Source organism: Balaenoptera acutorostrata, chromosome 18, assembly GCF_949987535.1.
Source record: "Balaenoptera acutorostrata chromosome 18, mBalAcu1.1, whole genome shotgun sequence".
NCBI classification, from domain to species: domain Eukaryota; kingdom Metazoa; phylum Chordata; class Mammalia; order Artiodactyla; family Balaenopteridae; genus Balaenoptera; species Balaenoptera acutorostrata.
The window spans coordinates 61,416,494-61,488,582 of NC_080081.1; the positions used below are offsets into that span (position 1 = coordinate 61,416,494).

Sequence of the window (72,089 nt, forward strand, 5' to 3'; positions counted from 1 at the left end):
TCCCACACGGAGGATCAGTGCCGACCAGCACTCACCAGCCCGAGAGGCTTGTCTGCTCACCCGCCAGGGCAGGCGGGGGCTGGGAGCTGAGGCTCGGGCTTCGGGTCGGATTGCAGGGAGAGGACTGGGGTTGGCGTCGTGAACACAGCCTGAAGGGGGCTAGTGCGCCACAGCTAGCCAGGAGGGAGTCCGGGAAAAGGTCTGGAGCTGCCTAAGAGGCAAGAGACTTTTTCTTCCCTCTTTGTTTCCTGGTGTGCGAGGAGAGGGGATTCAGAGCGCCCTTTAAGGGGGCTCCAGAGACGGGCGCGAGCCGCGGCTATCAGCGCGGACCCCAGAGATGGGCATGAGACGCTAAGGCTGCTGCTGCCGCCACCAAGAAGCCTGTGTGCAAGCACAGGTCACTCTCCACACCGCCCCTCCCGGGAGCCTGTGCAGCCCGCCACTGCCATGCTCCCGTGATCCAGGGACAACTTTCCCGGGAGAACGCACGGCACGCCTCAGGCTGGTGCAACGTCACGCCAGCCTCTGCCGCCGCAGGCTCGCCCCGCATCCGTACCCCTCCCTCCCGCCAGCCTGAGTGAGCCAGCGCCCCCTAATCAGCTGCCCCTTTAACCCCATCCTGTCTGAGGGAAGAACAGATGCCCTCAGGCGACCTACACACAGAGGCGGGTCCAAATCCAAAGCTGAACCCCGGGAGCTGTGCGAACAAAGAAGAGAAAGGGAAACCTCTCCCAGCAGCCTCAGGAGCAGCAGATTAAATCTCCACAATCAACTTGATGTACCCTGCATCTGTGGAATACCCGAATAGACAACAAATCATCCCAAATTGAGGAGGTGGACTTTGGGAGCAACGATATATATATTTTTTACCCTTTTTCTCTTTTTGTGAGTGTGTATGTGTATGCTTCTGTGTGTGATTTGTCTGCATAGCTTTGCTTATACCATTTTTCCTAGGGTTCTATTATTTTCTTTCTTTTAGTATACTTTTTAGCACTTGTTATCATTGGTGGATTTGTTTTTAGGTGTGGTTGCTCTCTTCTTTCTTTCTTTTTTTATTACTTTTTAAATTTTTTTTATTCTTAGTAATTATTTTTTATTTTATTTTATTTTTTCTGCCTTTTATTTTGAGCCGTGTGGAAGACAGCGTCTTGGTGCTCTGGCCAGGCATCAGGCCTGTGCCTCTGAGGTGGGAGAGCTGAGTTCAGGACACTGGTCCACCAGAGAGCTCGCAGCTCCACGTGATATCAAATGGCAAAAATCTCCCAGAGATCTCCATCTCAACGCCAAGACCCAGCTTCACTCAACGATCAGCAAGCTACAGTGCTGGACACCCTATGCCAAACAACTAGCAAGACAGGAACACAACCCCACCCATTGGCAGAGAGGCTGCCTAATGTCATAGTAAGGTCACAGACACCCCAAAACACACCACCAGATGTGGTCCTGCCCACCAGAAAGACAAGATCCAGCTTCATCCACCAGAACAAAGGCACTAGTCCCCTCCACCAGGAAGCCTACACAACCCACTGAACCAATCTTAGCCATTGGGGGCAGACATCAAAAACAACAGGAACTACGAACCTGCAGCCTGCGCAGAGCAGACACCCAACACAGTAAGTTAAGCAAAATGAGAAGACAGAGAAACACACAGCAGATGAAGGAGCAAGGTAAACACCCACCAGACCAAACAAATGAAGAGGAAATAGGCAGTCTCCCTGAAAAAGAATTTAGAATAATGATAGTAAAGATGATCCAAAATCTTGGAAATAGAATGGAGAAAATACAAGAAACGTTTAACAAGGACTTAGAAGAACTAAAGAGCAAACAAACAATGATGAACAACACAATAAATGAAATTAAAAATTCTCTAGAAGGAATCAAGAGCAGAATAACTGAGGCAGAAGAATGGAGAAGTGACCTGGAAGATAAAATAGTGGAAATAACTACCACAGAGCAGAATAAAGAAAAAAGAATGAAAAGAATCGAGGACAGTCTCAGAGACCTCTGGGACAGCATAAAACACACCAACATTTGAATTATAGGGGTCCCAGAAGAAGAAGAGACAAAGAAAGGGACTGAGAAAATATTTGAAGAGATTATAGTTGAAAACTTCCCTAATATGGGAAAAGAAATAGTCAATCAAGTCCAGGAAGCGCAGAGAGTCCCATACAGGATAAATCCAAGGAGAAACACGCCAAGACACATATTAATCAAACTATCAAAAATTAAATACAAAGAAAAAATATTAAAAGCAGCAAGGAAAAAACAAATAACATACAAGGGAATCCCCATAAGGTTACCAGCTGATCTTTCAGCAGAAACTCTGCAAGCCAGAAGGGAGTGGCATGACATATTTAAAGTGATGAAACGGAAAAACCTACAACCAAGATTACTCTACCCAGCAAGATCTCATTCAGATTCGATGGAGAAATTAAAACCTTTACAGACAAGCAAAAGCTAAGGGAATTCAGCAACACCAAACCAGCTTTACAACAAATGTTAAAGGAACTTCTCTAGGCAGGAAACACAAGAGAAGGAAAACACCTACAATAACAAACCCAAAACAATTAAGAAAATGGTAACAGGAACATACATTACCTTAAATGTAAATGTATTAAATACTCCAACCAAAAGACACAGACTGGCTGAATGGATACAAAAACATGACCTGTATATATGGTATCTACAAGAGACCCACTTCAGACCTAGGGACACATACAGACTGAAAGTGAGGGGATGGAAAAAGATATTCCATGCAAATGGAAATCAAAAGAAAGCTGGAGTAGCAATTCTCATATCAGACAAAACAGACTTTAAAACAAAGACTATTACAAGAGACAAAGAAGGACACTACATAATGATCAAGGGATCAATCCAAGAAGAAGATATAACAATTGGAAATATTTATGCACCCAACATAGGAGCACCTCAATACATAAGGCAAATGCTAACAGCCAGAAAATGGGAAATCGGCAGTACAAAATCACAGTAGGGGACTTTAACACCCCACTTTCACCAATGGACAGATCATCCAAAATGATAATAAATAAGGAAACACAAGCTTTAAATGATACATTAAACAAGATGGACTTAATTGATATTTATAGGACATTCCATCCAAAAACAGCAGAATACACTTTCTTCTCAAGTGCTCATGGAACATTCTCCAGGATAGATCATACCTTGGGTCACAAATCAAGCCTTGGTAAATTTAAGAAAAGTGAAATCGTATCAAGTATCTTTTCCGACCACAGCGCTATGAGACTAGACATCAATTACAGGAAGAACTATGTAAAAAATACAAACACATGGAAGCTAAACAATACACTACTTAATAACCAAGAGATCACTGAAGAAATCAAAGAGGAAATCAAAAAATACCTAGAAACAACAGCGAAAACACGATGACCCAAAACCTATGGGATGCAGCAAAAGCAGTTCTAAGAGGGAAGTTTACAGCAATACAATCCTACCTTAAGAAACAAGAAACATCTCAAATAAACAATCTAACCTTACACCTAAAGCAATCAGAGAAAGAAGAACAAAAAAACCCCAAAGTTAGTAGAAGGAAAGAAATAAAGATCAGAGCAGAAATAAATGAAATAGAAACAAAGAAAACAAGAGCAAAGATCAATAAAACTAAAAGCTGGTTTTTTGAGAAGATAAACCAAATTGATAAACCATTGGTCAGACTCATCTAGAAAAAGAGGGAGAGGACTCAAATCAATAGAATTAGAAATGAAAAAGGAGAAGTAACAATTGACACTGCAAGGAATACAAAGGATCATGAGAGATGACTACAAGCAACTATATGCCAATAAAATGGACAACCTGGAAGAAATGGACACATTCTTAGAAAAGTACAACCTTCCAAAACTGAACCAGGAAGAAACAGAAAATATAAACAGACCAATCACAAGCACTGAAATTGAAAAACTGTGATTAAAAATCTTCCAACAAACAAAAGCCCAGGACCAGATGGCTTCACAGGAGAATTCTATCAAACATTTAGAGAAGAGCTAACACCTATTCTTCTCAAACTCTTCCAAAATATAGCAGAGGGAGGAACACTCCCAAACCCATTCGATGAGGCCACCATCACCCTGATACCAAAACCAGACAAAGATGTCACAAAGAAAGAAAACTACAGGCCAATAGCACTGATGAACATAGATGTAAAAATCCTCAACAAAATACTAGCAAACAGAATCGAACAGCACATTAAAAGGATCATACACCATGATCAAGTGGGGTTTATCCCAGGAATGCAAGGATTCTTCAATATACGCAAATCAATCAATGTGATACACCATAATAACAAACTGAAGAATAAAAACCATACGATCATCTCAATTGATGCAGAAAAAGCTTTCGACAAAATTCAACACCCATTTATGATAAAAACCCTCCAGAAAGTAGGCATAGAGCGAACTTATCTCAACATAATAAAGGCCATATATGACAAACCCACAGCCAACATCATTCTCAATGGTGAAAAACTGAAATCATTTCCACTAAGATCAGGAACAAGACAAGGTTGTTCACTCTCACCACTATTATTCAACATTATTTTCGAAGTTTTAGCCACAGTAATCGAGAAGAAAAAGAAATAAAAGGATTCCAAATCGGAAAAGAAGAAGTAAAGCTGTCACTGTTCACAGATGACATGATACTATATATAGAGAATCCTAAAGATGCTACCAGAAAACTACTAGAGCTAATCAATGAATTTGGTAAAGTAGCAGAATACAAAATTAATGCCCAGAAATCTCTTGCATTCCTATACACTAAGGATGAAAAATCTGAAAGTGAAATTAAGGAAACACTCCCATTTACCATTGCAACAAAAAGAATAAAATACCTAGGAATAAACCTACCTAAGGAGACAAAAGACCTGTATGCAGAGAACTGTAAGACACTGATGAAACAAATTAAAGGTGATACAAATAGATGGAGAGATATACCATGTTCTTGGATTAGAAGAATCAACATTGTGAAAATGACTATAGTACCCAAAGCAATCTACAGATTCAATGCAATCTCTATCAAATTACCAATGGCATTTTTCACAGAACTAGAACAAAAAATTTCACAATTTGTATGGAAACACAAAAGACCCCGAATAGCCAAAGCAATCTTGAGAAAGAACAACGGAGCTGGAGGAATCAGGCTCCCTGACTTCAGACTATACTACAAAGCTGCAGTAATCAAGACAGTATGGTACTGGCACAAAAACAGAAATATAGATCAATGGAACAGGATAGAAAGCCCAGAGATAAACCCATGCACATATGGTCACCTTATCTTTGAAAAAGGAGGCAAGAATATACAATGGAGAAAAGACAGCCTCTTCAATAAATGTTGCTGGGAAGACTGGACAGCTGCATGTAAAAGAATGAAATTAGAACATTCCCTAACACCATACACAAAAATAAACTCAAAATGGATTAAAGACCTAAATGTAAGGCCAGACACTATAAAACGCTTAGAGGAAAACATAGGCAGAACACTCCATGACATAAATCACAGCAAGATCCTTTTTGACCCACCTCTTAGAGAAATGGAAATAAAAACAAAAATAAACAAATGGGACCTAATGAAACTTAAAAGCTTTTGCACAGCAAAGGAAGCCATAAACAAGACCAAAAGACAACCCTCAGAATGGGAGAAAATATTTGCAAATGAAGCAACTGACAAAGGATTAATCTCCAAAATTTACAAGCAGCTCATGCAGCTCAATATCAAAAAAACAAACAACCCAATCCAAAAACGGGCAGAAGACCTAAATAGACATTTCTCCAAAGAAGATTTACAGATTGCCAACACACACAAGAAAGGATGCTCAACATCACTATCATTAGAGAAATGCAAATCAAATCTACAATATCACCTCACACTAGTCAGAATGGCCATCATCAAAAAATCTACAAATAATAAATGCTGGAGAGGGTGTAAAGAAAAGAGAACCCTCTTGCGCTGTTGGTGGGAATGTAAATTGATACAGCCACTATGGAGAACAGTATGGAGGTTCCTGAAAAAAGTAAAAATAAAACTACCATACAACCCAGCAATCCCACTACTGGGCACATACCCTGAGAAAACCATAATTCAGAAAGAGTCATGTACCACAATGTTCACTGCAGCTCTATTTACAACAGCCAGGACATGGAAGCAACCTAAGTGTCCATCGACAGATGAATGGATAAAGAAGATGTGGCCCATACATACAATGGAATATTACTCAGCCATAAAAAGAAACGAAATTGAGTTATTTATAGTGAGTTGGATGGACCTAGAGTCTGTCATACAGAGTGAAATAAGTCAGAAAGAGAAAAACAAATACCGTATGCTAACACATATATATGGAATCTAAAAGAAAAAAAAATGGCCATGAAGAACCTAGGGACAGGATGGGAAGAAAGACACAGACCTACTAGAGAATGGACTTGAGGACACGGGGAGGGGGAAGGGTAAGCTGGGATGAAGTGAGAGAGTGGCATGGACATATATACACTACCCAATGTAAAATCGATAGCTAGTGGGAAGCAGCCACATAGCACAGGGAGATCAGCTCAGTGCCTTGTAACCACCTAGAGGGGTGGGATAAGGAGGGTTGGAGGGAGACCCAAGAGGGAAAACATATGGGGATATATGTATATGTATAGCTGATTCACCCTGTTATAAAGCAGAAACTAACACACCATTGTAAAGCAATTATATTCCAATAACGATATTGTAAAAATAAAAGAATGGAGCTGAATTCCCCTCTTCTTGAGGCCTGGACTTAGTGATTCATTTCTAATAGAGTGTGGCAGAAATGACAACAAGAGGAGAACATAAGTATCTGAGATTAGAACACAGAAGGAATTGTAGCTTCCTTCTTGTTCCCTTGGATCACTTGCTCTGGAGGGAGCCAACTGCCCTATCACAAGGACACTCAATCAGCCCCGAGGATAGGCGGACACAGGGAGAGACTGAGGTCAACAGCCATGTGTGGGGGCCATCTTGGGAGTAGTACTCAAACTTGCAAATAACTGCATCACCAGAACTACCATCCAGCTGAAATGCTTCCAATCTTCTGACACATAGAAATGATGAGATTAAAATTTTGTTGTTTGAAAATCACTAAATTTGGGGATAATGTATTATGCAAGAATAGATAAGTAGAACACTAGCATTACATCCTCTCTGAAATACCAAGCATTGTCTTTAATTCCTGACTAGACCCAACCAATACAAATGCCAATATCTTCTGAGCTAATCACTGGCTGGCATTCTTTGGAATGGTTTTTTTAAAAATAAAAGCTAAAGACTTGGACTTTTAATTATAACTTTATCACAATTTTAAATGGTTTAATGGCTCTGATTTAGTGTTTTAATGTATAGGCAGGGAAGACAGACCAATATATAATCATATGATATACATATAGTTGGTTTCAATATATATTTCATGTGTTCTCTATATAATTTCCCTCCCTCTCTCTCTTTGCCTCTGTCTCCCTCTCCCCTCTAAATAATTCTAGTGAAGATGAGAAAGGAGCTTGAGGAAACTGAGGTACACTGAAATTTAGAAATTTGCCCAACTTATATAGCTAGTAAGTAGTGGAGGCAAGATTCAAACCAGATTCAATTTCAAATTCTGCGCTCATAATCAATTATGCTATGCTGCCTCTCGTGTGTGTGTGTGCGTGTGTGCGCGTGTGTGTGTGTGAGAGAGAGAGAGAGAGAGAGATCATGTTTTAAGAAATAGGTAGAAGTTCTCAAATTCACCAGCATGTTTACATACATAGTCTAATGCTTGGCTGGTATTTCCTTCCATGGTACTTACACTGTTATTATCACATGGTTTTCGAACATTGTTAATAGTTAAATATCAACTGTTCTATGCAATGAAGAAAAGATGGACATGTACATACACACACACACACACACATACACAAATTGGGACACAAAGGACAATGTGGGCTTTTTGGAGAAGGTACGAGATGGCACACATGTAAACAGTAGACTTCAACTGAAATATCTGTAGATCACTTTATAATATGTAATATCATGCCCCAGTACATGATCTACAAATCAGTTATTGAGAGGTGTTTAGTGCAATGATAAACACATCACCTTCACTGTGTTTACTTAAAAAAGAAAAAAAAAACATTAATGCAAATCACATTGGGAGATTTTTTATTAATTTAAATTGACATTGTTAATTTTGTCTGCCAAGTCCTTAGTAAATATATCCTTACATGATACAAACCTACAGGTTCTTCTCAATACCACAAGATCATGAGGACTTGCAGATATCAGTGTTCTGTAATGATTAAAACAATGCTCAAATATTCACAAGTTACTTTACTGAAATACTTAAAAGAATATTCTGGGGAGTGTTTGAAAGGTCTGTTTATAAATAGTGACTTGATATATTTAGTTAGGTATTCGGTGTTGAACATAGACACTTCTTATATAAACATTGTTTTAATACACTGCTCTACTAATGAAATTAGTTATTAGATATAATACATTTCTAACACTAAAGAATAAAGCTTTGTCTTCATATTTATTTCATTCATAAGACTCTTATCAATGAAGAATGCTGTACCCAACAATAATAAACTAGCATATTGCAAGTGACATTCTGTAAAACTGAAAAAGAAAGCTGCAACAAAACAAACTAAATAACTGCATTACACATTCTTTATACAAACAGCCCATTCTGAACAGAATTAAATGCAGACCAAATGCTTTTAAAAGTTTTTGTGCCTAGACGGTAATTACAATCTTCACACACTAAAGAGAAAAGGAACAATAATAATACAGAACTCAGTATTTTTAACAATTATAACACATTTAACTTCTTCAGTCAACCACTGGGTTCTCAAATCAGATTGGCAACTGAAATTTCACATCCACCTGGGCTTGCTTGGCTAAGGTCACTATCTCAGACAGCTTTACAACCTGAAAGGAAAAAAACAAGCTTTGTCTCTATTTTCATAAAAACATAGACTCAGAATGATTGGTCAATGTAAAATTAATTGCATGTTCAGTCTTTTTCATTTAAAATATCTGGGCTATTCTGACATTGTTATAAATCACTTCACAGTCTTATAAGCATTTGCCACTCTTGAAGGATAGTCAAATCTAACACTGTTCACAACCCACACCATAACCCACACTGGATTTTATTCATATATATAATATCAGAAGGTATTAAATAGATACATATCTGATATATGTATATATCTCTGTCATGGCCTAAATTTTATCTATATTTTTTTCCTTTTTTAAAAATTATATTTCATTTACAATGTTGTGTTAGTTTCAGGTGTACAGAAAAGTGATTCTGTATTATATATATATATATATATATATATATATATATATATTCAGTTTTACATATAGCTTCTTTTCCCTTATAGATACTGAATACTGCTCCCTGTGCTATACAGTAGGTCCTTGTTGGTTATTTTTTTATATATAGTAGTTTGTATCTGTTAGTCCCAAACTCCTAATTTATCCCTCCCCATCTCCCTTTCCCCTTTGGTAACCCTAAGCTTGTTTTCTATGTCTGTGAGTCTGTTTCTGTCTTGTAAATAAGTTCATTTGTGTCATATTTTAGATTCCACATATAAGTGATATCATATGGTATTTGTCTTTCTCTTTCTGACTTACTTCACTTAGAAAGATGATCTCTAGGTCCATCCATGTTGCTGCAAATGGCATTATTTCATTCTTTTTTATGGCTGAGTAGTATTCAATTGCATATTTATACTACATCTTCTTTATCCACTCATCTGTTGATGGACATTTAGGCTGCTTCCATGTCTTGGCTATTGTAAATAGTGCTGCTATGACCATAGGGGTGCATGTATCTTTTCCAATTATGGTTTTCTCCGGATATATGCCCAGGAGTGGGATTGCTGGATCAGATGGTAGTTCTGTTTTTAGTTTTTTGAGGAACCTCCATACTGTTCTCCATAGTGGCTGCACCAATTTACATTCCCACCAACAGTGTAGGAGGGTCCCCTTCTCTCCACACCCTCTCCAGCATTTGTTATTTGTAGACTAAAATACAGACTGGCCATTCTGACCAGTGTGAGGTGATACATCACTGTAGTTTTTATTTGCATTTCTCTAATAATTAGTGATGTTGAGCATTTTTTCATGTGCCTGTTGGCCATCTGTATGTCTTCTTTGGAGAAATGTCTATTTAGATCTTCTGCCTTTATCTTTAAAGACAGAAACAGTGACTGTCTTAGCTGGATACTACAGAACACAAAGCACATCTAAATAAAAGCAATTCCCTAGTTGTCCAGTGGTTAGGACTCGGCGCTTTCACTGAAGGACCCCAGTTTAATCCCTAGTCGGGGAACTAAGATCCCGCAAGCCTCTCAGTGCAGCCATAAATAAATAAATAAATAAATAAATAAATAAATAAATAAATAAATAAATAAATCTTTTTTAAAATGTAAATAATCTTAACTTACAATGTTGGGATAGGAGCTTGGGTTTAGGAGTTAGTATTTTACTTTCTGTCAGTAAGTTAACAATTATCAAGCTGAATTCCAATGTTCTCTCTATAATCTGTCTGAGAATATCCAGCTGGTACCATACAACATATACAAATTAAACATATCTAAAACCAAACAACAGATTTAGCTTCTCTCCTCCCCAGCAGAGTAGTTAAGAGAAGGTTTTAAAGTTAGACACCTTGAGTTCAGATCCCACTCTGATGCTTATGATACATGATCCTGAATAAGTTAACTTATCTAGCCTCTGTTTCTTTATCTATAAAAATGGAGATTATTTCACCAAACTTGTATTAAATAAGATAATACTTGAAGAAAAAAAAAGGCTTAGCATTGCATGCACAATAAATTATAAATGGTAGCAGTTGCTAATATTATCATATTATTAATATTGTCATGACTTCCATAACCTCCTACTCAGTAGAAAAACACTACAGACACAACGAAAATCAACTGTTCACTTTTATCTTTCATGGTCTATTTGATCAAGCTCCTATTGATTCTTCTCCTTTCTCTCCATGTCCACAAAGCTTTTCTTAATTCAGGCTCTCATTGCAAACAAGCATATTTTCAGAGAACAGTTCTAACCTATCCATTCCCTTCACTTCACAGCTAATTATTACACTAGCCAGACTCCTACTGTCTCTCACTCTTCCCTTCAACAATTGACTCCACATCTCAAAGTCAAAACAGGCTTTCTGAAACACTTTCTCCCTACCATTCCCTTGCTCAAAATCTTAATTTAAACTCAGAACTGAGCGTAAATTCCTCTGTCTCTAAACTGCAGTTGAATTTTATTTACTAGCTAAGTTTTTTCCCAAATTATGTCCTAAAGAAGGAAATAAGACCTTTATTATTCTTATGAAAAGATATCACATTAAAAGCAAATCTCAAAAGCCTAGTTACTGATTAAACCATATAGCACCAAAGAGTATTCTGTGAAACGTCTATAAACATAGGTGGGAAAGAATCAGAAGTTCTCATTTAAAAACATCTCTGTATCTACTAGGGAGTGTGCACCAAGATATAGTGTTAAGTAAAAGAAATGAGGTAAAATACATGTTACCATCATATAATGTGGGAAAGTGGAGAGATATATGTATACGTACATCTATATGTATACACATAACATTATTTGCTTGTGTTTTTAAAAAAGTGAAAAGACGAGCAAAAAAATGCTAAGAAAACGAAAAAACTGGTTACCTATGGGGAAGGAACAAACAGGAATAGGTATAAAGGCTAGATTCTCTAAGTATACCTTGTTTTACAGTTTGCTTTGGAAATATTATAACAAAAAAATTTTTAAGCAATTCCTTTAAAATAAGTAAATGAAGCTAACCGTGCATCAAAGGTGGGATAAAACAGAGAACTGTTTCATGTGAATTTTAAAATCCAGCAAATTATGGGAAATACTTCAAAGGACAAAAAGAACTGTGCATACAAGTCTTGAACTACTTTCAGTAGTCATATTGTTGGTATTATTATTCTAAAACTGTCATGTCTGTATCGAGGGACAAAGCAAAGGAATATTTATATTAGTACAGAATGGGAAAAAAGAGAAACAGATACCAGATAAGAAAAAAAACAGTACCTTGGATTTGCATTGGAAATATTGGAAGTATGTACTCATATATTTATCTCTTTAAAAAATACATATTTTCCTAGATTTGTCTCTTAAAAGTATCTAGAAACAATGAGCAACCCAATAGTTGTAAGTACCCTTAAAGCTTAAATTGTGCTGTCTATAAACACCATCTGGCTGATTCTAGGTCTGCAGCAAGAAATGTAAAGATGAGCCTGAAAAATCTCATCATATCAGAAAGCATATCACAGGGCATGTAGGAAGGACTCAGGAGTCAACTTGAAGAGGTTCCCACTGACCAAAGGTGAGATAATCTAAGCATCAATAAAAATAACTAAAATGGACTGAACCACATCAAATATATTTAAATCCATGAGTTCAAAATAGCATGTGCATACATGCATGCATGCAACACACAACACACACACCTAAAAGCAAAAACTAAGAAACAAAAAAGCCTGGGTCACTTTAGTAGGCCATAATGGAACAAACCCATTATTTTGAAAACTGATCAATAAAACCAAAGAATTAAGTAAGTATCCTGCTTTTTCTATGAAAAATGTACTTCATGCCAACAAATAGTTGATACAAGAAAGTTTCGCTTTTTATAAGTATTCCATATAATAAATAATCACAGAGTTAGAAAATCACCACTTTGCATAAAACAAAATATTGGATCTAAGTTATGAATGTCAATGACTGCTAGTATTACAAAAAGAGAAATTATCTGACATTTATATACCTCCTTATGGAATTACACAAAATCAACCATAAAATATTCTTGCTCCCAGCTCCTCAAAATCAAATACATATATGATCAAACCTATAGATTGAACTACCAGTTTACAGGAGCAGAGGAACATGTTAAATGACACCCCATGAATACAAACATTAAAATCCAGACTATAGGAATCACTACAAGACCATCAGCCTGGTTTTTTCAACAAATAAAGTTAAGAATAAAAAAAGAGGCAAGGGAGAATCTATAAAAAGAAATTTAGTGATATATTAACCAACTGCAAGCATAGACTTATTTTGATCCTAATTCTAACAAAGAACCTAGGCAAAAAATATTTAAGAGAATCAGGGAAATTTCAACACTGACTCGATTCTTTTTTTATTAAACATAAACATAACACCACTATCCCATCTGAAACAAGTAATAATAATTCCTTTATACCATCAATACCTGTATCTTTTACAGATACATGATGATAAGTATGAAATAATATAATGTCTGGGATTTGCTTCAAAATAATCATGGGCAAGTAAGGAAGTCGGTAAGAATAAGATGAGACAAGATTGAGCATGAGCTGGTAATTGTTTAAGATGGGTGATAGGTATATGGGGTTCAATACTCCTAGTGTTTAGCTGAAACACTAAGTATTAGCAATATTAGCTGGTTCATTTTAGAATCTAAATGTTTATAAATCTTTCATACACTGCAAATTTATCCTCAGATCAACATAACCTGTTTACCATTTTAGCAGCTTCATCCAAGTCATCACAAGCAAGAATTTTAAGTCCACTGTCCGCTATCAGTGCCTTAGCATCATCCACTCGTGTACCTGGAAATGATTTATGCAAATACAGACATTTTAAATATCTACACAAAATCATTTAAAATGTTTGTCACAATATACATTTACAAATATGAAATTTCAACTAACTTCCGTCATTTAATACAAATGCTTCTAAACCAAAGAAAATACTATAAAAACCTGGAGTTACCTTGTGAAATACTTTGCCTTATCACATTAATGGTAATTCAGACAAGTAAGAATTCAAGATACACACAACAAATAAATAATGTATCAACTTACACCAAGCAAAACTATGAACAATTTTGCTCCAATGTTAGAATTTTTTTTTAAGCCACGTTTTAAAAATTCCCTACTATACTCTCATTTTAAAAATACAGCTATTGGGACAAAGTAAGAGAGTGGCATGGACATATATACACTACCAAATGTATAATAGATAGCTAGTGGGAAGCAGCCGCATATCACAGGGAGATCAGGTCGGTGCTTTGTGACCACCTAGAGGGGTGGGATAGGGAGGGTGGGAGGGAGATGCAAGAAGGAGGGGATATGGGGATATACGTATTCGTACAGATGATTCACTTCGTGATAGAGCAGAAACTAACACACCATCATAAAGCAGTTATACTCCAATAAAGATGTTAAAAAAAATATATAGCTATTTAAAACTAAATTTAAAACTAAATGAACCAAACCCCTTGGAATTATGAACTTTTAAGCAATTAGAGTTCACAGAACAACTGCAAGATCCTTTTACACTTACCTTGTAACCGTACCACAATAGGTATTTTAATTTCCAAATCCTTTACTGCCATGACTATACCCTGTGCAATAACATCACACCGCATGATTCCCCCGAAGATGTTGACCAGAATAGACAGTACCTGCCAATAAAATGTTTTAGTAGATTAAAATTTTAAGGGAATGACTATTTTTCCTTCCTTCCCAAGAAAACACTAGTATCTGTGCCTTATAATAAAAATTAACTCCGTGGAAACATTTTCAGACCAAACAGCCATACTCTCTGCATACAGCTCTCATCATTGAAATCTGTGCAGTCCACCACCCAGCAAAACTTATTTCCCCTCCTTGGGTAATTTCAAAACCTGGCTCACAGTCTCTTCTCTCCTGTCACATATTAACAAGACCTCCTGATTCCATTTACTTGTTTCCTATTAAGCATAGCCATTACCAACATTACTAACCCAGACCATGTTGTAAGACAACATCATATGCAAGATCTCCAATTTAGTCCTCATTAACTATCATCTCTTCATTTTTCCCCATCAACTCTACCAAGTTTTCACACAAACCAGGCCCTCAAAACTACTCAACATCTGTATGGCCACTCCTGGCTACACATCACATCCAAACCTCAGGGCCTATTTGGGTTGGCATTCTTTCATCATCACACTGATAGTCTGAATCGCTGTTCTTCTATCCTTTAGAAAAAAACCTTATTTGTTTTTTAAAAAGAGGCTTAGTTTATTCAGCTACACTAGAACTTCTCAACCAGTGAGATACAAATGGGTTATAGACACACCAAGATACTGTTCCCCTCACCCCTTAGAGCAGGGGTCCCCAACCCCCAGGCCACGGACCGGTAGCAGTCCGCGGCCTGTTAGGAGCTGGGCCGCGCAGCAGGAGGTGAGCAGCGGGCGAGGGAGCGAAGCTTCATCTGCCGCTCCCCACCGCCCCCCATGCTCCCCACCGCCCCCCACCCCCACCCCCGCTCCCCATCGCTGGCGTTACCGCCTGAACCATCCCCCACCCCCACCCCGTCCGTGGAACAACTGTCTTCCACGAAACCAGTCCCTGGTGCCAAAAAAGCTGGGGACCGCTGCCTTAGAGCAATTAGGAAGGTTCTGGGACAGCTGGCACCTTGAGCCAGTGGCCTCTGACAACAAGCAACCTTCCCCATGTACCTCCCGTGCCCCACTGAAATGTTACTTTCTGTGAATGCCATGACAGGAAAAAAGTTGAGACACACTGAGTTATATACTACGCATTCCTTACCTTTACCACTATTATCTCTATACTTCAAGAAATAAAGGTCTAGAATTCATAATGGAATAGAACTCACAGTGGACTCTGGCACCCTCCCATCTCACCCCCTCCCACCGCATTTGGGACAGCTACAGTATGCACCACAGGCATCATCCAGCACTTGAGCCTTAAAGTGACTGGAGCTCTACCGTGTCACTTTTACCTCCAGTCCGTATCAACTGATTACTACCAAGGACAAATCCTTGACCTGACCAGAATGAACGTCTCTAGAATATCAAATGTGTAAATCCCACTCTTGCTCAACCTCCTCTCCTTTCACTTAACGCCTTTCATCTCTAACTCTATCAAATCCAATCTTTTAAAGCCTCTAGTGCCTCAACCCCTTCCTAATCAACCAGTCTATCAGCTCTCCCCCAATCTGGCGTGCTTCACTATAGAGCCTAGAAGCCACAGCTGAGCAAATCAATGACACTGTCGTGGGCACACTCAGCTTCCTCATAGCCACTCCTCTCTCATACCCAGTCTACCTGCCATCCCCATTCAAATAATGCACGATTCCAGCCTATTAGTTTATCCATTCCAACTTCAAGAAAAGCAAAAGAGTGGGAAAAAACAAAACCAAACACCAAACCTGTGAAACACGAGCATAACCTGAAGAGCAGTATAATGATTCATCAGCAATAGTCTGACTCATACCTTAGGAATCTGACTCATACCTTTCAACTCTCTTCATGAGCCTCCTATCCCACTTCAAACTCCCTAACTTCTAGCATATGATCTTCCTTTTCCAGTAATACCTTAAGGAGTAACCTTCTCTCCAAAACTAACCTCATCACTAATTACTGTACTGTATCTCCTCCAGGTCTTCACTCCTTTAGCTACGTTCACTCTCTTCTTCATCTTCAAATCTCTTCTCCAGCTAGAAACAGCCCATCTTCTTGGTCTTCTGCATAAACACGCATACACCCACAGCTCTTCTCAAGCCGATCTCCACTCAACTGCGAGCACTAGGTCCTTCTGTGCCTCCTCAGACCCCACCGCCGAAGGAGTAACTCTCCTGTGTGACTCCACACCCTCAGTTCCCGATCACAACTCAACCCACTGCGGCCTGGCCTCTGCCCCCCTCTCCTCTCTTTCATCATCTAACACTACTGCCCATTCCCTTACTTCTCAGAACTCTTCACCCTGGCCTTTGATGTCACCACTCTCTCCTGATCTGCAACTATCTCTTGTCAGTTTGTTCTCTCCCTCTTTTATTGGGTCTTCCTTCCTTATTCAATCCTTCAGCACTGGGTGGGAGGAGCCAGGTTCCATTCTTGGTTTCCTCAAATCACTTGCATGAGTCATATCACCAATGCCTAACACTTCAACTTTTCTCAATGTACTGAGGACTCTCAAATACACATCTGACCATTATAGGAAGAATATCTTTACAACTATCTACCAGGTATAATCACCACAGGGCAAACTTAACACATTCATTCAAAAATACCAAATTTCTTTACTTTGCCTCTGACAGCACAAAAGATATCACCAACCAATGATTCTCTGCAGCCAGAAGTCCTAACCAATCCCTCACCATGCCACGCCCAAAAAGGAAAAAAATGAACTTAAGGATTCTATCTCAGCAGTGTAGGTTTCATTGCTTTATTCTTACTGACACTGCCTTTGTTATGGACCTCTTCATCCTTCCAAACAAGCAGGTATAATAACCAAATTGATCTCTCCTGCCAGTGTCTCCTTATTCTCCTTTTCACCCTTTACTAGCAGAATTACCTTCTTTTTTAAAAATAAAAAAACAAAAAGGTAAGGAGTTGATATATGTATTTGTAAATGTGCTGGGGTAGAAGTGTTAAATTCAAAACTCCTTAGCTATAGATACAGGGATCTTCACAACTTGGGTCTCAATTTGCCAACATTACTTCTTATCATTCATCCCAATAATGCTATATCTTTATGCATAAGCATCTTACCAATCCATGAACACAGTGGCCCTCTCTGGACCCCATGCCTCTGCACATTTCCTTCCCCTTGCCCAACTCATTCAATTCTCAACACAGTTCAAGGTATCTTGATCCCTACCAATGACAAATTCTCAGTCTAAATTCAGTAAGACTAGTTTACATGAAGGCCATTATCTTATTTCCATAAGCCTTAAAAAACCCACATTGGTCACACAGTAGATATATTCCTTAAAAAAAAATCTGATGAATGATAATATGTCTGTTTCTTGGATCACAATGCTTCACATCTCTTGTATTCTGATAATCATTTATAAATTCATAATTATAAATTATGGCATATCTATATATGACAGATTATGCAAACATTACAATGAGTGTTTTAGAATAATACTTTACACAAAAAGTGCTCAAGAGATGTTAGCAAAAAAAGACTCAAAATGTGTGTATTAAAAGATATATATATGAATGGGTGAAATATATGGCATGTGAATTATATCTTTTTTTATTTTTGGAAGCTGGGTTTTTTTTTTTTTTGGTTTATTTTTATTTTTATTTATTTTATTCATTTATTTTTGGCTGCACTGGGTCTTTGTTGCTGCGTGTGGGCTTTCTCTAGTTGCGGTGAGCGGGGGCTACTCTTCCTTGTGGTACACAGGCTTCTCCTTGTGGTGGCTTCTCTTGTTGCGGAGCATGGGCTCTAGGCACGCAGGCTTCAGTGGTTGTGGCACGCAGGCTCAGTAGTTGTGGCGTGCGGGCTCTAGAGCGCAGGCTCAGTAGTTGTGGCACACGGGCTTAGTTGCTCCACAGCATGTGGGATCTTCCCGGATAAGGGCTCGAACCCGTGTCCCCTGCATTGGCAGGCAGATTCTTAACCACTGCGCCACCAGGGAAGCCCCGTGAATTATACCTTAATAAAGCTGTTTCTAGAACGATACATATGCAATGTGTATGAGTGTATGTGTGAAACATATAAGCATTAACAAGTCTTAAAGAAAATAAATCAAATCAATAGTAACAAAAGTTATGTCTGGATAGAATTAAAGATGATTTTTATTTCCTTTTTAGCTTTACAGACTTTCCAGATTTCTGGCTTTTTTGGTCAACTAACATCTCCAAAATTTTTTCTATAGTAATGGGTTCTCATGCCAAATCACTACCATTTATAGTATTATCTAATACCATCCAGTATTTCTTCACCTTGTTTTCTAAATCACAATGAGAAAGTTTATCTTTCTTTCTTGCTAACTTTTATTTTATTGATTTCAACAAATTTTTCCAAACTATTGAGGACTTTTGAATTTTAACGCTCAACTACTATAACGACCACATTTACTAATTAATCAAGTTACTTCTCGCCATTCAAATTCTAAAACACAAGTTCTGCCCCTACCTTTTTATCTGAAGTGATAAGTTTAAATGCTTCTGTTACTTGATGGACTGTGGCACCACCACCAACATCAAGAAAGTTGGCTGGAGTCCCTCCATGAAGCTTTATTATATCCATTGTGGCCATTGCCAAGCCAGCACCGTTTACTATCAAGAAGGGAAAATGATTTGTATAAGCAACAAACAAAGAAAATAAATTAAGCTTAGCCAATCCAACTCTTAACACAAAAACAGGTGGTACCTAGACAGCCTATATTTCCATCTAGGCCAATGTAGTTGAGATCTGCCTTAGCTGCATCTTTGTCCCTTTCATCTTCCTGGGTCCAGTCCTGTAGGTCAAAGATTTTCTTCTGGCGATAAGCTGAATTAGAATCAAAATTGATCTTTGCATCCATACATAGCACTTTGAAGGAAAAAAAGAAAGTGATGTTAATTTCAAGATAGACACAATAAACTATACAGTAACCAAATGTTTTTGACTTCAGAAGAAAAATACATTTTGTTACTTACTGAAAGTATTTCAATTTATGTTCACAATTAATTCAAACTGTTTCTTGAAAAAGAATATGTGAGAATTAAAACTGCCCCATCAAAGTTACTGGTTCTACACCTATCCTAAGCAACAGATAAAGAAGGGGAAAAAAAAACCCTCAAAAGCATTTAATTTTCTTTTTAATTACCAAGAATTAACTGTCCATGCTCCTAGCTAACTCCTTTGCTTGGGCCCAGGGTCTCAACTCAAGGGGATTGTTCCACTAATTCTGTCTTTCCTGCACTGTAAATTCCATCCCACCCCACCTTGCTATTGGCTAAATCAAACTGACCTGTAAAAATGCTGTTCTTTCCCCCACCTTAATAAAAAGAAAGAAAAAACTGTTTACTCCCTACCTCCCCCCACCACCTTACTCTCCTCTTTGTATACAGCATAACTCACGGAAAGAGTTGTCTCTTTAAACCTGGGGTCAGCAAACTATGGCCTATGGGCCAGATTCAGCCTGTGCCGGATTTTTTATGGCCTGTGAGCCTATGAAGGGTTTTATATTTTTAACAGGTTATGAAGAAGAAAGAAGAAAGAAAGGGTAAAGGAAGAAAGAGAAGAACAAGTAGAGAAACAGCAGTAACTGAAACTACATCTGCCAAGCCCTGCTTAAAAAACTCCCTGTACCAAGTTTTTCTCCTGCCATTCTCTCTTTTTTTTTTTCTTTTTGCCATTCTCTCTTAAATCCACTCTAATCAGGCTTTTACCTCCAGCACTCTACCAAAATGGCCCTTATGAAGGTTAATTCTCTGACTTCATCTTTCAATATGTACTCTATCCCTTCCTTGCTCCAATGTAACTACAACTTTCTCCTTATTCCTGAACAGATAGAGGCTAAAAGAACTGAGCAGTTTCAGCTGCTGCACAAAACAAGAGACAAAGTTTAGAGTCAGCCAAGTTAACTATTAACAACAAAAACCAACATTCTTTCAGAGGAAGATGATAGAATTCAGTCTCCCAAAATGTCTAGTATACAACTAGAAATTACTAGATCTGTGAAGAAACAGGAAAATGTAACCAACAGCAAAGAAACAAAGCAGTCAAGAGAAACCAAACTCAAGATGACTCAAATTTTAAAGTATCAGAGGACTGTGAAATAGCTATTTTAAACATGTTTAATGATTTAAGGGAAAATATGGTCATAATAAAGCACCAGGTAAGTAATCTCAGCAGAAAATAAAACTATGAAAGGAACCATATTGAAAATTTGGAACTAAAAAGTACAATATCTGAAATCACTGGTGAATGATGGTGAATATGTATGTTTCTTGGATTATGATCCTTCAGATCCCTTGTATTTTGATAATCATTTATAAATTTATAGTTATAAATTGTGGCATATCTATATATGACAGATTTTACAAATATTAAAATAAGTGTTTTAGAAGAATGCTTTAGTAAATGCAAAAAGTGCTCAAGATATGTTAGCAAAAAAATCTGCATATAACTTTACAGTTGGCCCTCCATACCTGCAGTTTTGCATCCACAGATTCAACCAACCACAGATTATGTAGTACTGTAGTACATACTTATTGAAAAAATAATCTGCTTATAAGTGGACCCTCACAGTTCAAATTCATGTTGTTCAAGAGTCAACTGTATATCTATTAAATTAATAAAATTAACATGCCATTCAAAAAACAATGAGGAACACATAGTAAAGGCATTAATCCTTAGTAGGCCTCTAAAGTATATAGGCTCAAGAAGATAAAGACAGGTTCACTCAGGTGATGGTGATTCTCCAATAAAAACATACTTGGGGTGAAATACCTAGGAAGCATATTTCCTAGACCCGAGCTCTGCAACAGTCAGTAGAACCAGCCACTGACAACTCTGCTAACAGCAAGGGTATGTGTAATATCAGTAAACAGAGCCCATACTTAATTCATAGTGTTCAAAAGAGGAAAAACTTTTAAGAAATGTACATTTTGGGTTTTTTCCCCCCTAAAAGTCACAAATGCACCAGGCCAAAATTAATTCCTTACTTGGAGATTTCTCTCAACTGATTTCAGGTCCATAGGTAAGATAATCAAGACAACTGGCATCCTGGGGAGACTAATATCAGTCCATTCTCTTTCATTCAGCTTTCACTGCGTTTCTGCCATGACCCTTGATAAAACGAAGTACATGGTTCTGAGAACATTATTGTGCCTGAGATCACTGTCCCTGGCAGTGGGAATGGCTTGAGTTCTGCGGGGGTTTTTCTCCAAATTTGGTAATTGAGGGCCAAAGCTGTGATAAACTTATATGTATTATTAACCTTTTGTACACTTTTAGAATTCAGGCACATAAGAGATCTGAAATTCAAATAATATAACTTCTGAGATCACAAAGAAACTCTACCCATTCCTATGACAGACAGTCCAAACTGCCATGGCTAAAAGAATTTAAAAACCATCTAGAATTCATAACCTCTCATTCAATCAAAATATTTATGAAATTAGAAAGAACATTAATTTCTTTGAACTTCTAACTCAGATAAGAGAATGTGACTTGGGACTTCAGTTCTCTAGGTCCTCTGGACTTTTATCACATTTGGACTTTAAATCCAGCTGTGTCTTTATGTAATTTACTATTAGAGTATTTTAATGCCATAATCTAATCTCACTGATGAACTTTTGAAATTCCAATAGACAACCTGACTGAACATAATGTGGTGTCAGAAACAGAAAAGAATAAATTTTCAGAATTGAGCATAACACTTTCTTAAAGCTGATATCGGTGTACTATTTTGACCCATTTTAGAAATTTCTGGGGGTAAAAATCCAAACTACCTATAGATGCTCCCATAATAGCCAAAGGAACAATGGCTGGGATTGGAAAGGCAGCCTCAAAGTCAGAACAAGATTACCCAAACAGACAGGTAACCTCTCCTCCCTCAAGAGCTCCACATCCACCCTGATAGATCACAGGCTTGATGGCTGAGCTCAGTGGGTAAAGAAAATACTAAGGAATGTTTGGGGAGGAGGGGGCGGGATCAAATCTTCCCCACTCCTGATGCTTCCTTTCACATTCAAAGGATTCACTTAGTATAAGATCTGTCTCTCACTGTCTCTTTACTTAATTCTTCCCAGAGGAAAGGAAGCAAATTATCTGTCTAGTTAATCTAGATATTATAAAACTAGGCATGCATAATTCTGCTCAATCCTTCTTCCTCTTGGAGTAAGCTTCCCACAGCGAGCAACCATTTCCAACTGCTATTCCCAAGGCACAGTCTATCCCTGAAAGGACTGCCCTGTTAAAGCCTCATATTTGAATAGATTTATTAAGTCTGTCTAATTGTGTAATTTAGTTGTCAGATCCATTTTAATTAGAACTCTGTCAGGGAAGATCAGTAATCACTGGAAGATCTCTCAGAAACTCCAATGATGGCAATGGTATGATAAGCTATTTAAGCAACTGTATTCAAATATATATATATATATATATATATATATATATATATATATATATATATATATATATTTTGTATTACCCTATGTTTTCAGAGCGTTACTAGGAAAATAAGTCTAGAGTCTATAAGCTTTCTTCTTACAATTATTCAAACAATTAAACCGGTACAAATTAAGAGGTATACTTCATTCTATGCAGCATATATATTCCAAAAAAACTGTGCACAAAGGAAATAATTCCAAATTTAGTCATTCAAAATATCCTTAAACTACTATTTTAAGGAATACTATGATAATTTCCCCAAATGTATATTCTATCTTGTCATATGGTAACTTAGTACCAAAAGGAGACAAATATCTATATTTTCTATTTTTTTAAATATTACTTTTGAAACTCAATATGAACCTTATAAATAAAACATATCAATCTGCATATGTTTATAACTACATAGTCTGCATTGGTCTAAAGCCTCCATTCAAAATATATAAAGAAAGTACTGTGAGAAATGTAGGTCTGCTAACAAGAGCCTGAGCTTGAACTCATCTGTAAAATAAAGCCTTCTCCTTTCCATTCCCGCTGCCTTTGTTACCTCCTGCTTGGACTACTGCTACAGCTTCCTAACCTAAAAGATATACCTTATCGCTAATCTCTTCCTACTCCAATAATGCTGATATACTACTACTCTCTACCCAAAATATCCCTGTCATACAACTGTGTCATATGTAAGAGTACAAATTCTGCAGTTGACTGTTTAGATTCACCGCCCATTTCTACCACTAGCCATGTGTCCCTGGGCAAGTCACTTAACCTCTTGGTAACTCAGTTTCCTAACCTATAAAATAAGGATAGTAATAGTATCTACCTCACAGAACTGCTATAAACATTTAATGAACTATAGGGATCCATATCTGAAAAGTTCTTACAATAGTGCCTAGCATATAGTATTTGCTATGTTTTCGTTAAATAGAGGGAAAATATTTTTTAAAAAAATAAACTTTACTATAGGAAACCAAAGTATACTTAGAATGTCTCTTCTGTATGGCCAAAATTCAAAACTATGTACTACGAAAGAAGAAACTGAAAATAAACCAAAACATGGGAGACAAGCTGAAACTGAGTAGAGATATTTTTCAAAGACTAAGGAAAACAAATACAACAATAGAATTAAAATCTTCAAATGAAGAACAAAATCAACAGTCTCTGTATACCAGCAATAAACAGTAAGAAAATACAATGGCAGGGGCTTCCCTGGTGGCGCAGTGGTTGGAAGTCTGCCTGCCAATGCAGGGGACACGGGTTCGAGCCCTGGTGTGGGAGGATCCCACATGCCGCGGAGCAACTAGGCCCGTGAGCCACAACTACTGAGCCTGCGCGTCTGGAGCCTGTGCTCCGCAAGGGGAGAGGCCGCAATAGTGAGAGGCCCGTGCACCGCGATGAAGAGTGGCCCCTGCTCACCGCAACTAGAGAAAGCCCTCGCACAGAAATGAAGACCCAACACAGCCATAAATAAATAAATAAATAAATTTATAAAATTAAAAAAAAAATGATAATGGCAGTTAACTTAAAAAAAAAAAAAAGAAAATACAATGGCAGAAAAGATCCCATTCAAAATAGCAACAAAAATGTATTTCTACAAATAAATCTAAAAAGAAATATAATACCTACCAAAAGAAAATAAGTTTTATTTAAAAAAATATAAATCAAGACTTACATAAATGGAAAAATAAGGTATTTCTAGTTGGAAAAACTGATTACTAGGAAGATGTTAATTTTTCCCCAACAATTTATAGGATGAATACAATTCCAATAAAATTCCAGTATGATCGGTTTTGAAACCTGAGAAAAGGATTCTAAAGGCTGCCTAGCAATAGGAGTTAGTAATTTGACATCCAAGTACCAAATGCAGGACCAAAGGCTTCAAGGAGTTTGAGAACACCTAAACTTCATGAAAAACAGTGCATATGCACATGCACACATGGGAACACTGGTGCAGACTCCTTGGTGAGGGTTACTCGCTTTCATGCAATTTTCACTGCGTTTCTTAAAATTTGTCCTTGACCCACGAAGGGTTAAGTAATGCCAATCTAAAAGAATAATTAGGTAAGAACTGCCTCCCTTAAAAAAAAAATATCGGTTTCATACAGATAATTCTCCTTCACTGGACATTTCATTTTTAAAATGTGCATCAGCCCTCACTCTTTAAAAAAATTTAATTATTTTTAGTTTTATAAACTACCTCTACAATCACAAGAAAATTTACTCATTTTTCTTTATACAACCATATAAATGACCAGCTAAAAACTGACTTCTATAATAATGAATATAACTAATTAGAAGTATAAAAGTGAAAGAGATCTACAAATGCTTAAGAAGATTAGAAATGTCCAAAGAGACTTGAAACAAAATCAAACAAATCACAGCAACAGAAGCAATTAATGTAAAATATCAAGAAAAATTTAGGCTACAATAAAGCAACTTATATTTTTAGAAAAACTATACATGGAAGGCATGATAATTCAAAACCTGATTTACCTTTTAAACATACGTAAAAGAAAAGCTGTCAAAGTGACAAGCTAATCTTACTTCCCTAATATTAAAGGACTATAGTATCAGAATACACACTTTGTACAATAACAATCATGGTGTCTCTAAAGTTTGAAACCTGGGGAGACTAAAATGGCTAATTCCCCAAAACTACAACTATTTATTCACTACCGCAGTGGATACTCTAATCCATCACTGCCCAACAGAACTTTTTGCAATGATGAAATTGTTCTTTATGTCTGCTGTCCAATACAGAGCTGTCCAATACATGGGGCTACAGAGCACTTGAAATGTAACTAGTGCAACTGAGAAATATTTTAATCTTGTATCATTTCAATTAATTTTAACTGCCACATGTGCCTGGTAGCTGCCATACAGTGCAGCTTTAACCCCTCTGTGTGTACATAAATATATATTTAAGGTGTTTGTTTTAAAGGGTCTCTTTAATATTTGTTCACATTCACTCTTTTCATTATAAAATAAGCTTCTACATAGAAATGAGTTCACTTCCTTATGAGTTCAACTTCCTCAGTGAAGAATATGATAAGTGGATAAACAGACAATCAATGTTTGATAAAAGAAGATACTTTACCAGCTCCGTCTGAATCCTCTACCATTGGATTTATTTCTACCATGGTTGCATCATATTTCAGAAAAAGGTTGTAAAGCTTGATCATGTTTTCTGCTGCAGAATCCACAATAGTGGCTGGAAATCCCATCTTCTGTGCAAGCTGAAAGCAATTTGTCTCTTTATTATAGGAATGCTGTATACATCCAATCAACATTAAATTATTACAAATAAAAAACCTTGTCGTTTATCATTTAAATAATAAGCATGACTCATTTATGGTCAAACATTAATCACTGAAATAGCATCTACTATCACTAAATGGTTAAACAAATTTTTTATTCAAAATCCTCACAAAGCAGGTAGTATGCCCATTTTACAAAGAAAGAGATCCAGAGAGGTCAAATGACTTGTCATTCGCCTCAATTCCTGTTCCTGTGTTATTCCATAGCCTCCATACTACCACTAAGACTTATGGCCAACCTAAACTGAAAAAAGAGGCTTATATTTTATTAAAACTACATATAAAAGGTAGACTGATAATCCAAATGGTCTAAAAACAATGGCCAAAATATTAACTCACCCTATTTTACCTTTTAGGTAATTTATGAAGAGTGTCTACCAAGCAATGAAGACACATCGTCAAACAAGTATTATCCTATTCATTCAAAAATCTACTGAACACCTAATATATGCTAGATTCAAAAGATATACAGGTACTTAAGCTTCTAATCTAGTAGAAGAGTTTACAGTCTTGCACAGAGATTCCTCCCTAAATATACCTGAAGAGCTTTTTTTTTCCTTTCAATTTTTATTTATCTATTTATTTATTTTTGGCTGCGTTGGGTCTCCATTGCTGCACATGGGCTTTCTCTAGTTGTGGCGAGCGGGGGCTACTCTTCGTTGCGGTGCACGGGCTTCTCGTTGCGGAGCATGGGCTCTAGGCGCGCGGGCTTCAGTAGCTGTGGCGCATGGGCTTAGTTGCTCTGCGGCATGTGGGATCTTTCCGGGCCAGGGATCGAAACTGTATCCCCTGCATTGGCAGGCAGATTCTTATCCACTGTGCTCTTCAGGGAAGCCCTGAAGAGCTTTTTAAAAATACATACACCAAGGTCTCAACCCAGAAGTTGTGGTTCACAAGTTCTATAGTGGACCAAAAATCCATAATATTTTAAAGTTCTATAAGCAATTCTGAACCACTGGTATAGAAGCCACATGTCTCTTTTTTTATCCTAACTGTTGCAGCTGCTCAGGAAACCTATGGAGTAGTTTTCTCCTCTTTTCCAATTGCTATCTAAGGCTACGATACATCTGACTTTCAATAACAGAAAATATTAAATTCTTTGAAAGTGAATGTGATTCTTGCAAGAAGACAAATGCAAATAATCAAATGAAAATAAAGTGGATGATCAAACTAAGAAATGTAATTTTGGGTTAAAACATTTCAAAAAAAGAATAATGAGAAATAAAGTGCCATTTCATTTAGAAAGATTTTCACTAGGTTATAATCTACTGTTTTAAATGTAAACATCTGAGAATTGCAAAAGAATTCTGATCAGCCCAGTATGACATTAGTTTGTCTAGCACTGTGCTGGGAACTATTTCTGTTCATCCATCACTCAAAAAGGTACAATCTTAGTAGATTATTCCTTCAAGTATTCTTGTAAATCAAGTGTTTTCTTTCTCATTTAAATTTAAGTCTCCAGTCATCACTCTCACATAACTACCTAATGAATCAAATCTCTGTCCCCTTTAAACATTTATACCATTCACTTGCCTAAATGACGTGCTTCACGCTTTAGCAGGGAAATCTTTGTATCAGTCAAAATTCCTGCTCTACTGTACTTCAATACCATAAGCTTCTTTTGACAGTTTCCTAATAAGAGATGTTAATTTCATTCAATTTAATATTCAAACTTCTTTTTAAGATGGGTCACTCATTTTTTATATATAAACTAAACAATTTAATAGCAGTATTACAAACATTAACAAGCAACTCTCACAGGCCATAATACTAAACTTCATGGTTAAGTTTTTGTTTTGGGGGGCTTTTTTTGGGGGGGGGCTGGGAATCGAATGGGAGGAAGAGGCACACAAGAAGGATGGTACAGAAAACTAGTGAAACTGTAGGCAAAATTTACTGAGTATGTGCATACACTGAGAGAAAGTCCACAGCTTTAAACAGATTCTTAAAAGCATCCATAAAACTTCCCCAAAATAAAATCACTGATCTATCATAGGGATATATGAGACAGTGTCCCTACCATTCCATACAACTTACAGGAAATAAAGGGGGGATAGGACATGTTAAGTGCCACCATGGGGATGTAAAATCCAGACTATGAAAAACGATAAAGTATAATTAACCCAGGTTCTTCAACAAAATGAAAGAAAATGGATGAAGAAAGTGAGGGAAAGGAAACCTATAAACTAGAAGAAGACCTATGAGACCTATTAACCAACCACAATGAAAGAACTTATGTGGATCCCAACTCAAACTGTAAAAGAAAAAAAAAAATTGAGACAATTAGGGAATTTGAATGACTGGGTGAGTGATGATATTAAGAAGTTACTGTTAGTTTTACTAGGGATGGCAATGGTATAGTGGCTATTTTAAAAGAATCCTTATCTTTACTAAAGATACATAGTAAAATATTTATGGAGGATATGAAGAAAAACGCGTTAGATACTTCTAAAAAGTTTCAATTTCAAACCTCATATTAACATGCCTTGACACTCAAAAAAAATTTTTAAGAAGTTTTGTCAATCACTTCACATATACAGAGTTAATTCTCTTTAAGGGTTGTAATTATCCAATCAAAAGCTAGAAATGTTTCGGAGAACAACATACCCGAACAGCTTGTTCCTTTTTGATGCCTTCTTCAATATCAATAGGTTCTTTAACTATGGCCTCAGGAGTCTCAGCAGCAACATCTTCAATGTTGACACCACCTTGAGAACTTCCTATCAATACAGGACCCTAGCAGGAGGGGAAACAGCCAAAATATCTAGATTTTATTTTGGAACCGTCAATAAAATCTTAAAATCTATTTGTGTACACTATCAGACTTATACATCTATCACTCCCCACTATTTTTAAATTCCCTTGAGAATTTATCCTTGTACCTCCTGCACAATCCCCCCTAAGTGTTCAACTGAAATAATGGAAAAGAAGTGAAAAGGAAGAGGAAGACAATGGCTCACCTGTGAGGGAAAAAGATTAAAAATAGATACAAATGTATACCAAACAACTTAATATAAACATATACATATGTGAAATATAACCAATGCATTTTTCACAAGAACTGAAGGGACATTGAAGTATTGTTTAAAGAACATTAAAAAAATCATAAAACAGTTTACTGATATTTAATAGGGAAAGCCCAATGAACAAAAGGTCCTGATTTTGTAAGCTCTAGCCCTACTGGAAGTCAGTAAAAAAGAAAGCTACCTACCTTGAAAGAATAGCTCTGGCTATTATCATGAGCAATTAAGAAGGTAAGATGATAAATACCAAACAATTAAGTTAACTTTTAAGTCTTCTAAAATCAATCAAGAAAAAACAAAGTAAAATTATCTAATAGATTTGCTAATTTATGCACAAAACCAGAAATAATCTTAACATGCAAAAACAAGGAAATGGTAAAACCATGCTACTAAAGATTATTTAATGCATCTGGAAAGGAAAATGATCTCAGCAGTGTAATCTGGGAAAAAATGATACAAAACCTTAGATTCTATTCTCAACTGTGTTTTTTTTAACATAAAGTGTGTTTAAATATGCAACCTCCCACTATTCACACAAGCAGAAAAAAGATAAGAAATAAAACATTAAATGATAAGACTTTTGTTATTTTATGTGTCACTACTTTCCAAAAAAAAATTTCTACAGTGAATATATTATTCTTAATCCAGAAAAAAAACGCCTCAAAAGACTAATTTCACTTTTCTATCCCAGCACCTAAGTGTTTCAGTAACAAATTCATTTCAAGGTATAATGTAAAGAAATAATATTATATTCATTACTGTTTGGAGAACAATACAGTCCTTCAAATCCTCAAAATATGGCAATAGCCAAAGGGACCAGGGTGGGGGAGGCTGGGGGGATGGAATTTATTATTTTTTAAAGAGAGTTAACTGTTATTTAGGCAAAAAAAGATTTAAGCATCAGCCTTCCAGGAGAAAAACTGGGTGGTTGAGGAACAAGGATGGGTGGAAGATTTGTATTTCCCTGTACATCTTTGTACCTTTTAAATTTTATACTGCCTGACTAGATTTCAATATACGTGTGTAATAAAGAATTTGGCTGGCCTTTGTCCCCAGTGCGTGGGAGGCAACTTCTAAACCCTCCCCTACATCTGAGAGTTTATGTTAATGAGGTGACTCACAATGGACCCCTAGATAATACAAAGGAGATGACTCAGGTGGGCACTGACCAGGTCAGAAAGACTAATGATGTGATTAGAAGGTTGGAGCTTTGAGCCACATGATATCAGCCTACACTTCCAAGAGGGAAGGAAGCCTGGAGATTAAGTTTAACTCAGTGGGCAATGATTCAGTCAATCATTCCTACTTCATAACCCCTGCACACCCCCACTGCCACTACCCAAAAATACTCTGGACATCAGGATCAGCAAGATGGTGGAAAATAAAGCCCCAGATTTTGCTCTCCCACAGAAACACTAACTTAACAACAATATATGACCCCAAATGCCTATTAGAGAAAACCAGAAACCAGTTAAGAAGTTGCAGTACCCCATGCAAGTTCAACTGCAAGGAAATGGGTAAAAACAGTCATTTTATTTTATCTAAGTGAGCCCCTCCCCCAAGCCAACACAGCTCAATATCCGAGAAATAGCCCAATGCGGGGCTTCCCCCTTGGGAGGGAAAGAGAAGAGTGAAATGTTCATCCAACATTTCTGCTTTTCAGGGGTCTGTCCAAGGAACTGGTTCCTGTCTCATCTGACTTGGAGGGCTAACAGGGAACCTGCAAACTCTGAATGTCTCATGAGGGAGAGGCATTGAGAACATAAGAAAGCTCAGCAGCTTGTGACAGCACCAGAGAACTTGTAATACTACAGACAGAAGCCAACACAGCTCACCAAAGTTGGAGGAAAGCACCCAACTCATGGCTTTCTTTTTAACAACTCAAGGAAGTAGAAAAAGAAGAACAAACTGAACCCAGTAGTGTTAGCAAAAGGAAGGAAATAATAAAGATTAAAGCAGAAACATATGAAATAGAAAATTTTTAAAAAAAGAAAAAAATTAGCAAAACTAAGAGTTGGTTTGTTAAAAAGATCAACAAAATTGACTAACCATTAGCTAGACTAAGAAAAAAAGAAAAGATTCAAATAACAAAAATCAGTAGTGAAAGAGGAGACATTACAACTGATGCCACAGAAGCGAAAAGGACCATAAGAGACTACTATGAACAATCAAACACCAACAAATTGGGTAACCTAGAAGAAATAAATTCCTAGAAACATACAATCTACCAAGACTGAGCCATGAAGAAATAAAAAATCTGAACAGACCTATAACAAGGAGATTGAATGAGTAATCAAAAACCTCCCAACAAAGAAAAGCCCAGGACGAGATGGCTTCACTGAAGAATTCCACCAATCTTTCTCAAACTATTCCCAAGAAAAAGAAAACTGAAGAGGAGGGAACACTGCCAAACTCATTCTATGAGGCTAGCATTACCCTGTTACAACATCAGACAAAGATACTACAGGAAAACTACTGAGCAATATCCCTGATGAATATTGATGCAAAAACTCTTAACAAAATACTAGCCTACCAACTTCAATAACACATTAAAAGGATTATATATCATGATCAAAGGGGGTTTATTCCTGGAATGCAAGGATGGTTCAATATAGGAAAATCAATCAGTGTACCACACCACATTAATAGAATCAAGGTCAAAAACCACATGACCATCTCAACTGCTGCAGGAAAAGCATTTGAAAAAATTCAACACCCTTTCATAAAAACACTCAACAAACTAGGAAGAGAAGGACTACATCAACATAATAATGGCCACAGATGAAAAGCCTACAACCAACATCATATTCAATGGTGAACAACTAAAAGCTTGCCTTCTAAGATTAGGAAAAAGGCAAGGATGCCCATTCTCACCATTTTATCCAATATAGTATTGGAAGTCCTAGCTAGAGCAACCAGACAAGAGAAAGAAACAGAAAGCACCCAAATAGGAAAGGAAGAAGTAAAATTACCTCTGTTCATAGATGATATGATCATGTATATACAAAACTCTCAAGAATCCCCCATAAAACTGGCTAAGAATAAATGAGTTCAGCAAAGTTACAGAACAAAATCAACACACAAATATGTCTTGCATCTCTATACACTGACAATGAACAATCCAAAGAGGAAATTAAGACAATGATCCCATTTATTGATATAATAGAGTCAAAAAGAATAAAATACTTAGGAATAAACTTAACCAAGGAGACAAAAGACTTGTACACTAAAAACTACAAAACAATGCTGAATGAAATTGAGGAAGACACAAATAAGTAAACATCCTGTGTTCATGGATTGGAAGACTTAATATTATTAGAATGTCCAATACTACCCAAAGCAATCTACAGATTCAATGCAATCCCTATTAAAATCCTAATGGTATTTTTCCCCCAATACAATCTTTTCTCCACTGTCCATTTTCTGCAAAAATAAGGGGAAAAAAATCCTAAAATTCACATGGAATCTCACAGGACCCTGAATAACCAAAATATCTTGAGAAAGAAAAACAAAGCTGGAGGCCTCTTACTTCCTGATTTCAAAACATATTACAAAGCTATAGTAATCAAAACAGTATGGTTCTGCCACAAAGACAGACCTCAATGGAATAGAATAGAGAACCCAGAAATAAATCCTCATATATAGGGTCAAATGGTCTTCAACAAAGGTACCAAGGCTACACAATGGGGAAAGGACAGGCTCTTCAACAAATGGTATTAGGGAAACTAGATACCACATGCATAATAATGAAGTTAGACCCTTACCTTATACATATACAAAAATTATCTCAAAATGGATGAAAGACCTAAACGTAAGACCTGAAACTGTAAAACTCCTAGAAAACACAGGGGAAAAGCTTCATGACACTGGATTTGGCAATAATTTCTTGAATAAGACAGAAAATCACAGGCAACAAAAGCAAAATATACAAATGGGACGATATCAAACTTAAAAACTTCTACAAAGCAGAAGAAACAATCAACAAAAAGGCAACCTAGAGAGTGGGAGAAAATATATGCAAACTGTATGTGAGAGATTAATATTCAGAATATATAAAGAACTACAACTCAACCAGAAAACCAAACAACCCAATTTAAAAATCAGCAAAAGACTTGAATAGACATTTCTCCAAAGGAAATACATGTCTTAGCTTAGGATGCTATAACAAAATACCAGACTGGGTGGCTTAAACAACAGACATTTATTTCTCACAATGCATGGTTCACACCCATACTAATCTCCTTATCAAATGGTTCTTCAGCCACACCCTTCATAATTATCTTCCAAATAGCTTTCTAGTTTTTAGCAATATAGGCAGGCTGAGAATTTTCCCAAACGTTTAAGTTCTGATTCCTTTTTGCTTAACAATTCCTTCTTCAATTCATTTCTCTCTTCTCAAATTTTACTATAAGCAGTAAGGAGAAATGAAGGCACCCCTTCAATACTTTGCTTAGAAATCTCCTCAGCTGGGACTTCCCTTGTGGCGCAGTGGTTAAGAATCCACCTGCCAATGCAAGGGATATGGGTTCGAGCCCTGGTCCAGGAAGATCCCACATGCCGCAGAGCAACTAAGCCCACACTCTAGACCCCGCGAGCCACAACTACTGAGCCTGCACACCAAAACTACTGAAGCCTGTGCACCTAGAGCCAGTGCTCTGCAACAAGAGGAGCCACCACAATGAGAAGCCTGTGCACTGCAATGAAGAGTAGCCCCCGCTCGCCGCAACTAGAGAAAGCCCATGCACAGCAACGAAGACCAAAAGCAGCCAAAAATTTTAAAATTAATAAATAAATTTGTTTAAAAAATCTCCTCAGCTAAATATTTAATATCATTACTCCCAAGTTCTACCTTCCACAAAACACTGGAACATGAATACAATTCAGTCAAATTCTTTGCCACTTTACAACACGGATCATCTTTTTTGCATCATCCAAAACCATGTTCTTCATTTCTGAGACCTCACCAGAATGGTCTTTACCATCCGTACTTCTACCAACATTCTGTTCATGATTATTTATATAATCTCTAAGAAGATGGAAGCTTTCTCTGTATCTCTACTCTTTTCTTTCTGAGTCCTCACCAGAATCAACTTTAAAAGTCCTTTCATGGCAATCTCAGCTTTTTCTAGCATGCACCTCAAAACTCTTCCAGTTACACAGTTCCATGACATTGGCGGTTAGGGCTTCAATATATGAATTTTGGGGAAGACATAAACATTCAGTCCATAAAAACATACAAATGGCCAACAAGCATGTGAAAGGGTATTCAATATTATTAATCATTGGGGAAATGCAAATCAAAACCACAATATTACCTCATACCCATTAGGATAATTTCTGTCAATAATAATAATAATAGTGTTTGTGAGAAAGCGGAGAAAATGGAACTCTTGTACCCTGTTGGTAGAAATGTAAAATAGTGGACTCGCTGTAGAAAACAGTATGGAGGTTCCTCAAAAACTTCAATATAGAATTACCATATATGATCCAGCAATCCCACTTCTGGGTATATATCCTAAAAAACTGAAAACAGAACCTCAAATAGATACTTCCATGCCCATGTTAACTGCAACATTATTCATAATAGCCAAGATGCGGAAGAAACCTGGATGTCCACCAACAGATGAAAGATAAAGAAAATAATGTACATACATACAGTGAAATATTATTCAGCCTTTAAAAGTAAGGAAATCTTGACATATGCTATAACATAGATGAACCTTGAGGACATTATGTTAAGCAAAATAAACCAATCGCAAAAAGACAAATACTGCATGATTCCACTGATATGAGGTATCTAAAATAGTCAAAATCTTAAAAACAGAAAGAATGGTGGTTGCCAGGAGTTGGAAGAAGGGATAAAGGGGAAGGTGTTTTTCAATGGATATAGAGTTTCAGTTTCACAAGATGGAAAATGTCCTTGATCTGTTGTACAACAATATGCACAAAGTTAACATTATTGTACTGTACACATAAAAGCTGTTAAAGATAGTAAATTTCATGGGCTTCCCTGGTGGCACAGTGGTTGGGAGTCCGCCTGCCAATGCAGGGGACACAGGTTCGAGCCCTGGTCCGGGAAGATCCCGCATGCCGTGGAGTGGCTAGGCCCGTGAGCCACAACTGCTGAGCCTGCGCGTCTGGAGCCTGTGCTCCGCAACGGGAGAGGTCGCGACAGTGAGGCCCGCGCACCGCGATGAAGAGTGGCCCCCGCTCACCGCAACTGGAGGGCCCTTGCGCAGAAACGAAGACCCAACACAGCCCAAAATAAATAAATAAATAAATAAATAAATTTATTTAAAAAAAAAAAAGATAGTAAATTTCATATTCTATGTTTTGACCACAATTTAAAAAATAAAAACAACTCGACTAGAAACTCAGTGAGCTTTTGTGGTTGCCAATATTCTGTGTATTGTCACATATCAATATGTCAGGAGGGTGACACATCCCTGAAGCAAATGGAAACTTTATGCTTGGGACTCTCCCAGACATTGCCCTATGCATCATCTGTCCATTTTGCTGGTTCTGATTTGTATCCTTTGGCAATAGTAAACCTGTAATCACAAGTATAGTATTTTCCTAAGTTCTGTGAGTCATTCTAGCAAATTATGAAACCTGAGGGGTACTAGGAATTCCCAAACTTGTTGCCAGCTCGTCAGAAGTGAGGGTGACCTGGGGACCCCCAAACTTGAGGCTGATGTCTGAAGTGAGGGCAGTCATGTGGAGGACTGTGTCCTTAACCTGTGAAGTCTGGCTCAGTTCTGGTTACTTGGTGTCAGAACTCACTGCAACAAACACAAAAAAAATTTAATAGAAGAATTCATTGTGCGTTTCTGAGACTAAAGAAGAGAATAATGGCACGCTTAAGTCAAGGGAAATGTTTGAAATTAAAGTCTAATTTTTACTTTCTCTATAAACTTCAAATGAAAAGGTATTCTTCATTTCCTCCCTAGAAAGGCAATTCATAATTATAAGCTTTTACAGAGATCTAAAGAGAGAAGAAAAAACTCAGATTTAAGAAGAATCTATCAACTACTGTCATGCTATTAAAGTAAAATATAGATAAATGAATCTACTGCCATGCTATTGAAGTATAATATAAGTAAATTAATCTACAGATAACCCCCAAATACAATTTTATTCAACTGAAAAGGTAGAATCAACAAACTTTTAAAGTATTTGAACATTTTATTCTAGTTCTACTGTCCTTTTCTTTTCATATCTACTGATAAGAGAAGTGAAGAGCCACATAAAAGGCAGCACTACTGGGGGAAAAAAGTTAATATTAAATTCTCACTAAAGTAATGATTAGATCTCCAAGAGTTTGCTATAAGTTAGAGAAAAGTCTAAAAAAAAATACATATGAGATAATAAATATATAAAAGAAAGTGAACAAATTCTCTTTGTACTAATTCCCTGACCAACTAGAAAGAAACCCCAAAATTTATAGCCAATTAGTCAGAAGAAAGCTTACATAGGTAAATAAAATAGAGATCAGTTAAAACAATGACTGTAGTTTTGCATATGGTCATGACTGCTGAATAAATTGGTGCTTCTGTTTAAATGATTTGGTTTTAACTTTTAAATTTTAGTAATAAGCTTTCAGAACAATTTAAGTTCTAGCAAAGAACTGTAATTTCAAATAAATTAATAATGCTATTTTCACCTTCTTAACCTAAATTCCTCTTTTCCTGTTGGTCTTGCAAAAGGTTTTGCCTTAAAATGGATCTGAATTTAAAATCAGATGACAAAGAGGCCACTTAAAATAAGTATCTCTTTTTAAGGAAATAAAAGTGTGGAAAATAAAATTTGGAATTCTCGCAGCACATTTTATATTTAATCCAAGCAAAGTAAAAACCTGACACAGTTAAACATACCATTCATTTACAGCAGATTGCAATGTTTTACTAGGAAAATAAAGCAGCAAATGTGATTTGTTAAATCAGATTTGTCTCAGCCCAGAAGTTCCCAACAGGTACTGGGCAAATGTTAAGAAATCTGACTTTTAAAAAGTACCAAAACACAGAATAGGAATTTAAATTGACTTTTTTTTGGCACATCAACCCCATGGTACATGTCTGCCCAGGCTTCCTGATGCAATACATACAAAGAATACCCGTAGAGTTTATGATTCATCTCCTGAAAACAGATAAGCAACAAATGCAATTTTTAAAGATCAGTTAAGTCCTGGACTTCCCTGGTGGCGCAGTGGTTAAGAATCCGCCTGCCAATTCAGGGGACACGGGTTCGAGCCCTGGTCCGGGAAGATCCCACATGCCACGGAGCAACTAAGCCCGTGTGCCTCAACTACTGAGCCCACGTACCGTAACTACTGAAGCCTGCGCACCTAGAGCCCGTGCTCTGCAACAAGAGAAGCCACCACAATGAGAAGCCCACACACGGCAACAAAGAGTAGCCCCCGCTCACTGCAACTAGAGAAAGCCTGCATACAGCAACCAAGACCCAACGCAGCCAAAAATAAATTAAAAAATAGTTTTTTTTTTAAAAAGCCCACATATTAAAAAAAAAAAAAAGATCAGTTAAGTCCTAAGCATATGACTTTAATTCAGTCAAAATGGGCTTTTCTTTTTAAATAGCCGACTTATTTTTTGTTGTTTAATAGAAACCTGTCCAGAGGGATTCCCAAAATAGTTCTTTTTACCCCAAAAAGTAACACCAACCAACTCCACATTGGCCTAATATGATAGCATCAAAGCACATTATAATGTCTTTGGCCAGATGGTTCAACTAGTACTATTGAATTTTTAGCATGAATTATTACAACTATGTATTACTTGTGCAAATGAAATAAAAACATTTTTCCTTAATAAGACTCAGAGTTCTCCAAAAATTCAAGTTCTTAAAATGAATTCAAATTTGATCATTTTTCCTAATGCTTTAACATATCTTAAATACAATATATTCACTGTGTTATATTCATATCTTTAATAACACATATTAAGTTTGCTACATTTATTCTAATCAAGATGAGCTACTCTGTGCAATATTACAGGACTCATATCTCAAACTGTCCAGGCACATATACCTTGTTCCTGGCTATAACAGAAAGTAAAAATATTAATAACTAACAAAATGATAGATGTTGATATATAACATCAATGAAAAGGAAAAGAAAATGTAGTGAAAATAAATGAATTTGTAAAAACATAGTTTCTGCAAATATTTGTAATATATAAGGTTATTGTCATGGGATTTCTAAAGTAACTTACAAAACTAAATTCTATCACATCAAGAAACCTACAGAGGTAAAGACATCACTTATGAACAAAACAATGTTCTTTAATCTTATATTCTGAGTGGGTTTTTACTACCATCTAGTGTTATACCTTAAAAAATACTTTCTTATAAAAATTCAAAGTTACAAAAGATATTTTATAATATCACTCAAACATTACAAGAAAACTTACTTAACTGTAAAAAAAATCACAATATGGAAAATAGCTATTTTTTAAAAAGCTGTTTTATATAAGAAAACATTTTCATGACCCCTTAAAATTTTTGTTACATTACTAATTATGTAATTAGTGATGTTCTACATCAAATCCTGACTAGGGCTACCAAATACGTACCCAGCCTGCTTCAAAAGACAAGTTAGTTACTACACAGATTCAGCTCATAAAAGTTAACCAATGCACTCAAAAAGCCAGATAATTACACCATAAAATCACTGTCAATGCCCTTTCCAAGCCCTAGGTCTATGAAGGAATTTTCTCTTCATGTGATGCCTTAAGTTCATTGCTAGCATTCTAAGTTCCATAAAGAGAGCAGAGCAGAATAAGGTTATGCTCCTTAGAAGCATACTGTTTGCTATTGAATGCCATCCTTGAACCTACCAAGTATCAAATCCTCTTGTGAAACAAACCGCGAACTATAAAAAATACGAAGAGGTTGAAAAAGAAAAAGATGAAGCCAGGGATACACATTCTCTTAGCGGTTCCAGGAACTTTCTCTTTGGTTAGAATATCTTACTGTGCTAGAAATTATTTTCTCAGTCTATGGAATCTAAAGGTGAATCAGAAATGATTTAAACTGCTCTTAGCAAATTAACAATTTGGAAATTCTGTGGATTTTATTTCAGCATGGTTTTGCCTACAGTTTTTATTACCACAATATTATAGTATTAAGTTTGATGGCATTAATCATGTTGGTTTTTAAAAATGACATAAAAATATTGTTCCCATGACATATACAAATAGATTATGGACCATACCTTTTTAACCCTTCCCATACAAATAGAAATAATAATCAACTTTTGAAATTGAATGTAATAAGATCATCCTAAATGTATCATGTCTACAATTACTCACTTGAAATGACCTTTCCATTGTAATAGCAAAGTAGTATTCTCTCCTGGGATATCTTCGCTCACAAACCAATACTTGATTGCATATTCTGCCCTTTTCTCCTGTTTGCTTGGTAAACAACTTTCTCCCAATCATCTGTGAGGAAACAGCTTTTGCTTCTTCTGGACTAAAATAAGAAAAAGAACTCAAACTCTTTCCTCCTCCAACTGAGAAAAATAAAAGCACATGACAGCCAAAATCTTATCTCATCTAATATTTAAATCTCAGTATTTTTATCAATTCAATAATAAGGGGCAAAAAATAATAATAATAATAATAAGGGGCATCTTTTACAAATATACATTGTTTTCTTTAATAATGATGTGTGTATGTTTAAAACATAACTTACGAGAAAACTATCTTCACTCCCCCTTTGAGGCCACTTTCAAATGTTCCTTTTCCTCTACCACCAGCTAGAACTTGTGCCTTTATCACAACATCTTTTGAACCTAGAAGAAAAACACTTCTATTAGATACAAAGCATGGAGCAGCATGCAACACACAGTATTTTGTTATTAAACATACATATTAAGCAGTGTTATTAAATGTAGTAAAGTCTCATTTACCCACAATGTCAAAAAAGGAGGCATTCCATGTACATAGATTTTCTAGATTAGAACACTAAAACATTCACCACCTAAAGACCCACAAACTTAAAAAAATGAGCCACTCATATTAAGCCATTTCTTAAAGCATACTGAAAATAATTTTACCTTTCCTTGATACTTTAAATATCTAGTACTTTGCAAGGTACTAAAAGTACAAAATTGAGGGTCAAATGTCTTCCTAACAATTTCTTCCCTCTATTGATATGTAAACTTACTACACTATGACAATTTGAGTTATAAATGCTGCTTTGAGTAGAAATGTACCATGACTTTCAGGGAAAGTGCCACTATTGATACCAATTCACATTGTCCCACTAACAGAAAGTCCTGTTAATATACATTCTTGAGCTGTACTGTTGTGAGGAGGACTATCAGGAGTTAAGGTATGTTTATCAAAAGATTCTAGAATGTTACACTTCTAAGTCTTTAAAACATTTTTTAAGAAATACTCTGAATTTTTCTTCTTTAACAGGTAAACTGGTCTCTCTCTTTTCTTCCCCTTTCTAGCATGCTGAAGAAAATTACCAGACTAGCTGTTTAAGCCTAGGTACTACTCTTCATGATCCAGAGCAATGCATCTTAGAGGGGCATTCTGTCTCCCGAGATGGGCAGAAGTTCAAAGCCTCCTCATGTTGCTTCTCATAGTATTTTGCCCATACTAGCAGTGTAACACCAACATTACATTATGAAAAACAATTAACCTTTGATGTCAGGGTTAAGGACATTGTCTTATTCGTTGTATCCCTAGCACAAAGCAGTTCCTGGGATATAACCACCACTCCATAAATGTGTATCTGAATAGGCTAAAGATGGGAATTCTACTACTGGGGAAAGGCCACTCTAATGCGCATATACCAAGCTGAACGAGAGGGCACTCCCACCTGATCAAGGAGGTAACAAATAGTTTGTGATCAAACAAATAAAAAATGACCAAAAGTTAACACTTAAACAATTACTACAAAATGTTTAGAAAATTAATGATATAAATGTGTCCACATTGGAAATGTACACTTAAGTCAGAAGACGGCCCTATGAATCAGTCCAGGCAGTGTTTTTTAAAAAAAAACCCTCTCATACTCCACACATCCATTCAGTCAGGAAATCATAGTGGTTCCACCTTCAGAATGTATCTAGAATCTTGACCACTCTTCATCACCTCCATTTTAGGCCCTGGTCCCAGCCACCATTACATCTCACCTAGATTACCCTTGTCCCCAAAAGAATATTCTCAAAGCCAAAGTGCGCATATAACTCCTCTACTTAAAACCTTGCACTGAATGCCCACTTCACTCAGAGTTAAAGCCAGAGTCCCTACAATGGCCTCAAGGCCCTGTGTAATCCCCCAGCACCCTTGTCCTTTGTATCATGCCCTCTTCATTGTTCACTCCACACCAGCAACTCTAATCTTCCTGTTCCTGGGCGTGTTCCTCCCTTCCTTTAGGACTTGGCACTGATGCACCCTCTCTCTCTGAATACTCTTCATCCAGGTATCCGTTTGGGAAAGGTCCTCATTCCCTTCCAGTTTTTCTTTAAGTCTAAATTGTCCATGAGACTTACCCTGATCACCCTACTTAACACTGCACCTGCCCACCCATGACCAATCCCCCATAGCCCACTCATTTTTTTTCATAGAAGTCATCACCTTCGAACATAACATATAATCTTCCTATGTTTATCATTTTTGTTTTGCTCCCCCACTAAAATATAGACTCCAGGAGGGCAGAATCTTTGTTATGTTCATTGATGTTTGCAAGGTCCTGGGAGGGTTTCTAGCACATAATATTTTCTGAATGATAAATAAAAGAACATTTAGAAATCAAGAGAATTCTTATGAATCTAGATCTTCCACTGCTCTTGAGAAACACAGAACTGGAAATCCTGGGCCCTGCAACTAGAACTGACCGCAAGTGCCTTGTTTACACAAGACATCATTTCAATTTGCCACAGTCCCCACCATTCCCAAGTGCCACAACTAATATCAGATGAAGATTAGAGAAAGTTTAGAAATTTCCTTAAAAGTAACAATAATTTTCTTACTGAGAAGACAACAGGTAGCCTCAGGGACCATGGCAAATTAGAGAGTTCATGCCCGAACTAAAAGGAGCAGCCACTAGTCATTCTACCTGTTTCTGGTTACCTGTCAAGTCAGTTTTCTAGTACTTCAGCAATATTCATTTATCTCCAAAGAGGATACCTATAATCCAAACAGTGTAAATGTAATGTAAAAATGGACAACAGCTAAACTGGTGCTTTGCTGGGCTAAATTCAAACATTCTTATTAATTAAGCTGGGAACTTAACATACTGAGCTATTAAGTAAGAGTAATGAAGCTCTATTTTTTCAAAAACATTTTATAAGACAGAGGCTCTTCCCCAAAGCGTCAATTTTCTTTTTTTAAGAAAATAAACTCCTTAAGGGCACAGATGATTCTTCAAAAATTCCTTCAAAAAAGCCCTTCACGGGGACTTCCCTGGTGGTCCACCCTGGCCAGGGAACCAGATCCCGCATGCATGCCGCAACTAAGAGTTCACATGCCATAACTAAGAAGTCCATGTGCTGCAACTAAGACCTGACACAGCCTAAATAAATAAATAAATAAATAAATATTTTTTTAAAAAATAAAATAAAAAAGACCTTCACAACAAAAGAAAAACAAAAACAAAAACAAAAAAGTAATGACATACAATCTCATCAACTATCAAGACAGGAAGAAGAATTAGAAGATAAATCTGAGGACAACTGACTGAAACAAAGATTTTATTCAATTCCATTAATTCAGTCAACAGTTACATCTACATACCAGACACTGTGCTGGAGTTGTAGATATAACAATGAGCAAATCAGTCTTGCTAGATTTGGCCCTTTGCTCTAGCCAGACAAGATCGTTTATGGATCCCAAGATTGTCTTTAAAATATATTCACCATCCCTCCTAGCTTTAGTCATTCACAAACGTTGTAAGCATTCCTCATTTACAGTCATCTAATAAAACACTGGAAAAAGGAAAAAGAAGGCAAAGTCCTACTGTATGCCATTAGAAATCTCCCTCTGGGCTGACATTCATTAATTGACACCCTCTGCACGTTTATTCACCCAGAGAGAAATTCTACGTTAACTGTACTAGAATCCAAACTATATTTCCACAGTAAATAGGGAAATCATAAGAACTCTGCCAAATGCCTTACTGAAATCATATTTTCTTGTAACTACAAGAAGGAGGTGGGAATCTGCTCTTAGAACTGACCCTAAATTATAACTACTTCATTTCTCTGTGCTTAACAACCATCCCTTTGATAATCCATTCCAGAAACTTCTCCATGATCTTCCAGCTCATCAACCTTCATTTGTGGACTCATACAGTATTTTAAAATATTGGAATTAGATTTCTTTCTAACCATTCTTCCATCCCTAACTTCAGTTATTCACAACAGGTAAAACTTGCCTCCAGGACAGTGTTTTCCAACTTTTATCACATCATGACACACACAGAAAATGACAGAATTTGTAGGGAATACTGGGGAAAGAGGTCAGAGCTATTTTGGGAGGAGTTACCAGCTACAGGGCTCAGTGGCCCCAGTCCCCATGTTAACTCAGCTTCTCTTGCCTCCCACAAAGACAAGCAATAGTTTGTCACACCTGTAATGCATTTATGCCCTAGTATACTGCTTGATGAGGTAAGACTTTTTAAATAACTGGGAATTAACATTTCATGAATTTTGCAGTAACTGAGAAGCAAAAATTAGCCGAAGTCAGCACTGGGAATTGCTAGCTAGATGGAAAGAACCAGGTGTATTTCTAGGGCACCTCATATCACATCCTGTGCAATTATATCCCATAATCAGTATCTTCTGATATTAATGACTCACCACAAAAAAAAAAACTGTCTCAACATCCTCAAAGTAGTTAGGAAATACATCTTTTAAAAAGTAGTATTTCTGCTCCTCTAGATTTAAAGGTCCTTATTAGTCACTAATCCCACTCCCATACTGCAATCATCATTTGCAGCCTTCTTTGACAAAGACACACTTTCCTTCTGTTCCAAGGAGCTGAAAATCAGAGCTGCCTACCTGCTCCTTACTACTTGTAAGTCCTGGTTCCAGAGAACTTGCCAGAAATACTCACAGTTACAGTATATCCTATACATATTAACTATTCCTTCTTCTACAGCTAAAAATCATTAAATATTTTTACAATTAGTAAAGAAATCAAGAGACTGGCATCTGAATAAATCCTACTCGTTTTATGAAAAAGTCTGTACACAAATTATTTTTTTCTGACAAAATAGTAAAATTTGACTAAATGAGAAAACATATGGAAAACTAATTAAGAAAACCAATTATAATAATTTGGAAATAGAAAAAGAAATACTAGCTTTCACTGACTTCATTAAATCAGGCCCTTTAATCAGTGGTATGGAAAACACTTAATGCCTTCAGCATTATTAAGAAGGAAAGAACTGGTAAACAAAACATGCATCACTCAAGAGATTAAACTAACAAAATTAAAAGAACAAAGTCAAGGGTCTGAAATTCATCCTTAAGGATAGAAGGGTAGGATAAGAAAACCTTACACTTTCTCAATTACATTTCCAAATTTTCCTTCTTACTTAGTTGGGTCTTCTTTAGAAATTAACATGTAGGTCATATATATAAGATTGAATCTCAAGAAGGTAGTTAATAAAGTGCCTTTGCAAGAAATACTACAGAAATACAATCACGAGTTTTCTTTAAGCCTTGACCCTTAAGAGCCTCTAACATACATGGTGTTTCAAAGGTTAAAATGAGGTTCATCTTTTACCATGGACAAGTTCAAACTACAAGTCACCAATAATTAACAAAAATTTCAGCAAAAGTAGTACGAATTTACATAAGGCTTTTGCTGAATAAAAAGAAGCTTGCTTGTAATCTGAATAAAAAGAATTGTTTTTCTAAGCTTTCGACAAAATTCAACACCCATTTATGAAAAAAACCCTCCAGAAAGTAGGCATAGAGGGAACCTACCTCAACATAGTAAAGGCCATATATGACAAACCCACAGCCAACATCATTCTCAATGGTGAAAAACTGAAAGCATTTCCTCTAAGGTCAGGAACAAGAAAAGGCTGTCCACTCCCACCACTATTGTTCAACATAGTTTTGGAAGTTTTAACCACAGCAATCAGAGAAGAAAAAGAAATAAAAGGAATCCAAATCAGAAAAGGATAAGTAAAGCTGTCACTGTTTGCATATGACATGATACTATACATAGAGAACCCTAAAGATGCTACCAGAAAACTACTAGAGCTAATCAATGAATTTGGTAAAGTAGCAGGATACAAAATTAATACACAGAAATCTCTTGCATTCCTATATACTAATGACGAAAAATCTGAAAGAGAAATTAAGGAAACACTCCCATTTACCACTGCAACAAAAAGAAAAAAATACCTAGGAATAAACCTACCTAAGGAGACAAAAGACCTGTATGCAGAGAACTATAAGACACTGATGAAAGAAATTAAAGATGATACAAACAGATGGAAAGATATACCATGTTCTTGGATTGCAAGAATCAACATTGTGAAAATGACTATACTACCCAAAGCAATCTACAGATTCAATGCAATCCCTATCAAACTACCACTGGCGTTTTTCACAGAACTAGAACAAAAAATTTCACAATTTGTATGGAAACACAAAAGACCCCGAATAGCCAAAGCAATCTTGAGAAAGAAAAACAGAGCTGGAGGAAATCAGGCTCCCGGACTTCAGACTATACTACAAAGCTACAGTAATCAAGATAGTATGGTACTGGCACAAAAACAGAAATATAGATCAATGGAACAGGATAGAAAGCCCGGAGATAAACCCACACACACACGGTCACCTTATCTTTGATAAAGGAGGCAAGAATATACAATGGAGAAAAAACAGCCTCTTCAATAAGTGGTGCTGGGAAAACTGGACAGCTACGTGTAAAAGAATGAAATTAGAACACTCCCTGACACCATATACAAAAATAAACTCAAAATGGATTAAAGACCTAAATATAAGGCCAGACACTATCAAACTCTTAGAGGAAAACATAGGCAGAACACTCTATGACATAAATCAGAGCAAGATCCTTTTTGACCCACCTCCTAGAGAAATGGAAATAAAAACAAAAATAAACAAATGGGACCTAATGAAACTTAAAAGCTTTTAAACAGCAAAGGAAAACATAAACAAGACGAAAAGACAACCCTCAAAATGGGAGAAAATATTTGCAAATGAAGCAACTGACAAAGGATTAATCTCCAAAATTTACAAGCAGCTCAATATCAAAAAAACAAACAACCCAATCCAAAAATGGGCAGAAGACCTAAATAGACATTTCTCCAAATAAGATATACAGATTGCCAACAAACACATGAAAGGATGCTCAACATCACTAATCATTAGAGAAATGCAAATCAAAACTACAATGAGGTATCACCTCACACCGGTCAGAATGGCCATCATCAAAAAATCTAGAAACAGTAAATGCTGGCGAGGGTTCCTGGAGAAAAGGGAACCCTCTTGCACTGTTGGTGGGAATGTAAATTGATACAGCCACTATGGAGAACAGTATGGAGGTTCCTTAGAAAAGTAAAAACAGAACTACCATATGACCCAGCAATCCCACTACTGGGCATATACCCTGAGAAAACCATAATTCAGAAAGAGTGATGTACCACAATGTTCACTGCAGCACTACTTAAATAGCCAGGACATGGAAGCAACCTAAGTGTCCATTGACACTTAGATGAATGGATAAAAAAGATGTGGCACATATATACAATGGAATATTACTCAGCCATAAAAAGAAACAAAATTGAGTTATTTGTAGTGAGGTGGATGGACCTAGAGTCTGTCATACAGAGTGAAGTAAGTCAGAAAGAGAAAAACAAATACTGTATGCTAACACATATTTATGGAATCTAAAACAAAAAAATGATTCTGAAGAACCTAGCGGCAGGACAGGAATACAGATGCAGACGTAGAGAATGGACTTGAGGACATGGGGAGGGGGAAGGGTAAGCTGGGACGAAGTGAGAGAGTGGCATGGACATATATACACTACCAAATGTAAAATAGATAGCTAGTGGGAAGCAGCCGCATAGCACAGGGAGATCAGCTCGGTGCTTTGTGACCACCTAGAGGGGTGGGATAGGGAGGGTGGGAGGGAGACGCAAGAGGGAGGGGATATGGGGATATATGTATACATATAGCTGATTCACTTTGTTATACAGCAGAAACTAACACAACATTGTAAAGCAATTATACTCCAATAAAGATGTTTAAAAAAAAAAAATCATGCTTCCAAGTCAAGGAAATCAAGGCTACCTCATTCAAAAACATATCATATAATATATGACAACTTTCTGATCTTCTACATGCCTCACTTTTGAAAGAAAAACCCATTCTAGAAACAAATAAGTACAAATAGAGATGAAGACTTTTACAATTTCAAACAGTTTAAAATGTTCCACATCTTTCTCGAAAAACTAATAAAAGCAAAGTCTCCACCAAAGCACATTTAAAGCCATATTAATCAAATGTACATACAAAGGAGATTAATTATGGTAATCTACATAAAATTGGTGGGATTTTAAATATTACTAAGAAAATGCAGTGTATAGCTATTACATTACTCATTATCATGTTCTCTTATTAAATCCTTAAAAATATGTGAAGCATACTTTCCAAACTCAACATTTATTTTTTAATTAAGAGATTAATATAAATTCAAATTAACAAAACCTATTAAGGTTTCTGTTATCAATAAAATAATCTACTAATAAACATAGGCAACTATTTAATTCATTTAACGATATTAATATTTATTGATTACCTAAGTGTCAGGTCCTCTTCTAAGAGATTGGGATATATCAGTGAACAAAATAAGACAAAGAAACCCTGCTCTTATAGAGCTTACATTCTAATGCTCAACTTCTTTTTTCCCCCTTCTGGCTCTCTATTTTTCCTGTCCAAAAAAAAGGACAGGAGAAATACTGGACCTCTCTTTACAATCGCATAAACAGGTAAGATTTTCCGTCACCATTTCCCTGAAGAATCATCACAGCCAGAATCTTCTTCCCCATAGTTATAACTAAAAACAGGACTTCAGCTTCCTGAAGCTTTGATTCTTAAGTTATCAGCACTATGGGAGCACAGAATAATCTCATAATAATTTTAGGATGCCAACAATCATAAGTTCCACCTTCTCTTTTACATTAATAAAACTTATTTTTTAAATACAAAATAAAAGCCAAAAGTTGTTATCAAACCAAAAGTAAAGTTCATATCTTATCAAAGATCCCATGTCGAGATGGCATAAGTTTTTCTTAATTTAGTACCTAATTTTTTGGCAATTGCATAAGCCTCATCTGGTGACTTAGCCACGTGTCCTTTGGGAATGGAGACGCCAGCTTCTTGCAACAATTCCATACTCAGGTATTCATGTAGTGAGAGATTTCTTTGCTGTTGCTGCTGTATTTGGAGTCCATGGTTGTTAAATAATCCAGAACTTCCCAGAACCTAGAGAAATTGGGGACATATTTATACAGAGTGATTTAGCAGTAATTCTTGTTAAAAACACCTTCTCAAAATACTTTATTTAGAGTACTCCGTTCTTCAAAACTATAACAAAATTATTAAGACATCAAAATATAATACTCAGAGTAAATTACAACACAAAACTAAGAGCTAATCTACTAGCTAATAGCAAATGTTACCGTTGTAGTTTTAACTATTTCCTCATCATCTCTAGTCCTTATCTTTTATTTGAGCTTTACTACCATATCTCTAATGATCTACAGAGCATTTCTACCTCAATGTCAAATTTTGCAGATCTAAAACCAATCTCCTGTTTCCACCAAATCAAAAATCCTTCCCATCTTTCTTCTCTCCACCATTCCTCCGGCACCTAACAAATTGCCTGACACTAGAGATAACTGAATGATCTGGTACCATTAAGCTTTCGTGCATTCAAAGCTCAAACCCCTAATTCATCTGTAGTGCACATTGTGGTGTGCTGCCCAGATCCTCCCTTGGGACCAAGGCATTCATAGCTCAGCTGCTGGGAGTGTTGGCAGCTGACAGGTCTCAGCTGAGTCCCCTCACTGGAGCCTCCCTGCCTTAAGTCATACCTCCTTTCCCACTGTCAGCCTGCAGCCAATGACTGGCCAATGAGGGTTAAGGGAAGGATGTAAAAACCTGGCACCGCACCCCAATTTGGGACAATTCAGGACCATCCTAGCTGCAGACCTCCCACAGGAAGAGCAGAGGTCCCCAGTGCACAGCACCACAGTTCTATGACTCCCTCTATTCAGTCCTCCTTCCTTCACTCTCCCGCAGGTGCCGCAGGTGTTGATCCAGAGATCACTTTCTAGTAAACTTCCTCCATGAAACTCTCCATCTAATAGTCTGCAAATTACAGCTCAGAGAACCAATCTGCAACATCATCTTTAATGCATTCCTTCTAAATGATTCCTTTAACTGGTGTCTCCTTTACAAACCCAGTTCAGGTGTATGTCCTTCACAACTGGACTGCGAAAGCTTCCAAGAAAGAAATGCCCTACAAACTTCCCTTTTTCAATCTACGTAGAACATTCATTCATTCAAAAACTTACTGAGCACCTAGACACTGGAAATAGTGAGGCGAACGCAACAAAACCCTTGCACCTAAAGCTTACAATCTAGCATGTATTTGTGTGTCGGGGGTAGGGGGAGGCACAGACAATAAACAAAATACATCAAACAGTAGCAGTAAGAGTAAGGAGATAGAAAATAAAAATTAAGAAGTGCTATTTTATACAGCTGGAGGAGTTTTCGCCACTAAAATATCCCTCAGTAGAGCTGAGTAAGAATTATTTTTTCAAAAAGAAATAAGTAGGAAACAGAAATAAGATGTCCCTCTACCAGCTGAATAAGTCACTGCTGAAAGACAAAGAAGTATGAGAGCTGTCAGCCACCGGTGGCAAGGTCACAACAATGAGAACTATTGAAGGAAGGATGCAATCAGAAAGATCTCCAGCATCTATGGTCCCAAAGCTCCACTAAGTTAGAGCCTAGTCTTAGTCCATCATTAACAACACACAGAAACACCTCCCTCCCTTTTTTTCAAACTCCTCAATCCTATCAACTTCATTTGGCAATATGTAGAACAAATTAAGTGCTATGAAAGCCTTGGAAAACTGCACTGGAATCACACATTTAAGTGTTATCCACCCATACATTCCCATTATCTCCACACAGAATACAGAATACTGAAACATCGTACATACGAAACAGTATCATAAGAACTGAATTGAAAGAAATCTTACAGAAAACAGTCTGATTCTTAAAGAGAAAAGTCTGCATCAAAATTACCTGGGAATGCCTCTAAAAGTGCAGATTCCAGGGTCCCCCTTTCATCTACAAAATCAGAGCCTCTGGACTGGGCCACAAGAAATCTGCACTTGTAAAAAGTTGCTGATTCTTAAGCACGCTACAGTTTGAGAACCACTAGTCTAACAAATCAATCACATAGAATAGCAAGCTATTTCTGATTCATCTGGTAAGCTAAAATCCTGGCTCACATTTCTCTTGGATAGCTCAATTCCCTGATTTAGTTTCACTTTAATATTAAAAACCAACAACTTCCCAAACTTCAGTATACATCTACCTTGCGAAATCCCATTCCTGGGTATATACTCAACAGAAATGAGTGCTTAGTCTACCAAAAGGCATATATAAGAATGCTCATAGCAGGCTTATTCATAATAGACAAAAAAATGGAAATGACCCAATTGCCCATCAATAGAAGAATGGGTAAATTGTAGTATATTAATATAATAGACTACTACAGAGCAAAAAAGAAAAAACCTACTGCTCACAGAACAATGGATTAATCTCACAAATATAATTTTAAGGGAAAGAAGACAGACACAAGAATACATACTTATGTGATTTCTTTTTATATAGTTCGGACCCGGTCAGAATTAACATACAGTGATGGAAGTCAGAATAAGTCGTTACCTTCTGTTGGTGAGTATTGGTAAAGAGAGTGCCTTCTGAGGGCTAAAAACATTGTATATCTTTTTTTTTTTTTTTAGAATATAAAATCATATATCTTATAATGTAGTGTATCAATTATATAAAGGAAAATGCATTTTAAATTTATTTATTTATTTATTTTTGGCTGTGTTGGGTCTTCGTTTCTGTGCGAGGGCTTTCTCTAGTTGCGGTGCGCGGGCCTCTCACTGTCGCGGCCTCTCTTGTTGCGGAGCACAAGCTCCAGACGCGCAGGCTCAGTAGTCGTGGCTCACGGGCCCAGTTGCTCCGCGGCATGTGGGATCCTCCCAGACCAGGCCTCGAACCCGTGTCCCCTGCATTGGCAGGCAGATTCTCAACCACTGCGCCACCAGGGAAGCCCTGTATGTATATCTTGATCTGAACAGTGGCTACACAGATGGACACATACATAAAAATCTAGCTATCCACTGAAGTTGTACATAAATTACACACTTTGCTGTACATAAACTATACCTCAAAATAATAAAAATAAGGGGGAAAGGGGGAGTACCTAGCATAAGCTTGGCGAAAATATTAATACACTGAAACATTTTTGAATGCCTATATACCAGACACTGTACCAGGAACACATAAAGAATGAGGCCAACCACAGAGTTCACAGATGTATAAATAAACAGCTGCAACACATATAAGAGCAATCACAGTCACTAGGTGGCACCTAATTAGCTGGACAGACCAGAAAAAAATACCATAGAGGCCTGATCCTAGTTTAAAAAAAAAAAAAACTAACATTTATAGAGGACACTTTGGGGACAACTGGGGAAATATGAATCTGACTTATACACTAGATATAAGTATTTCAGCAATTTTAAATTTCCTAAGTATGATAACTATATTGTGGTTATTTAGGAGAATGTCCTTATTCTTAAGAGACATACACTGAAACATCTAAGGGTGAAGAAGTGCCATGATACCTACAACTTACTCTCAAATGGTTCAGCAAAAATAAATGAATATAATTTGTACATACATATATATGTATATAAATTATATGACTGCATATCATACAATTTTTTTAAAGATAAAGCAAATGTGGTATAAAGTTAAATGTAGGTGAAGGCAATGTGGGTGTTCAATGTACTGGTTGGAACATACCTATCAGTTTGAAATTTTTCCAAAAAAGGCTGAGGATAAATCCATGATGCAAAACTCCAAGTATATTTTTATGGTTTCTTTCAAATATCTAGATCTATTTTCAAATATCTTTATTTACAAAGAATTAGTAGTACTCATAAGGTATTGCTGATAGCTTTTTATACCACTTTAAAGTTTTTTTTAAATATCTGAAATATTTTGATAATCCTTTCCTTGCACCACTAGAAGTTGTAACTTGAAATATCATCAGCTGTGAATTATGTTGGTAGTACAAATCACTGCATAATCACAAAGATTCCCATATGTAAGTATTTTTCTTTCCTGATATTATCACTTAGAAGATTCCTACTGCCAAAAGGCCACAAATTCCTGGCCAAATTCCTACCCCACCACCTATCCAATCACATACCTAGTTTAAATAATACTTAGTCAAAAGTGGAAAAATGTAGTTACTGGGGAGTATGATTCACAACAAACAAGAAGATACCTTAAACTATTTAACCTGAACTATTTTTACCAAATATACACTGGACGAAAGATACAGAGAAACTAGAAAACGGTCAGAGAACTAAACAAAATGTTTAAGAGAATTTGCTAAACTCAGTGGGTGACCTTGAACAAGATTCCTTAGGCCCTGCACCTCTATGTCCCCATGTACAAAAGCAAGAGGTTAGACCCAATTTTCACTGCAGCACCATTTACAATAGCCAAGACGTGGAAGCAACCTAAATGTCCATCTAAAGACGAATGGATAAAGAAGATGTGGTACACATATACAATGAAATACTACTCAGCCATAAAAAAGAATGAAATAATGCCATTTGCAGCAACATGGATGGACCTAAAGATTATCATACTAAGTGAAGTCAGTCAGACAGAGAGAGACAAATACCATTTCATATCACTTACACGTGGAATCTAAAAAAAAAAATTTGATACAAATGAACTTATTTACAAAACAGAAACAGACTCACAGACACAGAAAACAAACTTATGGTTACCAAAGGGGAAACGTTGTGGGGGGGGGGGTGTGGAGGGATAAATTAGGAGATTGGGATTGACATATACACACTACTATATATAAAATAGATAATCAAGAAGGACCTACTGTATAGCACAGGGAACTCTACTCAATATTCTGTAATAACTTGTATGGGAAGAGAGTTTGAAAAAGAATGGATATATGTATAACTGAATCACTTAGCTGTACACCTGAAACTAACACAACACTGTAAATTAACTATACTCCAATATAAAATAAAAATTAAATTAAAAAAAAAAAGCAAGGGGTTAGACTAAGGTGATTCCAAACTCTAAAGCTATATTACTTAATGTGAGGGTGGAAGAGAACGTGTTTAAGACAATATATTAGGCATCTCTATATGGAGAGATAAAGACTTTTAAAGGAATTTCCAAAAGTATACAGACAATGTTTAGAATGGAAACATATTTGTTCACCAAAGTCTCATTTTCTAAAAACTAGACAGCCCCCTTTAAGACCCATAAGAGGGAAGTTCAAGGCCAAAAAAGAATCACTTGCCTATTAGGAAGCAAACTCACAGAATTAACTAGGTTGAAAGTATGAATAGCTTTAAAAAGAAAAAAAAAAAAAGTCTAAATCAATTCATTTATGGCATGTCTGAGGTTACTTCAGAACACAACCTAAAATTCTGGAATTGACTTAGGAAGCTAATCATGCCCTTCCACAAGTTTATCAGTGTCAATGTTGGAAAGAATTGTTTAATTCTTATGCTCTAGGAAAAACCGTAGAGCAGATTCAAGCACACAGGTTTTGGAGCCAGACACTTCTGGAATTAAGCCTCAGCTCTGACCTCACCTGCTTGGTGACCTAGACCAAATTACTCGTTCTCTTAGCCAAAGTCTCTCCATCAATGATGCGGAAATTAATGACTGACTTACAGTGTTGCTGAAAAGCCTACTGAGAGATTACATGTAAAATGCTTGGCACAGTTCCTGGCCTACAATAAATGCTCCAACTGAGCCCTCCTACAACCAAGTTCCCTTACTGAACTTACAATTAATCTCTCTACCCAAAAGCTTATTCCTTTTCTTGTCCCCTCCAACTTCAATCCTGTGCTAACTGAACACTAATCAACCAGAGTCAGATGACTAAAATTGCTGTGTTGATAACATCATTAATGCACTAGAATTGCTATTGCACATACCATCATTAAAGTACAAACTCAGGTTGTTTCTCCAGGGCAAGATGAGCTAATAGGCCCCCAAGCCATGGACCATTTGGCCAGGGAACCATGAACAGGAGACAACCTGACCCTCTGAAACTAGAATTAAGAAGTGTCACAGGAATTACACAAGCCAATGTTTAATCCCAGCTTCTTTGTTCTTCCCCTTTAAAAACAACTCCTAACTCAAAGACCAAGTTGTAGTGGATTTGTGACTTGTCTCACACTCCCTTGCTTGGCGCCCTGCAAATAAACGCTTACTTTGCTGCAAACAACCCCTGACAGTTTGGCTTTCTGTGCCACGGGCACACAAGCCCTTGCTCCGTTACTTACGCACACACACACACACCCTGCGTCTATTATACACACACACACCCTGCGTCTATTATACACACACACACCCTGCGTCTATCATACACACACACACACACACACGCACACACCCTGCGTCTATTATACTATATTCTATGCAAAAATGAAGTGATCCAAAAGACTATCTTATTTCCCCAGTTGGTAAGCTGGTAAACACCATCTCATTACCGCTATTAAACAGAACAGTACACCACTACTTGGAGGAAATGGGAAACTTCCCGGCCTCGTCCCAGAAAAGGCCAGTCAGCAAGCACGGCTGGTTCTGTGAAGCCACTCCTACGTGTGACAGCTTCCAAGGGACGCAAAAGTACATCTGAAGGGCATTTTCCCCCTCCCCAAAGAGGGGCCGCGGAAGCCTCGGCCCACCGCGCCGGACGCCGGAGCAGCAGGAGAAAGCGTCCGGCCGCCGCCTCTCCACACGGAGCCCACCCGGGCTCCCCGCCGCCCCCTCAGTAACTGGGTGAGCAGCCCTCGCCAAAATGCTGGAGCTCCTCGCAGACTTAAGCCTGGAACAGAAAGGCGTAAACACGAGCCCGCTCGCAGTCCTGGCGGGCAGCACTCCCGGGCAAGCAGCCCGCCGGCCCGGCGGGGCACCCCCTGTTACCCAATGTCACCGACTGCGGGGTGACCCCGAGCCGGTCCCCGGATCCCCTCACACCTCGCCCACAGGAGCCAGCCCCCCACCTCGCCCTTTCTCCTGCCGACCCTCAAAGCGAGAGCAGGCTGGGCCGCAATACCTGGGCGGCGGCCCGCAGCGCCGTCCGGGGCCGGTGGCTCCTAAGGGTGGCGGCAGCCAACAGCCGGCTGTAAAACATGGGGGCCGCCATTTCTGAGTCCGACCCTGGGCGCCGCGCGCAGGCGCAGAAGCTCTAGGCGGCTGGCGACGCAGCGGCTCCCGACACGGGGACCGCCCCTGGCCCCGCCCATGGGGCGGAGTCTCGGGTTAACTCTGCTGCTGCGGTTCGCCCCGGGCTGGCAAAGCAGGAATTGCTCCTGAGAAGCTGGGCTTGGCGGGCGTGGAGCAAACTTTGACCTTTGTGTCTGTTCACCGCAGCCTCAATATACGACCTTCGGCCATCGCTCAGCAACCTGAAGTTTTCCTAGCGAAATGTAATGGAGAGACGACCAGCGCCACCACCTGTGTGATCTTAAGTTTTCTGAGCCTCAGGTGCCTCATCTCTTTAAGATGGGGTTCATTCAGAAAATAAGAACTGCATGTCTGTTTTGTGCCAAACACTGCAGGTGAGCTTTGGGATACAGCAGTTAGTAAAACAGCGCGGTTCTGCCCTCTAAGAAGATGCTCAGCCGCTGGTTACTGAGAACTGTTGCCGGGAGACAGCCTCTCAGATAGCTCTGAGGAACTGCTCCAAAAAGGTAAGGGAGGAGCCAGGTTGTACAGGAGTTTTTTGGTGGGGACAAAAAAACATGCAGTCGAACATAAAAGGATCACTGCTAATCACAAACAGCAGACAAGACATCTCAAGTTAATGATTTTAGTGCCGTTCTAGGTATGGGAAGATGCAAGGATCTGGGTTCATTGAAATTATTCCTCAGAAATGCATCTTAACTAACTAGGACCAGTATCCAGAGCACAGAATGCTTCCTGTTTTTCTCCATCCTGAATTCCCCGCGGGGCACACCCAGGAGAGGAGGTGTGTGTCTGGGGCTCGGGTGGCTGATGATGGCTTGATCCTTGGGTAAGTGGAATGGGGGGCAACATTCGCTGTCCACATTACCAACCCAGAGGATGTATCAGAATCACCTGGGAAGCTTTTTTTAAAAAATACTTTCGGGCTTCCCTGGTGGTGCAGTGGTTGAGAATCTGCCTGCCAATGCAGGGGACACGGGTTCGAGCCCTGGTCTGGGAGGATCCCACGTGCCGCGGAGCAACTGGGCCCGTGAGCCACGACTACTGAGCCTGCGCGTCTGGAGCCTGTGCCCCGCAACAAGAGAGGCCACGACAGTGAGAGGCCCGCGCACCGCGATGAAGAGTGGCCCCCGCTCGCCACAACTAGAGAAAGCCCTCGCACAGAAACGAAGACCCAACACAGCCAAAAATAAATAAATTTAAAAAAATACTTTCACCAGAACCCATCTAAGGAGTGGAGTCAGGGCATCTGTATTTCTTAGAGTTCTGCAGGTGAATCACATGCACACATTGTGCATGGAAAACCCTGAGATGACATGTGCCCCACCAAAGAGTTGACCACTGGACAAAGGACTGGGTGCCTATTCTGCTCTGAACAGCGAGCTTTAAAATGTGTCAGAGCGATTTCTGTGGGCAAGATCTTAACCTAAGAGTAAGTGGGCGTTGCTGACGACATTCGCCAGGCTCTGGCACCTACCTCTGATGCACAGTGACCCGATCCACAGAACAGCACTGTGCAAAGAAAAAGTGAATCTAAAACAAGCAGCCTATTGAATTAGGGAATGGAAAGGAGCTTTTTGCATCCCCCCTTCCCCCCCACCCAAATCTCTTAAGTTCTTAAAGTTAGGACTGTCTTAAAGACTTTATTGTTTCATTGATACTCATGCGGGGACTGACCTCAAGGCTCCTTTCATCACTAATTGATATTTTGTGCAGTTAGAAACAGGAAGGGGGGAACAGACATTAGCAGTTCAGATGTCTCTTGCTCCACCTTTCTACTGCCCAATCTAACCAATCAAATAAAATATGGATAATGTCCCAAAACCCAGCATTGAGACCTACCAGTTTCTGTTAGGAACAGCTATCCCATCAGATACGAATAGAGTTTATACTTATTTTCAAGCCAGCTCTTTTTAATTGTCAGTAGTTGAGCTACCAAGTACCACCAACCGTCTGAGTCCAAGGCCAGTTATTTAAAGGGCACATGGGTAAACCCAGAATAAGTCAGCATACTAAAATAAGATGTAATGCTATAGCCCGGCTAGGATCCTGACTGGGTTAACTTTGCTTCACAAGCTTCAAGTCGGTCATAGGTGATTCATTAAAGGAAACATCTCCACTGCCATGCCCTCTGCAATACTGGCTCAAAAACAAGAACAGCGGCAGCAGAAGTAGGGATTAGCAGCAGGATTGAGAAAGAGCACATGCAGGTCCCATGGGCCCCAGCTCCTTTGGAAGCGTAGGCAAGGAGGTGGGAGCAAACTCGTCCCACAGCATTTCTTGGCTGTGCTCAGAGCTCTGTACCTCTAGATAGGTAGGTAAAATGATGATGGGCGTCATACCTGCTAAGTGCTTCACCACTACACAACCAGCCTTAAAAAATGAAATCATTTTATCAAGAAACTACTTTTTGCACAGCAAAAACTTGTGCAGTCCTTATCTACAAGGATCTTAGAAACTAGTAATGAGCAGTAAAGGATAGCAGAATGTGATTAAGGAAAATAGACGCTGAGGTCTTGGTGTGCTTTTTTTTTTTTAAGTTGGGAGAGGTAGGAGGGAGAATCCTTGAGGAAGAGGGGAAAGGAAGAATTGTTCTTCAGGTACAATGGCATTCCTATCCTTAACCTTTAGTCTCCCCCTTTGTCTATCTCTTCCTTTTACTAGGTGATTAATGGTAGGATGGTATGCAGGAAAAAAGGCAAAAGAAATTTCCTGAGGGAAATTTAATTTTTAAATTAAATTTTTCACAGTTTTTTAAAAACATTAAAGGTTTACACCCTCTACATTTCAATGCCCAGAGCAAAGCCTTAGCTAAACTGTCCTATTGTCAACTATAGCATTAATAGAATTACAAAGTGCTGTAGAAACAACTTGCAATATATCTGCTTACCCCAAACTTCTGAGGGCTAAGATGAATAATAGCCATCTACTGAACACTTAGTTTTTAGTGCCAGATTCTTACATACATTTTCTTTCTTTTTTCTTTTTATCCCCTATCCTTTATTTTGCCGTGAGACATTTTCAGAATTCTCTGGTTTTCATCTTACTCCATTTTAGACATCCAACCTCTGCAAGAGAAAGAAACCAGATGTATACAGTCTCTTGAACTAAAGTTTGGGGGTGAAGGAAGATCAGTAACACAACATGGGACAGCTGGATGTTTATACAAGATTTCTCTTAGTTCTCTTGAAGCCTCAGAAATGGGAGAAGGAGAAACCTCATCTAGCCCACCCTTGAAAGGCTGTGGCAACAGAGAGAGAAACATACATTTGCATATTAATCCTCACAACAAATCCTGCATTTTACATAAAGGAAAACTGAGGCTCGGAAACAGTAAGTAACTTGCCCAGTGTCACAGCTTTTACTTGACTGTTGCAGCACAATATTTGAACCCAATTCTGGGTGGCAAGATGAGAATTTGAGATAACAATTGAGACTCAAATCTTCTTTTCTTTAATCCTTCACCTTTCACACCATTTAGATAAAAGTGTTCATCACCTAAAGAAAAAAATGATAGTGCAGACCAGCAGAGGACAGGTTTTGAATTGCAAGTTCAAGAGCTTTGAATTGCAGGAGACTGAACTTTAAGTCAAAGTCCAGTAGGACTCAAGGAAAGTTTATGCCTCAGAAATAGAATTGGAATTACCTTGCCTCTTGAGACAATGGGCAGGAGAGTAGAAGGGAAGCAAGACACTCTCTGGCGGTTCCTTGAGGAAGGTCCCCTTGCTGTGTACTTGCCAAAGCCATTGTCTCCAGGACAAAAGGCAATTCCACCCCCAAAGAGATTCAGGAATCTAAAACAAGGAGCACTGGAGGGAGACCCAAAATCCCTTGAGTACAGGGATGGCACGGGGTGGAAACCTCTGGCAGGCTAGTGCACCCCTGCAGATGGAGCTGAATAATACTCTCAGGATTTGCAAAAGTCTACAAGGGCTTTCTGAACCCTTGAGAGTTATGTCGACAAGCATGGAGAGCCAGCAGGCCAGAACAAGAAAGGATAGACCTGTAAGGAAAAATGCCCCAGAGCATACAAGAAGAGGGTGTATCAATATATGCCAGCTTAGTTAAGTATATGCCAAGGACTAGATGTTCCCTGCTGATCTGTCCTGCATGTATCTCCTGGATCTAAAGAGGAAGGAGAGAGAGAGATCCTAATTTAAGAAAGGTTAAGTTTCTGGCACTTGATGTAATAACAGTTAATAATAGAATTCAAATTCAAATGTAGAAAAATATACAAATATTTTCATAAACATGAATATATGGAATGAACTTGGAATCACTGCACCGCTGGTTCTCAACCTTGGCTGCCCCCTAGCATCACGTGGAGAGCTTTTAAAAATACCTTTCCTTGGGCCCCATCACCAAAGAGTCTAATTCAGTCGTCCAGGGTGGGTCCTAGAGTGGTATTTTGTAAAAGTTCCCCAAATGTTTCTAATAAGCACCCAAAGATGACAACCACTTCTGTCTTGCTCTTTCTGTGATCCTCTCCGTCTCACTGAGGGAAGGGGCTCAGTAAGGGAGGAGGCAGCCACGATGGATGAGCATTGGATTTAAAGTCAATAGACCTGGACTTGAATTCCAGTTCCGCCACCTGCCAGCAGTATGGTCTTAAACAAGTTGTTTACTCTCTCTGAGTTTCAGGTTCTACATTTGTAAACGTGGGTGTATTCATTTCCAATAGCTGCTGTAACAAATTGCCACAAACTTGGTGGCTTTAAAACAACAGAAATTTATCCTCACTTCTGAAACCAGAAGTCCAAAATCCTTCTCATTGGGCCAAATTGAAGGTGTCAGCAGGGACATGCTCCAGCTGGAAGATTTAGGGGAAAATCTGTTCCTTGACTTTTCCAGCTTCTGGTGGATACTGGCACTCCTTAGCCTGTAGCCACGTTACTTCAACCTTTTCCTCCTTCTCTTCTATCTATCTGTGTCAAATCTCCTTCTCCTTTTCTCTTATAAGGATACATGTACATTTAGGGCCAACCATAATCCAGAATGATCTCCTCATCTCAAAATCCTAGTTTAATCACATCTGCAAAGTACTTTTTGCCATATAAGTTACAAAGTATGTAAGGTAAATGCAGATAGGAACAACTAATATAAGTATGTGAAAGCTCCTTAAATTTTAGACAAATATAAGCTGTAATCAATATTGCCAGTTTTCATGACTTAGCTTTTAAACCCCCCAATGATGTGTGCTGTGCCCCTAGCAGCCCTGGCAGCTTCCCAGCTGCTCTCCTAGAACATCTCCCTTGAGGCAGAACCAGCACCACCCCAAGTCTATACAGTCCCTTATGAGAATTAGAAAGGGAAGTGACTCTATCCTCAAGACACTTCACTTCTGCCTGTTGGAAAATTAACAAAATATATTCTACCATCTCTCAAAAACTTGTTGTAAGAGGAAATTGAGCAAATAAGTGACTATATTAAGAATAGTGGGAGCCAGCTTTCTCTCGATCAAAGAAGGAACTTAAAGCATAGCAAGAAAGAATTTCCTCTCAACTGGAATTAAGTATTAGTGTAAACTCATGGTTTTCAATATATAGATATAGATATATAAATAAATACACATATTATATTAGGATTCTCCAGAGAAACAGAAGCAATAGGATATGAATATATATAGAGAGAGGTTCATTTTGGTAAATTAGCTCATTCAGTAATGAAAGCTGGCAAATCCAAAATCTACAAGGTGAGTCATCAGGCAGGAAACCCAAGGAAGAGCTGATGTTGTGGTTCAAGTCCAAAGGCCATCAGGCAGGAGACACAGGGAAGAGCTAATGTTTCATTCAAGTCCAAAGTCCATCAGGCTGGAGAATTTACTCTTTCTTGGGAGAGGTGAGTCTCTTGTTCTAGTCAGGCCTTCGGATGATTGGGTAAGGCCCACCCACACAATGGAGGACAATCTGCTTTACTCAAAGTCCACTGATTTAAATGTAAATCTCTTACAAAAACACTCTCATAGACACATGTAGAATAATGTTTGACCAAATATCTGGGCACCATGGCCCAGTCAAGTGGACACATAAAATGAACCATCACAGATATTAATATGTGTGTGTGCTCTGTCCACTGAGAAGGCCTGGGAGCAGCAACCCCCAATAAAAATAAGCACATCTAGTGCCCATATATAACTACCCTCCTCCACTAAAAGGTACTAGAGCTTCTTAGAGAAATGGCTGCTTACAGGATTGGGCAGGGAAAGTACAAGATGAGCCTGGAATATTTTGTTAGCCCAAAAAGTTAGGATGTGTTCAAAGAATGATGGAAATGCATCAGAAATATGCAGAAGCCAATTTGAAGGGTCTCCCAGTGGCCAGTTATGAGACAGTTTCAATAACAAAATAAGTAATAGTGGGGAACATGGAGCAGATGTACTTTTCCTATTCTTCCCACTTAGTACAACTAAAAACTGTAGACATTATATATAAAACAATCATAACAAGACTCTGATAGGAGGCGAGAAGAAGACAAACCAGCTAGGGACCTCTGGAACCAAGGAACAGCATGGTGGTGAGTTCCCTGGGTTTTCCTTTCTGCCCTATATATCCCAAATTGGTGCTAAAGAAGCTAGCAAGCCAGAAATGCCATTGGGTGCAGACCAGAAAAAAGCACTCCCATCCAAGCCAGCTCGCTGTAGCTAAAAGACTAGGAAATGTACAGCCTAACAAGATAGAAAGTTTTCAGACAACAACATTCTACTCTGGCCAAACACCACAAGTAAAACTGTGGCCCCGCTTCCACCAATGCCAACAAAGTCTGAGTGGGGCATCAAGAATTTCATCCTTGCAAGAGTGTAGCTAGTTACTCCAGCACCCCACTAAGGGTGGTGTGTCAGAGAAAGACACTGAGAACCGTATTTCCACTGACTGACATTGAGTCCCCCCCATCCCTCAGTGTTAGTAGAGACCATACAGGGAACCTGGACTTCAGCCCCAACCCAGAAGTAATGAAATACTTCTCCCCTTCCCCACTGGGGTGGTGAAAGAAGAAGCCTAATGGAGAGTCAGTACTTTCATCACTGAGGAGTGGTAACAAAACGACCTCCACTGTGGTGTCAGTGGAAACCAGAACTCCCATTCCCATTCAGCAGTAATAAGGATCTCCCCACCTTGGGGGTCAATGAAGGCCAAGAGGAGAACCTGGTCTTCTACCTCTACCTGGCAGTATCTAGGCAGCACTCCCCCTTTTCCCTGACAAAGCAGTGTCAAAAAAAAAAAAAAGTTTAAATAAAATGCAGAATCTCATAACATAATACAAAATGTCCAGGGACTCAAAAGACTGAATATTTATGACATCAGAATTCAGAAGGAGAGAAGAAAGAGGACAGGGCTGAAAAAGTACCCCAAGAAATAATGGCTGAAAACTTCCCAAATTTGGCAAGAAACATAAACCTATAGATTGAAGAAGTTGAGCAGACTCTAAACAGGACAAACCCGAAGAGATCCACACAAGACACATCATAATTAAACTTATGAAAACTAAAACAAAGAAAAATCTTGACAGCAGCCAGAGAAAAATGATTCTTACCTGAGGGGGGGAAAACAATTCAAATCATAGCAGATTTCTCATCAGTGATCTTTGAGGCCAGAAGGAAATAGCACAATATTCCTCAAGTGCTGAAAGAAAAGGATTGTCAACCCAGAATCCTATACCTAGTAAAAATATCCTTCAGGAACAAAGAGGAAATCAAGACATTTTCGAATGAATGAAAACTAAGAGAATTTGTCACCAGAGAACTTAAGACCTAAAAGAAGGTATAAAGGGAGTTCTCTAAACAGAAGGGAAAGGATCAAAGAAGAAACCTTGGAACATCAGTAAGGAAAAAGAACATGGCAAGCAAAAATATGATTAATACAATAGGTGTTCTTTTTCCTCTTGAGTTTTCTAAATTATGTTTGATAGTTGAAGCAAAAATGATAACACTGTCAGATATGGTTCAAAATGTATGCAGAGAAAATGTTTAAGACAATTATATACTATAAACAAATGACAGTAAAGGGACATAAATGGAGGTAAGTTTTCTATACTTCACACACCTGAAAAAACACCAGTATTCTATGGTAAGTGAAGTATGTATAATGTAATACCTAGAGCAACCACTAAAAAAGCTATAAAAAGAGACACAAAAACTGTATAAGTAAATAAAAATAGAATTCTAAAAAGGTATTCAAGTAACCTTCAGGAAGACGGGAAAAGGAAAACAGAAACAAATAACAGAGAACAAACAGAAAACAAAAAATAAAATGGCAGCCTTAAGTCCTAACATATCAATAATTACATTAAATGTAAATGGTCTAAATGCACCAATTAAAATACAGATATTGACAGGGTTGCTTAAAATACAACTCAACTATATGCTGTCTTTGAGAAACACTTCATATATGACAATGTAGGCAAACTGAAAGTAAAAGGATAAAAAATATGTCATGCAAATATTAATCAAAGGAAGGCAGGAGTGACTATATTAATATCAGGTATAGTACTTTAGATGAAAGAAAATTCCAGAGAAAAAGAGGGACATTATATATTATAAAAGAATTAGTCCACCAAGTCATAGGAATCCTAAATGTATAGGCACCAAACAACAGAGTGCAAAATATGTGAAGCAAAAACACAGAAGTGAAAGGAGAAATAGACAAATCAACAATTATAGTTGGAGACTTCAATGCCCCTCTCTTAATAATTGCTAGAACAACTATACAGAAAACCAGCAAGGATATGGAAGAACTCAACAACATTCTCAACCAACAGATCTCAGTAGACATTTATACAGCACTCCACCCAACAACAACAAAATACACATTCATTTCAAGTGTGTACCAAGATAGACCATATCCTAGGCCATAAAACAAATCTCAGCAAGTTTAAAGGAATTGAAGTCATACAGAGTATGTTTTCTGGTCACAGTGGACTCAAACTAGAAATCACTAACAGAAGGATAACAAAAGAATCTCCAAACACTTGGAAACTAAGCAACACACTTTTAAATGATCCACAGATCAAAGAGAAAGTCCCAAGAGAATTTTTTTTAAAAATACATTGAAGTAATGACAGTGAAAATACAACATATCAAAATTTGTGGGACACAGCCAAAGCAGAGCTGATGGGGAAATTTATAACGCAAATGCTTGCCTTAGAAAAGAATAAAATTCTCAGTTGAATAATCTAAGCTCCCACCACAAGAACCTAGAAAAGAAAATTAAACCCAAAGCAAGCAGATGGAAGAAAATACTAAAGATGAGAGCACGAATAAATGAAATCGAAAAAAGTAAAACAGTAGAGAAAATCAGTGAAACAGGGAGCTGATTCTTTGAAAAGATCAATAAAATTAATAAAACTCTAACAAGACTAAGAAAAAAACAAGAGAAGACATAAATTAACAGTGTGAGCAATGTAGCAGGGAGTATCATTTACAGACCCTACAGATGTCAAAAGAATAATAAGGGAATATCACAAATAATACCACACACACATAAATTTGACAATTTTGATGAAATGGACCAATTTCTCAAAGGGCACAAATTATCACAACTCATCCAGTATGAAAAAAATAATTTGAATAAATCCTATAACTATAAGGGAAATTGTAATTTTAAAATTCAAAAAGAATCCAAGTCCAAGTCGTTTCACTGAAGAATTCTATCAGATGTTTAAACAAGAATTAACACCAATTCTATACAATCTCTTCCAGAGACTGAAGAGGAGAAAACACTTCTCAATTCATGTTATGAATCTAGTGTTACCCTGATACCAGAACCAGAAAAATATAGAACACACACAAAAAAGAATACAGACCAATATCTTTTATGAATAGATGCAAAAATTCGTAACAAAATATTAACAAGTACAATTCAGCAACATATAAAAAAAATTATACACCATGACCAAGTGGGATTTATTCCAGGGATGCAAGACTGTTTCAATGTTTGAAAATACGTAATCCACCATATTAGTAGAATAAAGAAGAAAACTCACTGATCATATCAATCAAAGCAGAAAAAAAAAGCATTTTACAACTTCAAGACTGCTTTATGATAAAAACTCAGATAAACGGAAGTATAGGAAGCTTCCTCGACTTTGTTAAAGAGCATCTGCAAAACACCTACAGTTAACATTGTAATTAATGGTGAAAGACTGACTGCTTTCCCCCTAAGATTGGGAATGAGGCAAGGATGTTCACTCTCACCACTCTTATTCAACATAGTTCACACAAAAGTCTGTACATGAATGTTTATAGCAGCTTTATTTATAATAGCCAAAAACTGGAAACAATCCAGATGTCATTCAATGAATGAATGGCTAAACAAACTGTGTAACATTTATACTATGAAATACAACTCAGCAATAAAAAGGAACTATTGGGCTTCCCTGGTGGCGCAGTGGTTGAGAATCTGCCTGCCAATGCAGGGGACACGGGTTCGAGCCCTGGTCTGGGAGGATCCCACATGCCGTGGAGCAACTAAGCCCGTGAGCCACAACTACTGAGCCTGCGCGTCTGGAGCCTGTGCTCCGCAACGGGAGAGGCTGCGACAGTGAGAGGCCCACACACCGCGATGAAGAGTGGCCCCCGCTCGCCGCAACTGGAGAAGGCCCTCGCACAGAAACGAGGACACAACACAGCCAAAAATAAATATAAATAAATTAATTAATTTTTTTTAAAAAAGTAAATTGAAAAGGTTAGTATTGGATTATAACCCATGAATAAAATAGAAATCCATGAGCCCATAATTATATAATTTAATACTTGAATAAACAAATGGGGGGGGGAAGTAAATTTTTCCTTATAGCAGGATACCAACAAATAGATGTAGAAGAAATGGTGGAATTTGGCAACCATGGGAGAAATAATTAATCAGGACAGGAAGCATCATTAGATACTGAAACTAGTGGGTGGTTTAATGGGGAGTGAGATGTTTTTCTGGTCTCAGTGTATCTCCCCACAAACTACTCATTGAATGCAAAGTAGGGAAAGTAACTGCAGCAGGGAGACCTAGGGGACACCACTTTAATGAATTGATCAAGGTTAGCATTACCAATATTAGGATAAGAGGCAAGCATGTGCCACTTGATAGGATTCAATGGGAAGAGCACGGCATCATTCCTGTCATATTCCTGTCAAAAGTTCTTAGCCTGAATCTAGTCACGAGGAAACATCAGACAGATCCAGATCAGGGGATGGTCTGCAAAATGACCAGCTATTATCTGCAAAAGAGATGAAAGTCAAGGAAAGACTGAAAAACAGTTCTGACTGGAGGAGACTGGAGAAATGATAACTGCATCAGATACTTTTGCTATGAAGGACAGGAGTGGGACAATTGAGGAAACTTAAATGGAGTGTGGGAATTGGATGATAAAAATATATCAGTGTTAATTTCCTGATTTTGTTCACCTTGCTGGTGTATTAGTTTTTTTTTAACTTTTTTTTTTGGGGGGGGGGTTATTTATTTATTTAATTTATTTATTTATGGCTGTGTTGGGTCTTCGTTTCTGTGCGAGGGCTTTCTCCAGTTGCGGCAAATGGGGGCCACTCTTCATCGCGGTGCGCGGGCCTCTCACCATCGCGGCCTCTCTTGTTGCGGAGCACAGGCTCCAGATGCGCAGGCTCAGCAATTGTGGCTCACGGGCCTAGTTGCTCCGTGGCATGTGGGATCTTCCCAGACCAGGGCTCGAACCCGTGTTCCCTGCATTGGCAGGCAGATTCTCAACCACTGCGCCACTGGGGAAGCCCCTGGTGTATTAGTTTGATAGGGCTGCTGTAACAAAATATCACAGACTGAAAACAGACTGGAAAACTCTGTGTGTCTTCAAGAACAGAAATTTATTTTCTCATAGTTCTGGAGGCTAGAAGTCCAAGATCAAGGTGCCAGCAGAGTTGGTTTTCCCCGAGGACCATAACAGGAGTCTGTTCCAGGCCTCTCTCCTTGTCTTGTAATTGGCCACCTTCTTGCTGTTCTGTCCTCACATGGTTGTCCCTCAGTGCATATATGGCCTTGGTGTCTCTTCCTCTTCTTATAAGGACACCAGTCATATTGGATCCCCCTAAAGGTCCCATCCTAAAGGTCTCGTTTTAACTTAATCATCTCTTTAAAGATCTTATCTCCATGAACCGGTTTGCAAGGCAGAAATAGAGACACAGATGCAGAGAACAAACGTATGGACACCAAGGGGGAAGGGGGAGTGTGGGATGAATTGGGAGATTGGGATTGACATATATACACTAATATGTATAAAATAGATAACTAATGAGAACCTGCTGTATAGCACAGGGAACTCCACTGTGCAGTAGAAACTAACACAACATTGTAAAACAACTATACCCCAATAAAAAAAAAAAAAATCTTATCTCCAAATTCCATTCTGGAGTGCTGGGGGTTGGGACTTCAAAATTTGAATTGGGTGAGAATGGGTTGGAGAGGCGACACAATTCAGCCCATAGTAGCTGCAGCTGGGTAAGGGAATGTCCTTATTTGTGGAAATCTGCACTGAAGTATTTGGGGGTGGTGGGGAATCATGCCTGTAGCTTTCTTTTGCTCAGGTGGTTCAGAATGGAAACACTCTTTGTACTATCCTGGCAACTTTTCTGTAAATTTGAAATTATCTCAAAAGACAAAAATTAAGTGATCAAATGTAAAAGTTTCATGGACTAGTAGGACCAAAATAATAATAATAATAATAATAATAATAATAATAATAATAATAATAATAACAGTAATAATAATAGGTATCAGTCATATCTTTGTTTTCTAGTACTGTTAACCAAAATTTTAGAAACAGAGATCTGATTGAAATAAAAAGGTGTTTATTTGGGGTTTGTTAAGACTGCAGCCCAGGAGACACAGATTCAAGAAGCTCTTGAACTGTGTCCCACAGGACTACAAAATGGGGGAGGCAAAAAATGCAAGGTTACAATTAGATACATGAATTGTGTATCAACAGTTATAATTGGAGATGGCAAGAAGTAAGGGTGCTTGTTAAGTAACAATTGGTTGGGGTCCAAAATAGTGGCATAGTTACAAGGGAAGACCTCGAGACCGTAAGTTTGCAGCTGGCAGGCGTTATTCTGAATACAGCTGGTGGTGTCCTTAGGTCTGGTACAGTTCAAAGAAAGTTCAGGTTTTCCTTGATGCAGAGATGTATCTGAGACCAGATCCTCAATGGCCGCCCGACTCCATTTTTGTCTACCTGAACTGTCATTACTCCATGATAATTTCAATTTGTCATCAGAACATGTACCTTTTGTGAGTGCACTAATCACACACGTGTGATACAATGAAGAGGACACAATTATGCATGCATCTAGCATGTGGATAATAGTGTGGAATATAGAGCTAGACTGGCTGGACACAAATCCTGGCTTTACCACTTGCTCTATGACTTTGGGAAAGTTTCTTCAACTTTTCATGCCTCAGTTTCTCTACCTTTAAAATAGATGTACAGGGACTACTCTGGCGGTCCAGTGGTTAAGACTCCACACTTCCAGTGCAGGGGGTGCAGTTTCAATCCCTGTTCTGGGAACTGAGATCCCACATGCCTCGTGGCCAAAAAAATACACACACACACACACACACATACACACATAATAGTGAAAAAAAATAGATGTACATCAATACCAGCCCTAAAGTCATCATGTAAATGAAATGAGTTAAATTGGATAAAAGTACTTGAAATAGTGGCTGGAATAAGTGCTCAACAAATGTTAGCCCAAATTGTGAAGGAACATGAAAAAATACAAAGTTAATAGTTCTGGAATCCAGATCTATTTCTGGTAGGATGGTCTCTATTGAAAAATGGACTATATTTTATTTTCTCCCCCCAAATAGGAGAAGACTGGTACCAGGATACTACAGGATTAAACAATGCTATGTTTCTCTGTGTTTAGTTATTAAGTAGAGCTGCCTCTTATAAATAACTCTACTCCCATTGTCTTGAGTGTTCTTTGCCCTTCCCCTACGCAGTATTAAGAGCAATTTAACTTGAGGTTTCACCTAATAGAGAAACCCAAGGAGCAAGATGACTAGTAAAAACTAGTAAAACTCACTAGAAATGTGAGTTAGTGGGAAAGAGCATACAATACCAAAAATGCCCAAGAAGATAAAAAGGGAATCCAGTCTCCCTCCTCTCCAACCCCTGCCCAACACACACACACACACACACACACACACACACACACAGGGTAAACGGCAGAAGTCACAGCAAGAAGAGTATTTGTCTTTCCTCCATTCCCCCGCCCTGATACAATGAGGGTGTGATGTTAGGAAGAGGCTGAAACTAGAACAGTGTGCCGTGATGTGTTGGGAGAAGAATTTCCTTGCGAGCTGAATGTCTTTGTCAAAAATGTACACTTTTGAAACCAGCTTAGCTCCCTAGAATGGCTGTTTCTCATGTGGTTCTTTGAGTGTAGGAAAATAAAATCTTCCGAGGGAGTGTCTGCCATAGTGACCTTTGTCTTCTGTTAAGTTGTCCTAGGACTCCAAAGAGCAAAAAGTAATTTTTTAAGATGCAGGGGAGGGGAGATCTGGCAATGGTAACAGATTTTCCCCATTACCTAGCAGTGTAACCTTGGGGCAGTCAAGTAACCACCTTATGCTTCAGATTCTTATGTGTAACATGGGAGAATGGACTAGGTATCCTCTGGGGTCCCTTCTGGTACTAAAGTGCTCCCATTCTGTAAACCACCATAAATTATCCCTTATTCCCCCAACAACCAACACAGGACAAACTAAAGTTGTTTCCTCAAATCCAAGGCTTTCCAAACCCCTGCTAGCTCTCCTTTGTTTCTTTAACAAATTCAGAAAAGCTACACCAAAGTATTACATGTTACAAATGATCATTCTTTTTCCTGACCAGCCTGCCCTGTGATCTGGCAGAGAAAAAAATGCCCCACTCCTGAGAGACATTGTCCAAGGAGAATGGCACACCTAGCTGGAGACAGGTATTGAACACAGGAAATGAGTTCTCTTTCCTGTGCAAACGGGACAGTGCCAACTGAGAGTAGAGCATACTGTCCATCCTCTGGCCATGGTGCTAGTCGCTACGACAGGCCTGAGGCCCTTATTAGTTGAGGTATACATTTGCAAGATTGCTGGCCAGGTTTAGGTATGCAATTCTTGGCTATGTACCAGGGCTAAACTAGATACTCATTCATTCATTTATTCACTCATTTAGTGCCCATCCAAGCAGAGCAATGTAGTAGTGAAGAGCATGGACTACAAAGCCAGACAACCTGGGCTACAGTGTCAGCTCTACCATTAAAATCCATGTGATGCCAATAAAGATGTTAAAAAAAAAAAAATCCATGTGATGCTGGACAGATTAACTTCTCTGTGCCTCAGTGTCTTCATTGACAAGCTGAGGATGACTGCTGAGTACCTACTTCAGAGGATTGTCATGAAGGCCAAATAAGTTCATAAATATTTAGCATTTATAACAGTGCTTGGCACATAGCTCTCAAAATATATTACTTATTATTGTTGTCATTACTATTATTATTTTTTTTGGCCACACCGTGCAGTATGCGGGATCTTAATTGCCTTACCGGGGATCGAACCCGTGCCCCCTGCAGTGGGAGCTCGGAGTCTTAACCACTGGACCACCAGGGAAGTCCCTGTTATCATTACTCTTATTTGTAGGTCGTAAGTTTCCAAATAAATAAACCACTTAGGAATTACATGATTATGCTTAGAATATAGAACATAAGCATAGGGGTTTTGTCTTTTTCATTACCATAGGACCTTTATGAGTCAATTACATATTTTGGACACTCAATAAATGTTCACTGAATAAGTCAATGACCTAATTAATGAAATTAATCTAAAATTAGACAGCAGGTTAGCCAGGCACGTGGATAATTTTCAGATTGTTGATTTGAATGTAAATATCAATTTTGAGTTTAAGAATTTTATCTTGAAATTAACTGGTAAAGGAAACTTGTCATTTTAATTTCTTGTCTTTTTATTATCTGAGCAAGAATTTTATAAAGCTTATTCTGATAAATAGTAGAACATTTCATCATGGCATTGCAAGGCCTTGGGTAAGTGCATTATAACCAAAGTGTTTCAAAGTGTGATCCAAGCATTGGGAAAAATTGTTAAGAAATGGTTTGCAGCCATCCTATATATTGGTCAGGAATTGTTCATAGAATTTATGCATCAAATGAAACAGAAGTATCATTTCTATGACAAATCTATAGAAG

The 72,089-nt window shown here is 38.0% G+C and overlaps 1 protein-coding gene and 1 long non-coding RNA gene across 2 annotated transcripts; one reads left to right on the forward strand and one right to left on the reverse strand.

Moving 5' to 3' along the window:
- Positions 1 to 8,164: 8,164 nt before the first annotated feature.
- Positions 8,165 to 55,900, reverse strand: SUCLA2 (succinate-CoA ligase ADP-forming subunit beta). The gene is made up of 11 exons (XM_007186841.3): positions 55,764 to 55,900; positions 48,637 to 48,817; positions 40,024 to 40,123; positions 39,639 to 39,801; positions 28,898 to 29,026; positions 26,071 to 26,209; positions 19,245 to 19,406; positions 19,008 to 19,150; positions 14,410 to 14,530; positions 13,585 to 13,673; positions 8,165 to 8,952 (listed from the first exon to the last, which is right to left on the reverse strand). The coding sequence occupies exons 1-11, from the start codon at positions 55,851 to 55,853 to the stop codon at positions 8,878 to 8,880; spliced, it is 1,392 nt and encodes a 463-aa protein (XP_007186903.1). The 5' UTR covers positions 55,854 to 55,900; the 3' UTR covers positions 8,165 to 8,877.
- Positions 55,901 to 56,043: 143 nt separating this feature from the next.
- On the forward strand, positions 56,044 to 57,092 carry LOC130705636 (uncharacterized). The gene is made up of 3 exons (XR_009005972.1): positions 56,044 to 56,400; positions 56,602 to 56,723; positions 56,865 to 57,092. It is a non-coding gene; the product is annotated as an uncharacterized LOC130705636 (long non-coding RNA).
- Positions 57,093 to 72,089: the final 14,997 nt, after the last annotated feature.

Coding starts and splice junctions, on each gene's coding strand:
- SUCLA2 (XM_007186841.3), bottom strand. CDS start 55,853: ATGGCGGCCCCCATGTTTTACAGCCGGCTGTTGGCTGCCGCCACCCTT. Junction 39,802..40,023: donor GGAGTGAAGATAGTTTTCTC/GTAAGTTATGTT, acceptor TTCTTATTTTAG/TCCAGAAGAAGCAAAAGCTG. Junction 14,531..19,007: donor TTATCACTTCAGATAAAAAG/GTAGGGGCAGAA, acceptor TTTTATTGGCAG/GTACTGTCTATTCTGGTCAA.